Raw genomic sequence first — 72,089 nt, 5'->3', positions numbered from 1 at the left:
TGAATTCTAATTTGAAACCTAATTATAAAAATAAAAAAAAATAGCATGTAACACATGCATACGCATGGATATATTTAAAATTGAGCACAATTTTTATCATAAAAATATAAATAATTAGTCAAATAATTAAAAAAAATTAAACGTAATTAGTCACATATTAAAATTCTTTCCTAAATCTAATACTACTTATGATCATTTTTTTCTAATTTAATAAGATAGAACGTGTGATGATCTTTGTTATGTGGTGATTTTTATGGAGTATATGTGATTGGTTTTTTTTTTTTTTTTTAAATCATAGTTCATTAATATTAGACTTTTAGTATTTTGCACTTATTAACACACTTGGCACAAAAATTAAAAAATTTAAGTAAACACATGACACAAAATTAGCCCAAAATTGAATTATAATTTAAAATCTAATTATTAAAAAAATAGCATGTAACACATGCATATGCATGGATTCATTTAAAATTAAACACAATTTTTATCATAAAAATATAAATAATTAGTAAAATAATTAAAAAAAATTAAACGTAATTAGTTATGTAGGGATAAGGGTTCAAAATCATATATTGGGTTTTGGCCTTTGTCTGAGGACGTTGAATGGTCCGAGGAGGAACAAATAGTTATTAGAAGTTCCAATTTAAAATCTCATGGGTAAGGAACGAATGGAATGTGGTCCGAGGAGGAATTCCTCCTCGAATATGATGAATATAGTTCAAGTATGTGTTCTAGCAATTAGAGTGACCCTCCTAGAAACTCCAAAGATAGGGACGTGCTACATGAACATATGAGAAGGAAGGAAACTCAAAAATATCTAAGGGAAAGTTGCTATCATCACATTAAATGCACTGCAACTACTTTTCTGGCCGCATTTATGTGGAGAAGACCTCTGAACAGTGATGTCTTGGCTACCACAACTCATAGAAAGCCAAATAGGGTGTCTGATGTGACAGGTACTTAAGTAAGGGCTTGGATGATCAACAAGTGTAGGATCAAGATAGTCCAAATGGAGCTATATAATGTGAGAGACCCTCCATGAGAAGAGGATCAAAAAAATAGAGAGAAAACACTGTAGCAATCTAAATTGTCCTTGTACCCAATTGTGATCAATTTATAAAAGTGTGATCTCTTTGGACTGAAAGTCCATTGACATCAGAATCTCTTATTTGTATTTGATTGTCATTTAATTCAGTACTAGCCGTTGTCCAACTCATTAAAGCCTAGTTCTTTAACTCACTTTCTACAAATTTATTGTACTGGGCTCATTGGGCTAAGATCCTATACATCTTGGGCTTAGGCTGCAAACCGTGTCCTTACAAGTTATATATTAAAATTCTTTCCTAAATCTAATACTACTTATGATCATTTTTTTTCTAATTTTTAATAAGATAGAACGTGTGGTGATATTTGTCATATGGTGATTTTTATTGAGTATATGTGATTGGTTTTTTTTAAAAAAAATTTATAGTTCATTAATATTAGACTCTCAGTATTTTGCACTTATTAACTCACTTGATACAAAGATTAAAAAACTTAAGTGAACACATAGCACAAAATTAGCCCACAATTGAATTCTAATTTAGAATCTAATTGAATTTTCTCTAAGTTTTGACTTTAATTATATATATAGATAATTCACTTGGCAAAAAAATTTAAAAAACAATAGATGGGACATATGGCGTAAAATTGAGAATTCAATTGAAATCTAATTGAATTTTCTATGAGTTTTGACTTTTAATATTTATACACACACTAATATGTACCTGTGCATTGCATGGGATTTGTTAAATGTTATTAATATTATTTTTCAAAGAAAATAAAAAGAGATGAAGTGTGTCTAATTGAAATAGTTTAGTTTGCGTATTTTTTTTCTATAAAAAGATTTGAGTGGTGTTTTTTTGCTTTTGATGACTATTTTATTTCTATTAGTAATGATAACACGTTATGATTTAAAATTGAGTAGAATTCTAGTGTTTTGGAGACCTTTGGCACTTGAAAGAGGTAAGAGAGGGAGAAATATTAGGTGTTTGTGTTTGATGGGAAGATGGACAAACTTTGTAGATAAGCATGAGGAAGATAAAATATATATATATATATATATATATATATAAATATCCATTTAGAGATCAACAGGAATGAGAGAGAGAGAGAGAGAGAGATAATTTGGAGCTTTTTTAGGGATTGTAGAGTAAAGTTATGGATAAACTTTTCGGATTTTGAACCCAATAACTCACTTGACTAACAAAAAAAATTTAGATGGATACATGGCGCAAAATTGATAATCCAATTCCGTTTAAGAACAACTTATCAATATTTTTTGCTAAAAGTGTACTAAATTATACCTGTACTTTAAAAAAGTGAGAAAAAGTGGGGAAAAAAATGTTTTAAAAAGCTGTACATAAAAAAAAAAAAAAAAAAAAAAAAAAAAAAAAAAAAAAAAAAAACTAAAAGCTGATTCCAAACACACTCTAAGAATCTAATTGGATTTTCTTTCAGCTTTAGCTTTATATATATATGAGTTGGGTTGAAATTACATCTAGTGTAAAGAAAAAGGCCAGTATATACAAGGGTAAAGAATTAATTGTTTGCAGCTCCTGAGTCTTGATAAATATTTTTGCTTGAACATTTTGTAAAAAAAGGGATGAGGAAAGTAATAGAGTTTTTATTTAGGGAGAGAAAGCGTAGAATTAGGGAGAGAGTAGAAACTTATGAGGAATAGCATAGAAAAAAGGATGGTATTAATTAGGTAAGTATTTAATGATGTAATAGATAATGATATTTTCTATTTAACGGTTTGATCTTCTGGTAATCTACAACTTAAAAAATGTATAACTATAAGTGATGTTACACTACTCAATATTTTTTAATCGAATGCAAATTTCAACAAATCAACCATTGGATTATATTATCTTCGTGCATTCTCCATATTTGCAAAATTTCAAGATGATTAAATATCAATAGTCATGTTATCAATCAATTGTTTAAATTCAAGTTTTTTGTAGTTTACAATAATGCATAAAAGATGAGTTTATGCAGGGACGGAACTAGGATTTGTACCGGGGGGGGGGGGGGGCAAAGCTTAACCAAAAAAGAAAAAAAAATTATGAAAATAAAAATTAACATCTATTTCATATTCAACAAAATACTACATACAAAATAAGTATTTTTTAAACATTTCATATTATAAAACACATCAACAAAGTATAACATACAAAATAAGTGTTTCTTATTTTGTGCACATGGCCCCCTCCTGCCCTAGTGTAGGTTCGTCCCTGAGTTTATGGGTTGAATGATAAATAACAATTAATTGACATTTTAAACTACAAAAACTTGAATTTAAATAATTGATTGATGACATGACTATTCATCTTCAAATTTTGCAAGCATGGAAAATGTACGAATATAATTTAATCCAATGGTTGATTTGTTGAAATTCGCATTCAGTTAAAAAATATTGAGTAGTGTAACATTGTTTACAGTTATACCAGGCATAACTTAAATCCGACCCTATATATGTGTGTGTAATTTTCCCTCAATAACCAGTTTTTTATATACTCAAAAACAAGAAGAATCGAAGGGAAAAGAATATTATGTAATAAAAATTGGATCTAAATTTCCGTAATGTCAATTTTACATATACATACACACATTAGTTTTTTACATGCCTTTCTTGGCTTGAATCAATGGTGACCAAGGAGTTTCATAGTTGTTTTATGTCTCCACATAGACCAAAAATCCAAACTTTGCCACAAAGCCAACACACTAATCCATATAGATCTTTTCATCTTGTTCTCCATCGAGAAAAGTTTTCCTAATGTCTATTTGGTATAATTCTAAATACAAGTTTGCAACAATGGCCAAAATGAGGCAAACCTCACCACTGTGAGAAAGTTTCCTCATAGTTTACACCATTTTTTTGGGTGTAATCTTTTAGCCACTAATCAAGTTTTGCTCCTTTCTATTGAACCATCCTCATTGTGTTCTTAAGATCCAATTTATTCCAAATTTCGATTTGCTCTGCTCTGGCTGAGGGTCTACTAGATCCTAAACTTAATTAGTTATTGTAGACTCCATTTCATCATCTATTGTTTTCGCCCGCTTATTAATAGTAGAATATGAAAGAACTTGCTTATTGTGCAATTTTGGGCTCATCGTCATCTTTTGAAACGATTATGGAAGTTTCCCCCTAGATCTTAAAAATTACAAGAAATGTTTCATGGCTCTTCTATGTGGCCAAGGTTGTTGTGAATCATCCTCTAATAATGTGCTCCCATTGGGTTGTGAATTGCTCCCACTGTCCCTAGGAGTTTTAGGAATTTCTTCTTTGTTCCATACTAGTCTACTTAGGATGCCTTCCTCTTGAGACCCCATCTCATAAAATGTCAAGTTTTTATCAACCTCACCTTTTTTTGGGAATTTACTCTCAATGAAATTTGCACTACATGATTCCAACTTAGTTACAGTTCTAACATGTTGTTTATTTATCAATACATAGCATTTGGAATGCTCATAATATCTCATAATGATGTATTTCTTTCCTTTATGGTCTAACTTTCCATATTTACAAAAGGTATTATGAATGACATCTGTTGAATCCCATGGCCGGCCGCAATTTACTTAACTTAGGTTCCTTGCTAATCCGTAGTTCATAAGGTGTGGAATGTTCTGATTTAGAGGGTACATGGTTAAGCATATAGGTTGCAGTGAAAAGTACACCCACTCAATACAAAATTGGTAGGTTTGCTTGCACCACCATTGACCTAACCATTTCCAGCAAGTTTTAGTTTTTCTTTTCTGCCATGCTATTTTGTTATGGTGTACTGGACATCATTAATTGCCTTGTGATTCACTTTTCATCTTAACAAACATTTTTTCTCCTTGACTTTCCTAGTAGACAATGTTCACAAGTAGGCAAAGTAACCTTTGCAAAATTGCCTATAAGGTGTTCTCTAGCTAACTCAAGACGTAGTAAGCCCAATACTCGATCATTCACCTCACATATGAGGAACTTACTTTGCTTTTATTGAAATATGAACTTTCGGCCCATTGAAACCTTACACTCCTTTTAGGCTCCTATATAGTCCAAACATCAACATAGTGTGGGTTTGGATACAAGTCCACGTCCACGTTTGGCATTGTAGCAAGTTTTTAGCTTTTTTTTTTTTTTTTTCCTAGCCGCAGTTGTTGACCAAGTCTTCCTTGAACAGTGCACTTGTGCACTGTTCATGGACCTACAAACTTCACTTTTTAGCCTCTTTTTCATAAAAAAAATGGGTTTCACAGCACTATTCACACATTTAAAATTTATTTTGCTACAGTGTTTTCAGTTTTCAGTTTCAATAAAATAAGTTCTATCCAAACGGACCCATAATATGAATGATGTTGCTAAGCAATTGACCATATCATAATTTAGCATGTTTATTTATAATTCTTTGATCAATAAATTATCGAATAAATTGTTGGAAACAATAGATAACTAAAATATACTTGAATGGATATTGTGAGGGTGTCTAGCAACTTCCCCATATATAAATGAATCCTTGAATCTATATAAATGGTTTTGTAGATTCTTTATGGCATGATTTAGGATATGAGACCCCATACTCTTAACCCTAGGCTAATTAAAATATATGTGGGTGGTGGTATTTCGATTGTTTAACGAAGCCATTGCCGATTAAATACCATGGAGGTTTTTGCCTTTGGATTTTTCCATTGCTTCTGCCACGATCCCTAGACTAAGAGTACAAATGAATCATCTTGTTATCATAAGGTGATCCCTTAGGGGATTGTAGAGAAGGCTCTAATGGTTAAGTCTAAAAGGTTTTTTTGCGTGTGTGAAATTCATGTTTTTAGGCCGATGCAATACCATTCTTATGGTATTGGCCGATTGGGTCTCTATTTGCACAGGTTTCATCATCTGCCAGTTCTTTTATTCCAAGATCCTCAGGAATTTATATTCCGATGATTTGACAATTGACTAGTCAAACTCCCTTGAGCTCCTCAATCAACCAAATGCGTGGTTGAGGGTTCATTTAATGAGGATTAAACTTTGGCACGTTAGACACTTCAACCGGCTCTTCTTGAGTTTGCACATACTCTTTCACGTGGCCAACTTGGCAACCTTCTTATAAAGCAAATCTATAAAGCAAGATATTATCCGCATGGTGATATTTTTAAAGCAAAACTTGGATCTAGCCCTTCTTATACTTGGAGGAGCATCTTCAATGGGTTGGAAGTTGTGAAAAGAGGTACCCGGTGGCGAGTTGGCAATGGTGAGAGGATTCATATTTGGGAGGATAGATGGCTTCCTACTCCAACAACATACAAAGTAATCTCCCCCCCCCCCCCCCCCCAAAGTCTTTTAATGATTATCCTAGGGTCTCAACGCTAATTGATAGAGACACAAGGAGGTGGAAAGGTGATGTAGTGAGATCTTTATTCTTGCCTTTTGAAGCAAGGACTATTCTGAATATTCCCTTCAGCCACAGCCTTCCAGAAGACCAAATTATATGGGGGGGGGGGGGCATAATAGAAAGGGAGAATTCAGTGTAAAAAGTGCTTATTATATTGCTGTTGGGGTGATAGATACAATGGAGGAAGGTGAAAGCTCTTCGGGTGATTCTAGGAGTCCTCTGTGGAGAAAACTATGGCACTTAAGCATTCCTCCCAAGGTACGTATTTTTGCTTAGAAAATGTGTATGAATGCTCTTCCTACTTTTTGAATTTGCAAAGAAAAGGTGTTAATATTTGTGATATTTGTCCAGCTTGTGGAATGGAGCTTGAATTGAATCTCCATGTTTTTGTTAAGTGTGAAGTGGCTAAGAGAGTATGGAGATGTTGGGTGGATAGTCTTGCTGATTTGCTAAATGTAAATATGGATATTATAGATATTGCTATGGAAATTTTTGAATCTGGTACATCCAGTGACTTGGAGGTTTTCTTTGGGGTGGCATGGGCAATCTGGTATAATAGAAATAAAATTGTGTATGAGTCCTCAAGTTAGGTTCCTGATTATATTTGGGGTTTTGCTAAAAAATATATTCTTGAGTTCAAAAGTGCCTCAATAGCTTGCTCTCAAAGCTTGTCTCGGTCAGAAGGAAAGTGGATGGCGCCTCTTCCAGGTGTGTTCAAGATCAATGTTGATGGTGCTACATCTGAAAATGATAGAAACTCAAGTGTGGGAGTTGTTATAAGGGATGCAGTTGGTAATGTTCATGCTGCTTGCTGTAAATATCTTCAGGGTCAATACTTGGTGGAGGAAGTTGAAGTGCTAACTATGGAGTGTGGTCTTCTTCTTGCCAAATAGCAAAAGCTATTCCAAATTATCTTGGAATCCGGTGCATTAACAACTGTTACTAGTGTCATCGCAGCTGAAACTAGTGGCTATCTTGGCCATGTTTATCAGGGGATTCGTAGTTTGCTTTCTTTGTTTAGTAGCTGGAAAATCAAGCATATGAAAAGAGAATACAACAGGGCAGCTCATGAGCTTGCACAGTATGCGAGGCAGAAGGAAGAGTCTCATGTCTGGAAGGGAGTTTGTCCTCCTATGGTGATTCATGTTATTCAGGAAGATGGTATTTAGTTTGTACTGTGTTGAGCTTTTCCTTTTTGGCTTTGTTGTACTCTCTTTTCTATTTGGCAATGAGATTATAGTTGTTTGCTTTCAAAAAAAAAAAAAAAAAAAAAAACTTGGCAACCTTCCCTTTCAAAGAGATAAAAACATTCAAACATATAATCTCGAACTAAATCCGATCCGACTTTCTCAGCTATCAATCTCAATTCTAGTCCTTCCAATATCAATTTGATGTTAGGTGACTAAACACGGAGATTCTAGCCTTTTGCCCTTAATTTTTTAAAAATTTAGCAATATGCCCATTTTTCGAAACTATATAGGGATATGCCCCTGTTTCGATACTCGATTACTTTAAAATCGAGTTTCATTAAAATACTCGATTCGTAGAAAATCGAGTTATTTCAAATAAAACTAAAAGAAAAAAAAAAAAAAAAAACATGGAACTCGATTTTAGGGAAGTCGAGTTCCAAAACGCCACTATAGGGCTTAAAAACGTCACTATAGGGCTTAAAAACGCCACTATAGGGTCCCTTGAACTTGGTATGGGGACTTATAAAATTTTTTTGCAGGAAAACGCCGTTATAGGGCTCTAAAACGTCACTATAGGGCTTAAAAACGTCACTATAGGGCCTAAAAACATCACTATAGGGCAACCAGAACAAAGCGATTACACTTATAAAAATTTTGCATAAAAACGCCGCTATAGGGCCTTAAAACGTCACTATAGGGCTTAAAAACGCCACTATAGGGCACCCTGAATATGGCCAAAAATTTGCAGGAAAACGCCGCTATAGGGCTTTAAAACGTCACTATAAGGCTTAAAAACGCCACTATAGGGCTCCCTGAATATAGAGCAATCACACATAAATTTTTTTTTTGCATGGAACTCGATTTCCTGAAACTCGAGTTCCATGAAATTTTTTTTATTTATTTTTATTTATTTTTTTTAAGTTTGATCGGGCATAACTCGATTTTGTATTTAATTGAACTCGATTTTAGGATAATCGAGTATCGAAACAGGGGCACGCTTCTATATAGTTTGCAAACAGGGGCATGTTGCTAATTTTTTTTCAAAATTATGGGTAAAATGCCAGAATCCTCGACTAAACACACATAAAAAATAAAAAAATAAAAAAAAATCATATAATTGGTTACGACTCTACTTCTCTAAACTTGACTTGACTTTACCAAGGATATTTTTCCAATACAAAGAAAATTTGCTATATACACACTTTTAAACACAAGTTTAAAATGACAGACATCATTTTCCCCAATGTATTTTTTTATAATAAAAGTATAAAACCTGACCGACCCATAGGCCACGGTCGACATTCGGGATGTGTTCCAGTGCAATTAAACCCACCATGGACCCATGATAGATTTTCAGACAATTTTGGAATTATGTTAAGGACACAATCTTTAACATAATTTTGTATCACAACTCGTCGTATGATGAGTTGTGATTAGTAAGAATGTGTCTCTATATGACCCACTGACATATTCTTACCAATTATAACTCGTTATGTGTCAAGTTGTAGCATAAAGTTGTGTCTTTGTCATAATTCACAATTTTGTGGTGGGACCCATCAAAAGCTAAAATCTGACCGTCGATTAGCCTTGTTTCCCTCACAAATCACACGGCCCAGAGCCAACGTCATATATAACACGCCAAATGCCAAATTCGACAAATCACAAATTGCACGCTAAAGTGTAAAAAAGAAAAGAAAAAAAAGCCCACAGACACAGAGAGAGAAAGAAAGAGTCTTGAGAAGAGAAAGAAAGATGTCAGTCGTCAGTGGGTGTGTTGTTTGATTGCGAAGAAAAGCATCATCGAAGAAACGCCAAAACATACACGCATACACACAAACACACAAAAATATTTTGAAAATTCAGGGGGCTCAAAAACAGTGATGAGCAAGTTTATGCGACTAATATTATTCAGCTTTCACGCTCGTCGTTGTTGTTGCTGTTGTTATTATTGTTGAGAAATGAAATGGGTGGAGCGACAATCACCAACTCTTGTGTGTTGAGTCGCTGCTTTCGCTTGCGATCCAAGCCTAAGTCTCAATCACCATCACCTTCTTCTTCTTCTTCTTCCTCCTCAAAGTGCTCTTCTTGACCATGATCCTCTGCCCTAAACTCTCTCTTGGATCTCAGTCGCAGATCCATTTTCAACACGAACGCTTCCTTTTCTCTCCTTCTCATGGACCCCGCTACGTCTCGCCCCGCTGTAGTTATCGACAACGGCACCGGGTACACCTCTATAGATATATGTGATTAAATACGCTTCGTATTTGTGTGTTTATAGGCGCACAAAGTGTTTGACAAAATGCCCCAATGGGGTTTCCCTTTCAATTTTTTTTTTTTTTTTTTATCATACACCGGTCTTTCAATAGAATGGGCTAATTGGGTTTGCTTATTTTTCGCTATATTCATTTGGGCAGTCGTATTTATTTGATTTTGATATGCAAACTCACAGGGACACCCACTGTTTGACGAAATGTTTTGTCAATTGGGTATTCTCTAAGTTCTGCCTCTTGTTATTAATTGCAGGTATACTAAGATGGGGTTCGCCGGTAATGTTGAACCATGTTTTATTGTTCCTACAGTAGTTGCAGTAAACGAGTCGTTTTTGAACCAATCTCGAAGCTCCTCAAAAGCCAGTTGGCTAGCGCAACACAGTGCTGGTGTGATGGCCGATCTTGACTTCTTCATCGGTGATGAGGCAGTTGCGAGATCTCGATCTAGTACTACTTACAATCTCAGCTACCCAATTCAGCACGGCCAGGTGGAAAATTGGGACGCAATGGAGCGGTTCTGGCAGCAGTGTATATTCAACTATTTGCGGTGTGATCCGGAGGACCATTACTTTTTATTGACCGAGAGTCCACTTACTGCACCGGAGAGTCGCGAGTATACTGGTGAAATTATGTTTGAGACATTCAATGTTCCTGGGCTTTATATAGGGGTGAATTCCGTGCTCGCTCTTGCGGCCGGGTATACTACATCTAAGGTTGGTTTCAATGCTCAACAATTGTAGGAGTTGTGTTCTTTTGGATTTAGGAGTGTGAAATTTACAGCTCTTATCAAATTCAGAATAATGTTCAATTGAGTTCAAACTGAATTAGAATAATGGAATTACTGAATTCATTCTGGAAATTTTGGTTTCTTTATTTAGGTTACTAGTACTAATAAGAAAGTTCATTTAACTTGATTGAGTATTCGATAGAGGCCTAGTGTAGAGAATTTGTGCCAATGATCTAGCCCAAATGGCATGTCTCCCCTTGTAAGAGCAAGGTGGAGGGCAGTAAAGAAAAACTGAAGTGTTGAGAAATGGCAGTAACATACCAACTTTACTATCCTTAGAGCCAAAAAATAATAAGGAGGTGTAAGTGACACAATAAATAATACACTTGTATGATAGAGCTATGTGTACAGGTCACTTCCTCACAACAGCACTGCAGGTGCACCACACAAAAATTATATACTTACTCATAGACTCACACTTGGGCTTGCTCAAAGGCATGCTTTCCCAGCTTAATTACACATTTCACACTGAAGCACCTTGCTTCACATTACATGTGATGGGAATAAAGGTTCCACTATGAATTTGGGTTTAAACCAACTTGAAGGTCCAGCTAGTTCTGTCACTTCATGGCAAGTATTTTATGGCGGAATATCTGAGAAGTGGGGGAAAGAGAGAAGGCAGCAGGCAGTGGTGTCTAGTGAGTAGTGTGATTAGTACTTTTCAAGAAAAAGTTGGCAGGTATCAGCTCTTTTTTTGCTAGGTAAGTAGGGGGAGGGGGTTGGTGGGGTTCAAACTCCAGTCCTCTGGCACCATAAGAGGTGCTGGAACCATTGGGGTATCCCTTAAACCCCAGCAGGTACCAGCTTGATAAAGCTGTTATCTAATGATTTCCTTAAACATAAGCAGATTAATCTTATGAGCTCAATTATGCAAGATTATAACCATTAGCTTGGCTACTCTTTTTTATTTCTTATTTGCTTTTCCACCCAAATATGAAACCAGAATGAAGGTGTGTTTTCAGGAAATTCATCAGAGGTTGTTTTTGTTTTGTTTTGCTATTGTTGCTGGTTTAATGATTTTTATCATTATTTCTGGTAAATTGGTTGTGTTGAAATTCTGTACTTCTGTTGTCAAATAAATTTTAATTCTATGACTTTTACATATATATAGATCTGTGTTTATGTACATTTTTCTACTGTTATCTTTGATATTTTTTTGATAGTTTCCATTTAGATTGACCTACAGTTCTTCTTAGTGTGAGATGACAGGGGTTGTAGTGGATGTTGGAGATGGGGCTACTCATGTTGTACCTGTTGCAGATGGTTATGTCATTGGGAGTAGCATTAAGTCAGTTCCTATTGCTGGGAAAGATGTAACTCTTTTCGTCCAGCAGCTTATGCGGGTATGTTGATCATACAAACTGTAAATTAATTGGTTGTGCTGGGATTGTTTGGAAGGTCATTGTTTTCAAATGTATACCTATTATTGCATCCAAGTCATAATGAGGTAGATTTTAGTTGTTTAGTTTGTAGATCTGTTAGACTTATAAATGAAGAATAATGTCTTTGGTGTAATATCTTTTGTAGTTACAATTTTATTTAGCAATAAGCAAATGAATAGTGCCATGGACATAACCATAAAGGTTTGGTGTGTGGCTCCTACAGAAATGGGCATTCTTTATTTGTATTTCCTGGAATATTTTTGTCTACCCAATTTTAAGGACCTCATTAAAGAAAACACTCAATAGTAGACTGACAGAGGCCTGGTTTTTAGAATGTCATCAATGTAACATGTCAGTGCACTGATATGTAAGACAAAAATGTGGTCCATTCTATACCGTATTTCCCAGTCACTTCATTGTTGGATTCATACAGTTTTAACTGCATCAATATGTTAAATTTAGCTCTTTCAACGACTGATTTGCGGATTCTTGCGTTTTTCATTTTTTTCATGTAGGAAAGAGGAGAGCATGTGCCCCCTGAAGACTCATTTGAAGTGGCTCGGAAAGTGAAGGAAACTTATTGCTACACTTGTTCTGACATTGTCAAGGTGAACTTACCTTCATTACAGTTTGGATTGAACAGATAATGGGACAAATGGATGTAATTTTTCTTTATTACTCTGCCCTGGGCATTATATTGCAAGTTATCAGCTCTTCATATTACTTTCTCCATTGGATATTTGTGTGGATCTGAATTTTTAACCTTTAGATTACTTGATGATAACTTCATTTCCCAATGATTTCAGGAATTCAATAAGCATGACAAAGAACCAGCAAAATATGTTAAGCAGTGGAGAGGTATTAAACCAAAGACTGGCGCACCATACTCCTGTGATATCGGCTATGAACGTTTTCTTGGCCCTGAGGTTTGATCTATCTTATCTTTGACAATCTTCTCCTTCCCAATGCCTTAGTTCATCCCTGTTCTGTTTTTTCTGGTAGATGTTCCATTGAATTGTTATTTCGTTTTTCAGTAATGAAATGTTCACTCCTAAATTTAGCCTCACCATTACTAATTTTGTCAATTCTTGTTTGTATTAAATTGATATTCCACGTGGCCCGTATTGGTGTCGTATCTATCAATCTTTTGATTCTACAAAGATTTTATATACTTCTATATGAAGATTTACCCAAACCATAGTCTCTTTGATCAAGGACTATTTATTGTCAGTGGCAGACATTAGATTATTCTTCTCAAACAATTAAAGTGAACTCTATTTATGGAACCAAAGAATAAGGAAGTTTCCCCTGGATGTAAATTCTTCATGATTTCAAGTTTTGGCTTTGATAACTATATTTGGAGACTCTCTTAACTTATAATTTTCAGTCACTCGTTTGCAAAGATTATATTGTTCAAGAATAATGCTTTAAAACTTTGAAAAGCATTTATGAAAAAGGTTGGAAATAATACGCAGCTTTTGAATAGCTTTTAACCAACTGCATACTGCTGTTTGTTCTGATGATTTGTTTGACTTGTTTATAGGTTTTCTTTAATCCTGAAATATATAGCAGCGAGTTTTCAACCCCCCTACCAGCTGTAATCGACAAGTGTATTCAGTCTGCACCAATTGACACAAGAAGAGCATTGTATAAGGTGAAGTACATAGGCTATAGGAAATTATGCAAACTTTTTTATTAGATGTGGTATATTCCAATGGAACAGTGTAATGCATCATAGAGGGTTTGTACCGAAAATAGGAAAAAAGGTAACAAAATAAATCTTAGGCTTCACCACCTTGGGTTGCTTGGAATAACCGCCAAGCTTAGAGAAATTTTGACTCAAGTCATTGTGTCCTGCAATGTTCTCTGGAGCCTTTAAGTAGAGCTTCCATTGCTACCACAAATAAAGAAATACATATGAAATCAGCCATAACTGATATGGAAATCGACTGTAATCAATTGATATGAAAATAACAACAAAATAAAATAAAATCAATCAACTTTAATTTTGTCTTAATCAGTGTCAATTACTCCTCCATCATTCAATCAAGGTCAATGCCCTCCTGTGTCAGTACCTGGTGTCCACACCACAGTGAGAGCAACTATGTTGGAGGACTGACGTGTAGTGATGTGGGCTTGTACAGTCGCACCTGTATTCATGAATTGTTAAATGGGTCTTGAGATTTAGGTGGATCTTCAACTCCATCCATCAGTTTCATAGAACTTTTTCTGCTGATGGAGTATTTTCTTACCTATCAAAAAAAAAAAAAAATTCTGCGGATTAGCCATGGTTGACAGTTTTTAACTTAAAAACATGATTGTTTCAACTTCCAAACTTTAGCATGGGATTTTTCTCTTTTTATCCATCATATGGTTATTTGAATTGCTTTAGTTCTGAGGTTCAAGCACTGTTCTATACCAAATTTTATTTTTGTGCATTAATGAGGGGCTATTGTTACTTTTTTTGGGGGGTGGGGAGAGATGATGGTTTATATACAATATTTTATTTTACAACTCACTGACTTTTTTTTGTCTCCTTTTTTTGTGTGGTAAATCTCAGAATATAGTACTGTCTGGAGGCTCAACCATGTTTAAGGACTTCCATAGGAGGTTGCAACGAGACTTAAAGAAGATTGTGGATGCCAGGGTTCTTGCATCAGAAGCTCGACTTGGTGGGGAAATAAGAGTAAGTGTATTTAACATATTTTTTATTTCTTCTATTTTTGTAATATATAAAATGTGTGCGGCTATTCATGATATGAAAAGGCTGAGCAATTTTTTCTCTCTTTGGTGCTCTCTCTCTCTTCTGGACCTCCAGTCACAACCAGTAGAAGTTAATGTAGTCAGCCATCCCATCCAGAGATTTGCAGTTTGGTTTGGAGGCTCTGTACTTGCATCAACACCTGAATTTTTTGCGGTATGAATTTTGCCCTCTCATCTTAATGGACCAAAACTATAATGATTATCGTGTATGTTTACTTTTTTTCACATTAATCCTCAATTTCATATTCTGCTTCACTGTGGAAGACATTGTGGTTTCTCAGTGGTTGCAGTTGATTGTCACCTTTTAGTTGCCTATTGCCTTTTCATCCCATTTATTAAGTATATTGTCATGCTTGTCCCTTCTCAAGAATGAAGGGACCACTTCATTGGTTCCAGAGAAGACAATAGCTGGGACAGCTAATATGAATTAAAAATCTAACCACCGTAAAGGGAATTGTAGAAGCTTGTAAGTATAGGAAGTAGGTGGAGTTTGGCATTCTTGATTGCATTGTGTGGCATTAGCAATATGCAATGTTGTAAAATTGCATTCCCATCATTTCAGCTTGGTGACAAAAATGGTAACACATTTATGATGCCCAATTCTAGGCCCCACCCCCTCCTTTCACTCTTTCAGCCCCCAAATGAAAAGTGAAAAGTTAATTCCTCTCATCAATGCTTATGATGCTTGATTCATTGCTTTCTCTTGTGCTCATCATTAACATTACCCAAGTTTAAATATTCTTCAGGGAATGAATTTTTGATTTTTAACTTGAAGTTGTGACTCCACCTGCAGGCTTGCCATACAAAAGCAGAGTATGAGGAGTATGGTGCGAGCATATGCCGAACTAATCCTGTTTTCAAGGGCATGTATTGATGCAAAAAACCATTTTGGCTGATCATTGTTTTGTGATTAAGATGCTTGATGGAATGCCTCGCCATTTCCACCTTCCTTATGCACCTCAATTCACTTCACCCTATCTTCCTCGGCATTTAATTTTCTTGAGTTGGTGGGAGGGGATGTAAAATATGTTTAGATTCATTTTTGTAAGAATATGTGGGTTTCCTGTATCCATTCTTTCATTAGGGGGTAGCAGTTCTGCTCTCAGCAGCCAAAAGGGAATGGCCATTGTCATTGGGGCAAACGTTAACCCAGCTGAAATGCAATTCTAATGTTCAGCTTAGATAGAGTTGGTAAAATATATTTTTTTTTCAAACAAGAAAAAAATTAAGAACGAGTAGTCCACGAAGTACATTCATAGGTAGGAAGTAAAATTCATTTCGATTGAGTTATTGTAATATGAGAACTAATTTGAGTTATAAATGTTTTTGCTTGAATTCTCTCTACCTGTTTGGATAATTTGTACAATTAATTTTGTCACTTCAATTCTTCCAATATACAATTGCTCTCAAACAGGTATTGCCATCCCATGGACCCCAATTGAAACACCTCACTTAACCTTCAAATTTGTGTAGTGCAATACCAATGAGTGCAAGAGGCATTCAATGAGTTATTATGACACCCTTTTAACAGTCCCAAGCGTGTAAAAAGTGTGGGCAAAATTATTGCATTTACAAACTCACTAGAGAATTGAGCTCTTGCAGATTACAACCAAAAACGCATGAAAAGGTTGCTATCTACAAGAAGCAATTGTATGTTCTGCCAAGCAGTCACCAGCTTTTAGCTCTCCTTGTCGTATCTACTTCTTGCTTGTTAATCATTTAATTGACTCAATTGGCTTTATGCAGCTTCAATATGACAATTCTCTATAGGGATCTGGCATATTAATGAGTCAGAAAAAATGAGAAAACGAAAAAAAAGTGAACATTGTTGTAGAAAGTAGGGAAATATTGGAGTGTCCTACAATTACATCCCTCGAGAATTTGTTCGGACTTGCAAATAAGATGAAAGGGAAAACAAAACCAAAATTATATATATATAAAATTAATAACAAGCTTTTTTTTAGAGTATATGCATATCAATTTCAGCATCCTAAAAGAGAGAGAAAATTGGTACATCACTCTCATTCATCTTATGTCCGATTGCTCATTCTTCCAGTCTCATCTATTCCATACCACTATCGAAAAAAAATGGCTCCTTTTATGTCGCAATCTAGTGGTGATTGAAATGACTTTTAGGTGGCCAGCATTATATTCTTTTTTGGGATTAACGGAGGATTATCTAGATGTTCACATTACAATTAACACAATAATTCGTAAATAATTATAATGTCCACCCTACAATCTGAAATTGGTGATAAAATCAATCAATTAGTAGACCAGTTGGGATGCAAATTAATAGGTATTACTCTATTAATATTGATGTATAAGAAGTAAAAGTAAACAGTAATTCGTAATTATTAAAGTGATAATTGTTCCTCCCACTTTCAAGAGAAATACTTAGGAAGGATGAACATAATGAACATTCTATCATAGTTATTCCACTTGTTCCTGCTTAACTTCTAAATAACAAAATATATTGAATGTTCCTAAAAAAACCCTTAAAAGAATTATTGTTAATTCGTATTATGCATGAGAAATTTTATTGAAAAATGTTTTGGAATGATACATATTTTAATATTTATAAGAAATTGTAAGGACACGATTCGTAACGACCCGCAACGGTGTTGGGTTTGCACGTAAAAAGGCCCAAACAATATCATTTGTAGAGCGTGGGTTTGAAAGGCTAGGCCTTGGTCACCAGACGGTGGGTTTTTCGTGGTGTTCGTACATGGTTAAGTCGTCTTCGCCCTAGGAGTCTTTCTCCTGGAGGCGGGCTGGGAGACTCTGGTTTTTGGCCATTTTTCCCAGCCCCCTTTCTGGATTGCTTACTTTTCCTTTTATACTCGCCTACGTTCCTTATTTTTCGTCCACGTGTAGGACCGACATTCCAAAGCTGATACTTGTCCTATCAGCCTATACCCAGAGTGGTTGGGGGTGGTTGTAAAAGCTGGAGAGTATGGTTCTGTCAGGTGCAAAGTATTGAATGGCAGTAAGGGCAGCTTTCCCTGGTCGTTATACTTTCCAGCGTACCCTTTTTTATTGACACAAATATTTTAGATTTTTTCCCAAGCTGTTTTCTATATCATTTTTGCCCTTCCTTCCTGTGAGATCTCGGACATGCCGAGGACTGAACCGTCCTCGACTGTGTCCCAAGGCCATTTTGTACTTGTATTACCGATCTTGGGCTATAACTCTTCTCGGCTCGGGCCTTTAGGCCTTAACGAATAGATGGGCCAAGGCCACAAACTATTGGGTCCCACAATAGCCCCTCAAAATCTTGCTGTCCGACCTCTTGGTTGGAGAGGAGGATTTTGGGAACGCCAAGCCTTTATTATGGCTCGTTTAACTCTGTCCTTCATTAATGCTGGTGGCTCTTCATTTACCCAGGAAACATACCGGACTACAAGACATTCCTATGAATTCATTCACAATGCGTCCCTGCCGTTTGATTACCCGAAACGCGCCTTTAATGACTTCCATTTACGAGACTATTTAAATTCGACGGTTTGTTGACGATGTAGGGAAGTGGAACGGGTATATTCTCGTTTACAAATTTTCTTGGAAATGTAGACAGATTAAATACCCTCCGTTTTACCCTTCGTATAAGAAGAGAAGCGGGAGGCTATTTCTCTTGTACAGAGACCCTTTTCATCCTTCTGAAATCTGAAACCCTTAGCCTCCTCTAGAGTTCACTTTACCCGCTAGTTACACCTTAAATTGTGATACGTTCGAGATAGGCGTAAGTAATGAAGGAACCATACCCCTCTTAGAAACATCACATTCTTATGAAGCTGAAAATGGCTCGGTCAGGGCAGGGATGACGGAGACTCAAGATCCTTCTTGCCTTCCTTTCAGCCAAAATCTAAAGCAGGGGCTCGTCACATCAAACTTTCGGCGCGACTGAGCTGGGGTCACCCATTATCAGTGCCAGCCGCTCTCTCATGAGCATAGCTAACATGGCACCAGCGTGTTAGGAGTCAGGACTGACGCAGGGACTAAATGCCCCTGCTTCTTCCTCTCTTCCTTCACTGGTGCCTCCTTTTGCCTCTCTTTCTTCTTCTTTCCACCGCAGATCCATCCTGACGCTTTTCCTTCTTCCTCTTCTTTTCCTCCTTCTTTCTCTTCATCTCATCCTTCTTCTTCTAAAGAAGGTCCTCCTCTCAATATGGGCGCTACTGGGGCAGAGTTTGGAAGGATTTTGGAGACGAGTTTAAAAAAGACATTTGATTGCTTATTGGTCATATTGTGGTTGTTGTTTGTTTGTTTTTTTTTTTTTTTTTTTTTTTTTTTTTTTTTTTTTTTTTTGTAATCCACCTTCTGTATAGGCTTGTTTAAGCCCTTCTTTGTACGTTGTAATACCTCTTTATATTAATAAAAGTCGTTATTGCTTTATTTCACATGTTCTATCTCTTTATTTCTGAAATGGTTACGCCGTGAAAAGACATACTATATTGTGAATTCTTTTTATTTTTACACTTTGACCGACGTCTAGGACGGAAATCTTGGTTAATAGAAAGATCCTACTCTGTGTTTATTGAAACTACCCGACTTAATAATATTGAATCGAACAAATGATACTTAGGGCTGAAACCCATATTAAGAAGAAAAAGACAGGATATTGTGATGAGCTTATTGGGGCGGTCTGGAACAATCCCGCCGACCTGAGAGTACAATACTTAGGACCGAAATCCCTTATCAAGGAAAAAGGTACTATTATGAACTCACGAATGCTGTTCGGCACAATAATACCGACTTGAACAAATGACACTTAGGGTCAAAACTCTTGCTAAGGAAAAGATATTATCATGAATTTAATAGAGTTGTCTGGCACAATAATGCCTACTTGAGAAAAACAACACTTACCCCAAAATAGCCGAGATGACAACTGAATGCTCGGCGCGGTGTAGGAGGCAATCATCCGAAGACATATAACCCGAAAATGAACAGCCCCTCCAGGTTGCTGGGTAATAGGGTGTTTCACCATCTTCCTAACAACTTTCATAGCCTTAACCTTTTTCTGGTATTTGAGCTGAGGATTGAGCAACTTAGAATTTTTGTTAAGTAGCCGACCTTTCCATAGGTTTGCGTCCGAGGACCATGCGATACCTTGGTTCTGTCCAAAACTTGATTTTGATAAGTAGTTGGTTTCCCCATAGGTTTGAGTCCGAGGACCATGCAATACCTTGGTTCTGTCCAAAACTCAGTTTTCTTCCAAGTAGTTGGTTTCCCCATAGGTTTGAGTCCGAGGACCATGCAATACCTTGGTTCTATCCAAAACTCAGTTTTCTCATCTAAGTAGTTGGTTTCCCCATAGGTTTGAGTCCGAGGACCATGCAATACCTTGGTTCTGTCCAAAACTCAGTTTTCTCATTTAAGTAGTTGGTTTCCCCATAGGTTTGAGTCCGAGGACCATGCAATACTTTGGTTCTGTCCAAAACTCAGTTTTCTCATCTAAGTAGTTGGTTTCCCCATAGGTTTGAGTCCGAGGATCATGCAATATCTTGGTTCTGTCCAAAACTCAGTTTTCTCATCTAAGTAGTTGGTTTCCCCATAGGTTTGAATCCGAGGACCATGCAATACCTTGGTTCTGTCCAACACTCAGTTTTCTTCCAAGTAGTTGGTTTCCCCATAGGTTTGAGTCCGAGGACCATGCAATACCTTGGTTCTGTCCAAAACTCAGTTTTCTCATCTAAGTAGTTGGTTTCCCCATAGGTTTGAGTCCGAGGACCATGCAATACCTTGGTTCTGTCCAAAACTAAGTTTTCTCATCTAAGTAGTTGGTTTCCCCATAGGTTTGAGTCCGAGGACCATGCAATACCTTGGTTCTGTCCAAAACTCAGTTTTCTCATCTAAGTAGTTGGTTTCCCCATAGGTTTGAGTCCGAGGACCATGCAATACCCTGATTCTGTCCAAAACTCAGTTTTCTCATCTAAGTAGTTGGTTTCCCCATAGGTTTGAGTCCGAGGACCATGCAATACCTTGATTCTGTCCAAAACTCAGTTTTCTCATCTAAGTAGTTGGTTTCCCCATAGGTTTGAGTCCGAGGACCATGCAATACCTTGGTTCTGTCCAAAACTCAGTTTTCTCATCTAAGTAGTTGGTTTCCCCATAGGTTTGAGTCCGAGGACCATGCAATACCTTAATTCTGTCCAAAACTCAGTTTTCTCATCTAAGTAGTTGGTTTCCCCATAGGTTTGAGTCCGAGGACCATGCAATACCTTGATTCTGTCTAAAACTCAGTTTTCGATAGGTAGTCGGGGGAAATAACCCCTCAGCTATGGCATGGGACCTTGGTTTTAGGGGGATTGGCTCCTCGGCCACGCCTCTAGAACCATCCATGCGATTGACGCTACAAAGCGTAGCCCCTAGTCATGAATCATAGCCCCTAGTGGAACTCTACGCTAGAACACTATAGCCGGCTGTTAGAAATGACAAGGGGACTTTCTCGACCTACCGTCTATGCCAACACACAAGCCTTTCCCACAGACGGCGCCAATTGTAAGGACACGATTCGTAACGACCCGCAACGGTGTTGGGTTCGCACGTAAAAAGGCCCAAACAATATCATTTGTAGAGCATGGGTTTGAAAGGCTAGGCCTTGGTCACCAGACGGTGGGTTTTTCGTGGTGTTCGTACATGGTTAAGTCGTCTTCGCCTTAGGAGTCTTTCTCCTGGAGGCGGGCTAGGAGACTCTGGTTTTTGGCCATTTTTCCCAACCCCCTTTCTAGATTGCTTACTTTTCCTTTTATACTTGCCTGCGTTCCTTATCCTTCGTCCACGTGTAGGACCGACATTTCAAGGCTGATACTTGTCCCATCAGCCTATACCCAGAGTGGTTGGGGGTGGTTGTAAAAACTAGAGAGTATGGCTCTGTCAGGTGCAGAGTATTGAATGGCAGTAAGGGCAGCTTTCCCTGGTCGTTATACTTTCCAGCGTACCCTTTTTTATTAACACAGATATTTTAGATTTTTTCCCAAGCTGTTTTCTATATCATTTTTGCCCTTCCTTCCTGTGAGATCTCGAACATGCCGAGGACTGAACCGTCCTCGGCTGTGTCCCAAGGCCATTTTGTACTTGTATTACCGATCTTGGGCTATAACCCTTCTCGGCTCGGGCCTTTAGGCCTTAACGAATAGATGGGCCAGGGCCACAAACTATTGGGCCCCACAGAAATAATAGGCCAAATTATAAAATTTGTAGAAAATTTTCAATGCAATTAAAATAATATAATTTTCTGACAAAAGAACATACATAACTTAATGACTCTGTTTAGAATTGGATTGCTTTATTCAAATTATAAAAAAAATTATTGGTATGAACTAATATACAACAAAAATCAGACATATTTTTCTGGGTCATTATTCTGAAAAATATTTTTTAATTGAGTTTAAATTTTATATAAAGTCCATATAAAAAAATTCATATATTTACTCTGTCCATTAAAACCTGTCACATCATATTTTTTATTAATGGCACCAACAAAAAAAAAAAAAAAAAATCAAAGAGAAGATCATATTTTGTTGATTTTTTTTTTTTTTGGTGTGTGCATTACAAGAGTTACCAGTTAATTATAAATACATATCTTGTAATGATTACTTGAAAAAAAAAATACCAATTTCAAAACCTTACATTGTAGTTGTTTAGAGATTTTTTTTTTTTCCACATGGAATGTGGTTGAATCTTAGTGGGTAATATTTGCCCAATCAATAAAAGGACCAAAATTAGAAATGGGCCCAATAAACCAAAAGCCCAAAATTTCTCAGAAAGTTAATTAGGATAAAAGCCCATTATTTCCTTTCCTCACTAAACCACATGACAAAGGTAATTTTTATTCATTTATTTTTTATTTATTTTTTTTATACAAGATAGAAATTCTACTCTAACATAATTTAAGTGTATATGTGTGTGAAACTCCCTCCTAAAAACTTAAACCCCAGCCCTTACCCTCCACACCCCACAAACACTTATACTTATGGAGTGACCATCGCACCAAAGGTATGCAGTAGCATGACGTAGTTAATTAAAAAGCCCATAATTTTCTCACCTTGCCAACTAGGCATAAAATCCCGAAAAAGACACTCCATGCAAGCTCAGAGACAAAGAGACAAAAAAGTAGAAGCCCAAACAAGAAAAATGCCACTAGAGAGACTCCACCCACTCTAAAGCTATCAAATGCAAAACCAGTGAAGCTCAACCTATAAGAAAATGGGAAAATAAGCTTAAGAAAGAAATTGACAATTGTTTGGTTAGTTACTCATTTTCAAATAGAGCTAACAACTGGACTAGCTACACTAAAAAACAAAAACACCAAGGTGAAGTAAGAGCTTACATGGTAAACAATTCAAAATTTCCCATTTATAGGTTGTTGCTAACACTAGAAAGGAGACAAGATCCATTATGAGAGAGAGAGAGAGAGAGAGAGAGAGAGAGAGAGAGAGAGAGAGAGAGAGAGAGAGAGAGAGAGAGAGAGATTCCCTCTTCTTGAGAAGCTATGACTAAACCTCCTTAAGAGCACTAGCATTGAAAAATGCTAATGCCATATTTAGGTCCTTTTTAGCATTTTTTGGTTCAAAATGTGCTGCATCAAAGGATGCTAAACACAGGAATGGTAAAAAATTATACCATTGTGCTACAGTACAATTCTATCTTTAGAATTGTACTGTAGCACAATTGTAAAAAAAAAATATATATATTTTAATCAACCCAAAATTTCTCTCTCCTCCCATAAATTCTGTAATCTTCTCTCTCCTCATTCTCTCTTTCTCATCTGCTCTCTCCGTTCTCTTCATTCTCTCTTTCTCACCGCTCCGTTCTCTTCATTCTCTCAAGCACCGGTCACCGCTCCGTTCTCTTCATTCTCTCTTTCTCATCGGCTCATCTGCTCTTCAAGCACCGGTCACCGCTCATCTGCTCTTTCCTCTTTCAAACCCAAACATCATCCATCTTCTCATCTGCTTTTTTTTTTTTTTTTTTGGCTATGACCGGGGCTTAAAAGAAGTGGTGGGTATGGCTGAGGTGAGTTGTGGGTCACGGAGATCGGAGTGGGTCATGGCGTGGGTCACGGAGATCGGAGATCGGAGTGGGTTTTTGGCTGTGACCGGTGTTTTTGGTTGTGGTTTTTGGTTGTTTTTGGCGTGGGTCAGGTGTTTTTGGTTGTGGTTTTTGGTTGTTGTTGTGGTTTTTGTGCTTAAAGGGGTTGTGGGTCGTGGTTGGGTCCGGGGTTTGGGTCTTGGTTGGGTCGTGGGTGGGTTGTGGGTCCGGTGTTTGGGTCGTGGGTGACGGCGTGGGTGTGGTGGTTGTGGTTTTTTGCTGTGACCGGTCTTTTTGGGGCTGATTTTTGGTTGTTTTTGGCTTGGGTCCGGTGTTTTAGGTTGTGGTTGTGGTTTTTGGTTGGGTCCGGCGTGGGTTCGGTGTTTTTGGTTGTGGTTGTGGTTGTGGTTTTTGTGCTTAAAGGGGTGTGGGTGGTGGTTGGGTCCGGGGTTTGGGTCGTGTTTGGGTAGTGGTTGGGTTGTGGGTTGATCAGTGGGTTGATCGGTGGTGGGTTGATGTTCAAAATGGCGGTGTGGATTCGGATCGGTGGTGGGTGTGGTGGCCGTTGTTGGCTTTGGTTTGATGGTTTGTGTGCGGCTGTGTGTGGGTCACTGTGTTGGTTCTCTGTTTTTTTTTTTTTTTTTTTTTCCTGGCTATGACCGGTGCTTAAAGGGGTTGTGGGTGGTGGTTGGGTCCGGGGTTTGGGTCGTGTTTGTGTAGTTGTTGGGTTGTGGGTTGCTCGGTGGGTTGATCGGTGGTGGGTTGTGGGTTGCTCGGTGTGTGGCTCTGTTGATGGGTTTGTGTGGTTCTGTGAGAGGAGCTGGTGCTAGAGGTTGAGGGAGGCTGAGGAAAAAAAAAAAAAAGAAACGGTTGGAAAGCGTAGGAAAGTAGAACTGAAAAAATAAATTGGTTAAAAAGAAATAATAAAAAAAGATTAAAGAATAATATTTTAATAAGAATAGAGTTTTAGGATGTGGGAGGTATTGTAAAATGGGATGGTATAAGTAATAAAGTGACTTTTTGAGATGGTATAATAGTATAGGATAGCATTTTTCAATGCTAGTGCTCTAAGAGAAAAAACTCTTCTATACTTCTTCATCCCTAGGCCAAATTTCATCACGAAAAAAGACACTACTTGATAGAAGGAACTTGAGAAATTGTGGTTTAAAGGGTACAAGACTATGTCTAGAAAAGGTCAAGTAACTCCTGGTTGACTGGGAACCATAGAGCTTGGCATGTTTTCTCTTAACTCTTAGGTCTCTAATGAATTTGTGTGCAACTAAGCAAGCATCCGCATACATTTTTCACCATTGAAATTGCTTTGGTTGATGAGATTTTCCTTACTCATAACCTACCAATTGACCAATAATTGAATGCCTAAATGATGACATGACTTTCATTATCTAATCGTTTGAATGTCTTACACCAATTGGGAGGAGAGAGGACTAAGTGGCTTGAGAAAAGCAAACTTGTCATTCTTGGCTAGGAACCAAGAAGAATGGTCAAAACTTTTTGTCTATTTGATCTTCCTTTTTCTATCTTTAGAGCATTTGTAGCAGTGGAGCTAAATAGCTATAATGCTATTTTAGCTCCACCATTATACCAAAAACGGCCAAGCAGTAGTGGAGGCATAGGTATAAATCTTAAAAAAAAAAATGTTTATTCACCCCCGGATTAAAATAATATTGCTTTGGTTATTTTTTTCATTTCTTTTATCTCACCGTCCTCTGTCTCAGTCACTCTCAAGCTCTCATCTCTCAGTTTATCTCAAGCTCTCATCTCTCATCTCTCAGTTTACCGCTGTCCCAGCCGCCGATCGCCTCAGCCCACGCCGTCCCAGCCGCCAATCGCCTCAGCCCACACTGTCCCAGTCGCCGATCGCCTCACCCCAAGCCTTCCCAGCCGTCGATCGCCTCACCCTACGCCGTCCCAGCCACCGATCGCTTACCCCACGCCGTCCCAGCTGCCGTGGTTGTGGTTTTCTTTTGTTTTTTTTTTTTCTATGTTGTGTTGTGGTTGCCGTGGTGGTTGTGGCCAGTGATGGTGGTGGGCTAATGGTATAGGTGGTTGTGGACGGTGCTGTGGATTTTTTTGTTGTTGTAAGATATATTATTTTATTGTAGATGATATATTATTTTAGTGTAGATGATATATTATTTTATTGTGATGTTTATATTATTTTATTGTGTTGAAAGCTAAAATAGATCCACTACTGTAGTATGTCTATAGGTAAAATAGATAAAATAACTTTTGGTGGAGCTAAAAAGCTACTGCTGTGGATGCTCTTACTATCCATCATCCTTTCACCCCTTAAAACTGTAACCACCAGTTGAATGCAATAATCATAATATTCACAACATCCTTTAGTTGAAATCTTAGTTTTCACACACCCGATTCTCTCTAAAATCCCCATTGTAAACATAATTTTCTCGCTATCTTCCCACCACAACACATTGATAAACTCCAGTATTAGTATCATCACCAAGTCATGCTTTTGAGTAAGGAAGCTTGTTTGAAGCTTTGCTACACACGTTGGACTCATTCTCTCCCCTTCAACTACATTGAGTTTTGCCCTCTTTTGCCTTATAATTATGATGGAAGAACACATATTGTATTTCTACAGTTCTACTATAATTTTACTATTGATTGATATGACATGTTCATTATTATTGAAATTGTCTAATTTATTGATTTCTTGTTAGAAGATGAAATGCACTTGCTCTTAGAATTTTATTTTTGAATTGTTTATTGTTGGATTTCTCTTCTATTGACTAACAGTTGGATAAATCATGTGTGTTAACTTATTGTTGGGTTTGTAGATGATGACTTACTCTTTACAAAATACAAAGGGTGATTATTTGGCCTATATTAAAGTCACCTCTAAAGAACTTGTCGTGTGTAATTTCTCTATCATCTGAGTTTTGGGTTGGTTCTTTCTTTAACAAGTAGGAAAACGCCTTGCAGTCGCTGACCAATTTTTCCAAGGTTGATATCGAGCTTTGGGTTGGGCTCCAAGCATAATTTGACACATGTCATTGTTTGAAAAACTTCAACAGTGGCAATATAAGAAAGAGTTAACCAACCATTCACATCTTTGATATAATGGTTACTGCATTCGTACAAAATTCTCATGGGGTTAGAGGGGGCAAGTGTCGGAGTTCAATTTTCCAAGAATGAGCTTCACACACATATACATTTAGATTAAATTAAATTAGAGTATAATTTTTATTTTCTATAAAAAAAAGTCAACTAAAATTGAAAAAATAACTATACATACATACATGCATACATCTAATATATATATTATGGTAACTTTAAGTTAATTAAAATTATACTTTCTCCATCAAACTTTTTTTTTTTTTTTTGGCCGGCAATTTGTTCATTTCATAAACACAACATAGCAACAAATATAGCATGTCACATGCACATTGCATGAAAGCATGGGTCATGTTAAAGAAATGTAAATAAAATTTACAAAATAATATCTTAATATTAATTATTTAAATTGGCATTATTTTGAAATTATATGAGGATTTGGTCCTTTTTTTTTTTGAATTTTAAAAAACATGATTTGAGCCAAATTTCAACACTTAAATTTGTGTTAGAACCCATTTTTCTCTCTCTTGTGTGTGTGTTTGTTTCTCAAAAAAAAAAAAAAAATTAAGAAAGAAACTAAATTCTTGAATAGTTTTAAAACAATATCAATTAATAATAATAATAATTATTATTATTATTATTTTGATAAGTAATAATTATTATTAAAATAATATGATTTTGCAAATCTTGCAAAATAATGTTATTAATAAAAAGGCACATTAATTCAAATAACAACGAACCAATAAGAATAAAGTCTTTACCAAAACAAGCGCAAGTGTTAGGTTTAAGTTTTTCAACGCCCTATAAAAAAGCTAGCATTTACTATAAAGCAGCTATGCTACAATTTACTGTGACTAGCGCACTATTGGGGCGGCTGAGAACATCAGAGTCTGACCTATAATACATTTTCCTCTTATCAACTAAGAAAATGCTAAAATCACAATTTTTTTCACCAATTTTCTTATAAATTGTCAACGTGGTAAACGATTATTGACAAGTAGAAAGTGATTTCAGCGACGAATCTAAAAAAAATCTATAAAAGTTTGACACGTTAACAATTTATAAAAATATATTAAATAATTTGTATCGATAGCATTATTCTATAAAAAGTATGAATTTGTTACACTTTTTACAAATTAGGATAATCAAAGATACAATCAACACTCTCAATTCAAAACTCAAATTACCAATAATATAATTTTTTTTAGAGAAATTATTAAAAAATAATTAAATTGAGTTTCTTTTGTTTCCTATGTTAAGAAATTTCTGCAGAGTAAAATACGTAACTAGCGTATGGCCTACCAAAGAAGCAGTGACCCAGATGAGATTTGATCCACAAGGTCCCAAAGCCAAAGGGCATCACTGTATAGGACATCACATCTAAACAAAAGAAAATGAAAATTACCACAAGAGGAAAAAACACTCAAAACTCAAAAGTGAAAATAAAATAAAATAAAATAAAATAAACCCACTTGGGAGATCAGATGAGAAAAAGGCCAGGCTAAACCTGCGAGCTTGTCTGACCTAAAGAGCTGAAGACAAATTAAGCACAACAACAACAACAACAAGAAGAGAAGAGTAAGAAAAAAACTATCGTATTTGATGTTTTTGATTCTTACTTTTGTTTAAGGATTTGATGTTTTTCTGCAATGTTCTAATCTCAAATCTTTTGGTGGGTGGGTCGGTGGGTGGGGTTTGGTTTTTTCGATTCTGGGTTTTTTTTTGTGAAATAACCCAAAATTTTAAAGTTGTAGTTTGGCTTTGATTTTTGGGATTTTTTTACATGGGTGTCTGAGATTATTAATCCTGCGGTTTTACTTGGTGGAAATTTGGAATCTTTGGTTGTTTTTTTTCTGTTGAGTTATGATAGGGATATTACTGTTTATGTTTATATGATTCATCTTTAAATTTTTTTTTTTAAATTTAATTATGGTATATTAGTAACTGTAATACATGATATTTGTTATGGTTCCAATGATTTTACAAGTGGGTTTTGAAGATTTATCTTCTTCTGTTTGTTGTGACATCATGGCAGGGGCGATTAATGCTGTTATCATCATCAGTAGCTGAGACCCTTTTTGTTTTGGGGTGTTTTTTTTAGTTTTGTTGATCTGGGTGTGGGAAATTTTTGTTCTTCTCAATTTTGTATTTGATGGGTTGCAGAGGGTTTACTTTATATTGATGTACTCTTCCAGTAGGTGTGTAAGGTGTTTCTAGTTCTTTTGTCCAAGATGTCTAGGATTTCGAGGCTGAAAAGTGATGTAAAAGATTCGCGGTGTATTGATGTTTTCAAGTTAATGATTATTGTTATGAATGTACAATCATATGTAATCTCAAATTCCCTACATGATTTAAAGCTTTGGGAAATCCTCTCTGGGGTGTATAAGAGCATCCAGATCCAATACCAGATGGATCTGTCTCTCTCCTTAATGTTGTTATTGATGTGCAATAGGAGATATAAGTTTAATAGTGGTTTTCCTGCTTATGTATAATATTAGGTGGAGATAGATGTAATTTATTTTTAATTTATCTTGGTCAACCTTTATGGATCCAGTGGCTGAAGAGCAAATAGATTATGAAGATGAGGAATATGGAGGGGCTCAGAAGCTGCAATATCAAGGAAGTGGAGCCATACCGGCCCTTGCAGATGACGAACTGATGGGAGAAGATGATGACTTCGATGATCTCTACAATGATGTTAATGTTGGAGAAGGTTTCCTTCAGTTGCACCGGTCTGAGGCTCCACTCCCACCTGGGGGTGTTGGCAATGGAGGACTTCAAACTCAGAAAACTGATGTTCCTGAACAAAGAGTGGAAGCTGCGGGTGCACAAGAGATGGGCATTCCTGGGGTTTCAGTTGAAGGAAAGTATTCTAATGCTGGTGTGCATTATCCTGAGCAGAAGGAGGGGTCATCTGCTGTAAAGGCACCTGAAATGGGATCTTCTAGTTACCCAGACGGTTCTTCGGTCTCACACAGAGGGAGGGTTGTTGAAATGACTCATGATCCCCAATTCAGAAACATGGGATTTCAAGGATCCACATCTGTGCCCCCCAATTCTGGGGTTGATCCTTCTGATATGCCTGGAAAAATTCCTAATGAGCCCATGCCTGTGCTGAATTCTGCCACTGGTGGTCCTCGAGGCGCTCAACAGATGCCTTCAAATCAAATCAATGTGAATACAAATGTCAATCATCCAATAATTAATGAAAGTCAGATCCGGCCACCTGTAGAGAATGGTCAAACCATGCTGTTTGTGGGAGAACTACATTGGTGGACAACTGATGCAGAGCTTGAAGGTATTTTATCTCAATATGGGAGGGTCAAGGAAATTAAGTTTTTTGATGAGAGAGCTAGTGGTAAATCCAAAGGCTATTGTCAAGTTGAATTCTATGATTCGGTTGCTGCAGCCTCTTGCAAAGAGGGAATGAATGGTCATGTTTTCAATGGGCGACCTTGTGTTGTGGCCTTTGCTTCTGCACAAACATTGAAGCAGATGGGAGCTTCTTATATGAGCAAGAACCAAGCTCAGAATCAGTCTCAGCCTCAAGGAAGGAGGCCAATGAATGAAGGTGGGGGGAGAGGGAACAATATGAATTATCAAAGTGGAGATGGAGGAAGAAATTACGGACGGGGTGGATGGGGACGGGGCGGGCAGGGTGTACTCAATCGAGGTCCTGGGGGTGGACCAATGAGAGGAAGAGGAGGGGCCATGGGTGCAAAGAACATGGTTGGGAACAATGCTGGAGTTGTAAGTGGTGCTGGAGGAGGAGGTTATGGACAAGGCCTTGCAGGTCCTGCATTTGGGGGTCCTGCTGGTGGTATGATGAACCCACAGGGCATGATGGGTACTGGGTTTGATCCCACATATATGGGTCGAGGAGGTGGTTATGGAGGTTTTCCAGGTCCTGCTTTTCCTGGAATGCTTCCTTCATTTCCAGCTGTTAATACGATGGGACTTGCTGGGGTGGCACCTCATGTCAATCCAGCTTTCTTTGGTCGGGGAATGCCAGCTAACGGAATGGGAATGATGGGTTCTGCTGGAATGGATGGTCATCATGCAGGAATGTGGAATGACACAAGCATGGGTGGATGGGGAGGAGAAGAACATGGTCGAAGGACGAGGGAGTCAAGTTATGGCGGTGATGATGGTGCTTCAGAATATGGGTATGGAGAGGGAAATCATGAAAAAGGAGCAAGGTCAAGTGCTGCCTCTAGGGAAAAAGAGCGGGGATCTGAGCGTGACTGGTCAGGAAACTCTGAGAGGAGGCATCGTGATGAGAGGGAACAAGACTGGGACAGGTCTGAAAGGGAACACAGGGAGCCCCGTTACAGGGAAGAAAAGGACAGTTACCGAGACCATCGTCCAAGAGAACGTGACTTGGGTTATGAGGATGATTGGGATAGAGGGCAGTCTTCTTCAAGACCTCGGAGCAGGTCCCGAGCAATGCCAGAAGAAGATCATAGGTCTCGATCCAGGGATGTGGATTATGGAAAGAGAAGACGCTTGCCATCAGAGTGACACAAGCATGATGTTCATCCTTCTTTGGCAGGTTTTATGAGACCTCACAATCTATGTTCTCACTCTTAGAGTTTCTCTTTTGGATATCTAAAGTGCACCTTCATCATTCTCTCTGGTTCTCAGTGGCCCCACATTCAAAGTGTGGCTTATTTGAGGGAGTAAGTAAGTTCCACTTGTGTTGGTATGGGGGAAGAACTAATTTCCATTGCTTTCGTACTGCATAATACTGAACATCATTAGCTGCAACGCTTAATATTTGTGTGCTGAAAAATGATTGATGACTTTCAGTAGCATACCAATGTGGATATTTCTGTGGCTTGGACTCCTGGTATCCTTCACCAGGTATCCCATTGGTAGCATATTTATACTGCTATCTATCTTCAAGACTGACTTGTGCTATTGGTACAATTGGAACCTTCTTGTTTGTTTATATGATTGTGGGAGTTAATTATCCATATGCTTTCAGAGAATATTTTTGTGGCTCAAGTGGAGCCTTTAACCATTTCCAGATGCATGTATTAGTTGAGTTTTATACCTCTTATATGATATCTTTTCATTTCTAACTTATTTTGCTGGTTGTATTTTTAATTTAGAAGTGTCTAACATCTATCTTATTTACTGGTCACTGAGTCCTACTCCTTGTACAGTTGGTGGCGAGAGTTTTTGTTTTTGCTTATTTCTTTATAGTTCATGCTGTGTTTTCATGAAGCTGAGTAGTTTTCCTCTGTATGTCCATTGTTTCGGTTAAATGTTTTAGCTAGATATCTGGCTTGATTGTAGCATCTGAAGTTTTGTTATTAGTATATATTGGCTTACAACAAGTGGGGAAGGGGGGATTCATACCCAGGTTCTCCCCTTGGGGGGATCAGGTAGAGCCATTGAGTGAAAAGACTCTTGGGTACAATTAAGTTCTTGTTGTCATGCCAACTCAATGTACCTCTTATTATTTTGCTGTGATTTCCAATTAATTGTTTTGTGTGTGAAATAATTCATTCATTTAGAAATTCATATTACGAGTGTGATAGCTACGTCTCGTATGTAAATGGTTGTTTTTCTGACACATGTATGAAAAATTTGTTTAATTCAAGGATTGAAGATGTGGCTAACATTCTTTTGGTTTGAGTAAGTGTCAGGTTTCCTTTTGGTTTAGGATGTGGTTGGTGAAAAGGAAGTTGCCAGAATTGTTTATGGTAGTGACTCTTGTTAATGTAGTTGTTAATATTCCAAGAATAATAAAAATGGAGTATATTGTTCCTTTGGTTTAGATCAAACCTTTACACTATGGTTGGACGGGGAAAAGGGGAGGGTAAAGGCAGGGAAGAGAGTGTCTTTCCTTTGTTTAGTTGGGTGGAAAAGGAGTGGAGGGATTCCCTTTTCCTTTGGGCCATCATTTTTTTTCCTCCTAATTGGGGGGAAATGGAGGGGTGAGGAGAGAGAGAGAGAGTATTTAATTTTTTAATGTCGTGGGACCCTCTAATATAATTTCCTTACCATCCTATTTCCTCTAGACAACCAACCACCTAAAGGGAAGACAATCTTCCCTTCCCTTTCAGTCTCCCCCTCCATTTTGCTAAACATAGTGTTAGTGTTGCTTGAAGCCTCAGCTTCCACTGCATCCCATAGGCTGATGTTAGGGTTTAAAGATTCAAATCTTCCTTTCCCCTAATAGTGACAATATATGTTAAAAGATTCAAGTTTACTTAAATGTTATAGTCTTAAAAACTAAGTGTTGTTGACCATTGTTCATAAAGTACCCTTTCCTCCATCAAATTACCTATGGAGTATTTTTACTCAATAGTCAATATCTTGTGCTATTGCCTTTCTTAGAGACATGATTGTCAGCAGTGTTTCTGCCTTTAAAAAAAGGAAATTGTAATGGCAAGATGTTGGCCATGTGGCTAGCAGGTGAAGGATGGTTCTAGTTGTAGTTGCCAACCTATGGTGTACTGGTAGTTATTCCTGCACAGGACAACGGTTGCGGAATTGTTCTTGATCAAATAACACTGTCACATTGATTTCTGTTTTTGGTGGATGAGGCCTCGAAGTATCATTCTCAAATATCATATGAATTTGAATCTTGATTCTTGACTGACAGTAATCCTCTTCTACCTCTTTGTTGTATAATGTTACCTTGACTTTAAAAGTTAGGATGTTAGTGTTAGTGTTACCTAAAGTAAAAGCAATAAGACGCGAGAGAGAAGTGTGGCAATGATGACTGTTTCTTAATTTCTCTCTAGAGAAAGTTTAGTTATTTTGGTAGTTCTTGATATAATGGAATCATTTATTAAAATCATATTATATGATAGATATATTGATTGCCATTTCGTCACAAATCTCCAGTAGAATGAGAGGTAATCACTTGTTCTTATTAGTATGCACGTCTTATAGATTTGGTCTGCAACTATAAATATAACCAGAAGTCTGGAGGTGAAGGGTTATTTTTCTTGTGTTGTGTCAAATAGAGGTAAAGGCCTCAGGGCTTTGTAATCAAAGAATGGACTAGGGGATACTTGAGTTTGTTTGCTTTCATGTTTTGATGTATTTCTGTTTCTTATATTTTCCCATTAATATTGAGTGGTAGAGATAGATTATGGGTGGCGTCTTTGGCAGATTATTTTATTTATCATCTATTGACTTGGGGGTTTTCTTTTTATCATCATATCCAGGGAGTGGAGTAGGCAACTTTTTGTTTTCATGATTGAATCAGCCTGTGTTGGTTACATGGAGGAAGATGTGTTAGATGGGATGCCTTCATTGGATTCCTTTGGTGATGGCTTGGTCTGCCAAGTATGCAAAAGTAACCTTGTACCACCTAAAAATCTGTAAATTGTGTTCCTGCAAGAAAATGTCTAGAAAGAGTCAAAAGATCATAAATATTTCAATAAATAAATCTTGGTGTTTAGTTTGTGAATATGATTGCCGTATCTGTCAGTCTCCATGTAAAGCACCACTGTCATGTGTAAATTGTTTTATGTATTAGGTCTGCAACATGTAACGGCCTCTTGTTGTTTGACTGTATTGGTTTTAGCTGTGAGCTTGTAAAAGTTTTATGAGACCCATACCTGTGCATCATTGATGTGTTGTAACTCATAATGTTGTTCTAGGAGAGTCAAGTCAACTATTGGTACATTGTAACCAGAGGGTCCCTGTTCAATTGTAATTGGTTATTGTAAAAATTGTACAACTCTCTCTCTGTTCAAGCAAGTTCCCAGAAAGAAGAAAGGATTTCAGAGTTATTATTATTTAAGCACATAATGTAAATTAGGTTCAGGATTTAGGAGTCATGTATTGATGCTACAGTATGATAGACTTGGAACCCAGAAGAATTTTGCTCACTTGGGGTCGTTTCTCTCTTGATGGAAGCCTGATCTACTCCTTATGTACTTTTTATTTTAAACTTATTAGTATGTTATTTTTCTGGGAAGCAGTTTCTTTTGTACTAATGGGTCTAGAATGTGTAAATCATATTGTCCTGTTTGTTTTTTGGAATTTGGAATGTATAGATTCCCAACAATGTAAATGAGATTGTGTTAAAAGTTATTTGATGAGTGACCTGCCTCACTGTTTTTCCTGATGGGTACTACTTGCTCAATGAAGAAATTTACAAGGAATTTGTTCACAACTCCTTAGTTGGAGGCTTTGATATAGCTTATCCCACTTTCCCCATATTTTTTGGTGGTGTTATTTAGTGATTTATTTGTTACTGCATTTATTTGTTTTTTTGCCAGAATTTGTTACAGGATTAATCCATTTGGTAATGCTGTTTTTTGAGCTTGGTCATAATTTTGGTTGATGTTTTATTGATAAGTAATGAAACTTTATTGATGAAAACTTAAGAACAAGAAGCAAGGCATCTTAGTACACAGGTAGTGTACTAAGGAAGGATAAGAAGTTTGTTTTGGTTTTTCGAGGTCGGTGTTGGGATTTGAATTTGATCATTACTTCCATTTGTTTTAATTTAGTTTTTGTTGAACAAAAATTTTTTATGGGAAAGGGGAAATTGTATTTGCTATCTTGAACTAATTATCCTTAACCATGTTGTTTTGGTTCACATCGTTGCCTGCCTCTATGGTTTATCTTGTGTAGATTTTGATTTGGTCTGTGCTTGCAACCATAAAATTTTAGAGTTTGGTCTATTTAAGGTATTCTATTTTACGTCTATCATAACTAATTATCCTTAACTATGTTGTTTTGGTTCACATCGTTGTCTGCCTCTATGGTTTATCTTGTGTAGATTTTGATTTGGTCTGTGCTTGCAACCATAAAATTTGAGAGTATGGTCTATTTAAGGATATTCTATTTTACGTCTATCATAGATGAGAATTAAGATAATCGATGATCTTTTGGTCTTGAAGTGCAATTTTTTATGAGATGCATGGTCTAATGAATTTGAAGGATATTCTTGCTTTACACCTTTGGTGGAGTGAAATCATTGTCCTTGGTTAGCCGAAGTGATCGGGCATTGTCTTAGGGCCACAAGGTTTTTGAAATGTGACTTTGTGGTTGAAGATTATTGGTTTACTTGGTATGTCCATTTTCCACGTGAAAGTAGTTTACTAGGTTTTTTTTTTTTTTTTTTTGGATAGAATGGTAGAATGTAGATTGATAGTAGGTAATATTAATAGTTCTTAATTTAGGACTAAACTCGTAAGCATTTTGCTTTTGAAGCTCTCATGATAAGTGAGTTTTTTTTTTCACACAATTGTGGGATACACATATCTTTTTGGCTAAATTTTGGGATCCACATATTGTGAAATAGAGTATGCATATGTTGTATGCATATAAGGATACCTTCTCCAAGTGATCACCTATGGAAACTTAGCCTTTCCATATTTGTGAAAGCTAATCTTAAGCCTATGGAACTTTAGCCTTTCCATATTAGTGAAGGCTAATCTTAAGCCTATGGAAATGGAAACTTAGCCTTTCCATATTTGTGAAATTAAGCCAATTTTCTTGTGGAGATTGTGGCCTAGGCTTGTATGTTCATGAGTCTCACGGGGGGCTTCTTTCTACTCAAAATGGTTCGTTGCAACAACATTGTCTAAATATAATCAGACAATTGAGTTTGTGGGTAAATATGAATTTGAAAAACTCACACCATGTGTCAATAAAAGACAATGAAGCATTATATTAAAGTACATATGGAATGATGATTATGCAAGGAAGATGAATTAATATACCTATGTTCATCCGTTTAGTGAGAACATTGGAATCACTGTTATTAAACTTGGACCGACCTAGTTGATCAAACCAATGAACTTAGGCCTACATCTGCATGATTCTTAGTTAGACTGATTAAGCAATGATTGGTTGAACCTAATCAAACTCGGAATTTTCTTTACCACACGTTCAATTGGGATGGGTTTTGTGGATAATTGGATATATGATATATCATTTGAATTTTTCTATGTACTCTAAAATACTTGTCTAAATAATCTTAATTTTTTTTCTTTTTTATAAAAATATTATATTAAAGAAAGAAACCAATAAATATACCATCTTACATGATTTATTTCCTATTATTTCCGAAATTGTATTTCTTATACTGCGTTTGTTTTGACGGAATTATTTCTCTCAATTCTGGGTGTTTGATTTTGATGTGGCTAAAAATGTTAGTAAGAAAATATTTTCAGACTGACAGTAAAATAACCTCTCTTTAGGTGGAAATTTGTTTACACTTTTGCCCTCACTTTACAATAAAAACCCCACCCCACCCCATCAAACCACCCGCCATTAGAACCAACCAACCCACTATGACCCAAATGCGAACTATTGTTAACTTTCGGATCGGGATGTTGTATCCGATGCCAACATCACAGTCTATTTAAAAGCACTCTTTTAACTTCTGAATTGGGTTGAGTTGGTTGAACGGGTTGGGCTAGCTAGACGGATTTGTGGACACTTTTAGCTAGAATAGTATTTCTTGACCTTTTAAGAAGGGATATTTACTCATTATTTCTTGTAATGAATATGCAATAAAATAGCTTAGTAGTTTAGAGGATCTATTGCCAAGTACTAAATGAGCCCACAAATATTAGGTTTATGCCATGTTTCATGAGGCATCTTGATCTTATTAAGTTGTTTCATAAGGTTATGAAAACATTGCACTATAATAGATAAAGCCTTCTATTGGATTAATTGTCATCATATATGAAAAGAGCAATTGCTTTCGTTTTATGTGTCATATTGGATTTAATTGTCCTCGTATATGAAAAGAAAAAGGGTAAAAAAAAAAAAAAAGGTCGCTTTCATTTTCTGCATGCACGAAATTTGTTGGCTAGAAAGGTTTTCCTAAAGATGATTATTATTATTTTTTTATAGGCTAAAGATGATTATTGATACGTCAATATGATTATACGATATATTGCCTTTGTTAAGTATAATGTTGTCTATAAAATGTTTTCGTTACACAATTTTAATTGGCATTATCAAAGATAATTTTCACATCGATCGCAATGTTTAGTCCTTACAATTAAGTCAATAGTTGCCTTCATAAGTGCCTTTCCCTCAATAATTTTGAAACCATGAGATCCTCCCACTCCTCACTCTCCTCAAGTCTTTGGTCTTGGGCCAAGTCCTTGAGTTCCTGGCCATCCAATACAGATTCAAATGCAACTTTTGAATTAAAAAAAAAAAAAAGCTTGGAGGGTCACCTCCGATTGAAATAGATCAACTTCCCTCGCCTGTAAGCCAAAAATTGTAAAACAACTCACTTTTTATTTTTTTTTTATTGAGAAACTATCATTTGGTAATGTTGTTTATATTTTTTGGAAATACATATCGAAAAGTGTGTGAAAATATATGTAATATTATTTAAACATTAAAAACTATTGTTTAAAATACACTACCAAACAACCCTAACAACTCACTTAGTACAGGTCATTAATTAATTTGGCAATCAAGCTGGCCTGAGACTTGGACGTTGGACTGGGCCAATGAATCCGCGACTCAACAAGTTTAATCCAAAATACGTAGATAATTTAATGGTCATTTTTGGATGACTGGTCTTTTTTTTTTTTTTTTTTTCCTTAATTTCAAAATTTGGCTAAAATTTACAAAAGCAGATGTGAATGATGTTCTTACAAATCCTACAATTAGTGACAATTGACAAACATTGTTACACCCATGCCATGCTTACGATAGTTATAAGCACTTATAAAAAATAATTAATGTGATTGGCACCACACATCTTTATTTTGTATGTATGAATAAAATTAACATGTTAGTTTCTAAGATTTATTATCTTGTAAACAATTATATTAAATACTAACATTCTTTCTCAAAAAAAAAAAAAAAAAAATACCAACATTAATTTCTCCAAAGAAAAATATATAGTTCCATCTCCTTAAAAAAAAAAAATGCTAATCATTAATTAATCAATCCCGAATTCAACACCCTCCTCCCCCCCCCCCCCCCCCCAAACAAAGAAATAAGAATCAAACTCATAAAATGGCCAAAATTATTATACAGGCTGGTTCATAATCATAAGATTATTGACTAAACGCAAACGATATATATATATGTATGTATGTATGTATGCTTTGCATTTCTATATAATCTTCAAGTTTCATAGATTAAAACTCAAAGATTAAAAATGAAAAACAAGAAAAAAAGAAAAAAAACAAATTTATAAATTTTGTGTATATATATAAAACCAGGCCTAGCACAATTTTCCAAATACTATCAAAAATGGCATGCTATGAATTCCACACTACTATTTTTCTTTAGTAATTTGGAATTCATTTCACATAGCACATAAAAATAAAAAATTACAATTAGAAACATGGAACAGATAACAATATCAATTAATCAATTAGAATTACGTATAAGTCTACCATCAATGGTTATGCATGCATGCATGCAAACTTTTTTTTTTTCCCTTTAGAAGGAGAAGAATCCAACAGCACCAGCAGCGGCCAAAGCAGCAGCAACACCAAAGGCCTTGAGGGCATTGGCACCGCTAGCACTGGGTCCAGGAGCTTCAGCAATACCTGGAGAAGGAGGGAAAACTCCATCAGAGACAGGCCCACCAACTGGTGCAGCCACAGCACCACCACCACCACCTGTAGGTGAAGATGCTGATCCCTCACCACTTGTAGGCGATAAGTCACCGGTGTTTCCAATGTCGTCGTTGGGAGGGCCCGCGGCAATGACCCCGTTATCCGAGGTGGGGCCGGACACGGGGACGGGGGCGTCAGCAGCCAGGACCTCAACCTTGGTGACTGCTAGCCCGACAATGGCGAAGAGGAGGAGAAGAATAGCAGCTTGACGTGCCATTTTTTTTGTTTTTGTTTTTATGCAGCAGTTCTCTAAAGGGTTTGAATATAGAGAATCACTGCAGGTTTAAGAAGGATGAGAGGGAAAGGGTTGATATAGGAGTTGGGTTTTGTGAAGGGAAAGTTTTGGTGAATGGTTTATTTGGGTTTGGTGCGGAGTGTGAGGAAAGCCATGAGATTAAATTGGGTGTGTGTTGGGCAATTAGTTTGTCAATTGCTAATTTCAGTTAAAGTTTTGTGGTATTTTTAGCTAAATTCGGTTGTTTTTAAGTCTTTTGTAGGAGGAGGGGGATTTGGTGATTTTTGGTTCACTAGATTTTGTGGTTTGTTAATAGTCTTTCAAATCTATATTTTTTCGTCCACTCGTTCTATACTGTTCTAGTTAGACTTCCAGTGATGCTATCAATTTTTTTTCCAATTTTATCAAGTCGTTTGGTTTCACGATGATTTTCCCATTGAATCAACCCCAAAGTTCGGCAAAAGGGAGAGACCTAAGAATTAATGAACTCTAAATATTTAGAATATAATCTGTTCAATTATTTATTTGTTTATTTTTGATAATAAAGATATGATTTGAACTTAAGTTCTTTTTTAATGGGAGAATCGGATAATATTATTGTTAAGGGGATAAATATCTTAAGGAGTCTTCAATTGAGTATTAATAAATATATCATATATGAATACCATTTAGCCCAAAAGGTTTTAAACCTATGAGTTTAAGCCCAATTAAGCATTTTGGATTAAATGGTATCTCTATCGCTCTATTTGTTTCAATATTAACGTTTTCTGAAAAATTGTTTATTTTTTAAAAAGTATTTTTTAGAAAACTATCTCATTTTTTAGTGTTTGGTAACGGTCTTGAAAATGAGTTTGGGAATGTTTTCAGTGTTTGGTATGCAACTTTTTAATTTATATTTTTTTTTTTATAATTTACAACATGTATACAGACACACACACACACACACACACATATATAATTGACAAAGGAATACATCTTCAATAAGTACAAATAACAATAACTTTTAATTGTTTACTCTTTTTGTTAGTATACTAATTGTCTACTATGGTTGTGGGTTCCAGTTAACTCAACTGGTAAAATTTCTGATAGTTGTATAAGAGATTTGGGGTTTAATCCCCGCCTACACCAAAAATTAATTGATATCTTGGTTTAATGATAAAGAACTATTATCAGGAACAGACGTCATAGGTTGAAACTCTCTCTCAAAAAAAAAAAAATTGTCTACTATGGTTAACCACAAGTTTTCAATATTACTCCAAATTATGTATAATATATCATCACTGCATAATGTATTTGCTAACAAATGCAATTCCCCTAAACAATTATCATTCATTATATATCAATATTATTAATTTACTGTAAATATTGTCCTATGTAAAAGCAATTTAGAACCATATAGGCACTATGTTTAAAATTTTCGCCTTTTACTTCATTCATTCTTCTTTTTTATTTTTTGTTTTTTGCACTTTTTTGTGCAAAAAATAAGTAACTTCTACTGGGAATCTATCAAACCAAAAATTTTTTAAAGAAAAAATAAAATCAAGCTTGAAACTCAAAGAATGAATTGGGATTTTGGTAGAGAGGAATGAAATAATTACTACTGCAAATCTGTTCTCCTTTGCAAGTCGGAGCTATTGACCAATCAGTGAGGGGGGGAAAAAATCTAATTAGAAAACTGTGTTATAGAAGGGAAGAGAAACAAGAAAAAAAGAGAGATAGCTAGAGAGAGAGAAAGATCTATGGGAAGAGGAGAGATTAGAGTTAGTGACAGTAAGGGTGTGAGGAGTGAGGAGAGAAAAGAAAAGGGAAGAGAGAAAAAGTGAGAGAGCTTACCATGAGAGAGAGAAGACACCAAAAAATTATCTTTCTTGCGGTTACAGATAAATATAATATTTATAGGAGATGCAATGCGTGAGAGAGAGAAGAAAATAAGCCTTATTTTTATTAGTGTTTTCCATTGACTAAAGATAGTTTTCTGTTGACATTTTTTTTTTTGTGCTACCAAACACTGAAAAATGTGGAAAACTATCTTTACAAAAGGTTTTCCAGCGAAACAAATAGAGCGTATATGTTAGATTAACTACTTTAATGGGAGCCTCTCCAATTTGCTATATCTCTAACAAGTAGTATCATAACCCATGGTGGTGTGTAGCAAAGTAGCGAGGTGACAAGTTAGTCTCATTTGCTCCAAGTGGAGTGGAGATGGGTCCCTTTTGTAATTGGAGTAGAGACTAGGGTGGTTCATGTACCACTTAGAGCTCACATAACTGTGCATCACACAAGGCAAGTCCATAAAGCCCACACATATGATACTAGAAAGAGGCCCAATAAAGGAGTATTGCTAATGGTGCTAAATAATGGTGTGTCGTGAGGCTCTCATGGGCGTGGATGTATGTGGCTGATACGTGGTTTTCATGGATGTTGTACAAGAAGCTCATGGATAATGCGTTAGTGAAGGAAGAAACTTATAGATGAGGGGGAGCTAGTAGGACTTGTTCGTGGCACACAAAGAGATGGGGACTCATATGTGGGAAAATTACTAGGTACTTCTGGAGTATCATAAATGCGTACTCCCTCCTCTCACATGAATGGTGGGTCCCACCATGAATTTAATTAGTGGGACCCACTATTCATGTGAGAGGAGAGAGTACGCATTTATGGTACTCCGGAAGTACACAATAATTTCCCTCATATGTGAGGGGGAGATTTTTGTTATATATGAATGAATGAAGTCCCATATTGAAATGATAGGAGGAAGTAATCTATATATCTATAATCTATATATAAAATAATAGGTGAAGCAGAGAGAGTGTGAAATTGAATTTCAAATTAGAACTCTAATTTTGTGCCATGTGTCTAGAATCTGAAATTGAAGTTGAATTTTGCATCATGTGGCTAAATATATGTGGGCCCATTCTCATTAAAACCACTTCTATGTATCGGGTCAAGTGGGTTACTGTGCTAATTAAGTTTTTTCTTGATTTTGTAATCAAACGTGAAAACCAAAGAGATTAATATCGGTGATAAGAACTTGGTTTGGGTACATTGCATAATTTTAAAAAAGATAGCAAAGCCAGAGTTTGCATCTTTGTTATAAATTGCTTACAAAGTTTGCATCTTTACATTTGCACTGAGTTTCGGATTAAAGTGCTTTCTTCTTGGTTTTGACACTAAGTTTTGTTTACTATTTACTTACAAAGTTTGCATCTTTACATTGTTATAAATTGCTAATATGTGATTAGATGCACATTGTGCCTAAAATTCACTATCCTTATATTTGACTTTTTGTTCAGGTTGGGCACCTATAACAATGAAGAAAGCACTGCTGTGGACTGATGGATGATACTTTTTGTAGGCTACAAAGGAACTTAGTGATCAATAGAATCTCACGCGAATTGGAGAGGACCCGACTGTAGATGTCTGGATGGCAGATGTGAGTCACTATGTTTTTAAAATGTTCAGTGAAGGTAAAGATTATGAACAATGTAAATTTTTTGGAGAGAGATTTATTATTCTATATTTACGCAAGTTTGGTCGCCTTCTTGGAGTGGATCACTCCACCCTGTCTTTCTACTGGAATTTTTTTATTTAGATTGTTGCAATTTAATTTGAAATTTTATTTGAATTTTCCTATTGTTGTTACTATCATATATTAGCATTCCAATTTTTCATTCCAATTTTACTATACATGTGTACAATCTAATTATTTTTAATTTTGCTATCATGTGCAGAAGCTAATGAGATGAAATGAATAACACATTAAACACTCATGCTTTGGGAATCGATAGTACCAATCTAAATCCATTGGACCTGCTTCGTGATAATACAACTATGAAGGATGTATAAAAACACGCACAAACCCATCTCTCTATAAAAAGAGATTAGAGAGAATTTCTTTTATCAGCCATGGAATTTCAGAGATTTTTTTTCACACAAACGCCCATCATGTTACAAAATGACCCATCGTAAAACTACAAAATGAGTACAACTCTGAGGATTTTTTTTTTTTTTTAAATTTTAAATTTTTTAAGCTGCGAAAATTTCAATCACCAATAGAGATTGAAGATTCAAAAGCGTGAATGGATCTTTTGGATAAACATTGTCATCGAGGTTCATCTTTCTGTGTAAAATCTATATACTGTTAAGTTTTGTTAATGAAATTTTCTGGTTAATAATATGAATTTAGACTTAACTAAGTCTTTTAAACATGAATAAACTCATGATTAATAATATATTCATTCCTGTGCGGTAGCACGGGGCTACATACTAGTAATAATAATAATAGGTAAAGTAAAGAGAAAATCCAATTAAATTTCAAATTGGAATTCAATTAATGTCTAATTTTGCGCTATGTGTCTTATTTAATCTAAATTTTAGAATCTTGTACCAAATGAGTTAATTTAATGTAAAAATTGAATTTCAATTAGAGTTTAATTTTGTGTCACGTGTCTCATCTTATCTAAATTTTTGTGCCAAATTAGTTAATTTAGTGTAGAAAATGAGGAGTCCAATATAATAAACCATAAAAACACAATTATATAACTAAAAAAAATTCAAATTGCTTCTAAAAAAAAAAATTCAAATTTATAAGTCATCTATGTATATATATATTGTAAGGACACGATTCGTAACGAACCGTAATAGTGTTGGGTTCGCACGTAAAAAAACCCAAACAATATCATTTGTAGAGCGTGGGTTTGAAAGGCTAGGCCTTGGTCACCAAACGGTGGGTTTTTCGTGGCGTTCATACATGGTTAAGTCATCTTCGCCCTAGGAGTCTTTCTCCTGGAGGCGGGTTAGGAGGCTCTGGTTTTTGGCCATTTTTCCCAGCCATAGCCCCTCAAAACCCTGCTGTCCGACCTCTTGGTTGGAGAGGAGGGTTTTGGTAATATCAAGCGTTTATTGCGGCTTGTTTAACTCAGCTTTTCATTAATGTTGGCGTTTCTTCATCTGCCTAGGAAATGTACTGGTCTATGAGACATTCCTCTGAATTCATTCACAACGCATTCCTGCCGTTTGGTTATCCAAAACGTGCCTTTAATGATTTCCCTTTACGAGACCACTTAAATTCAACGGTTATTGATGGTAAGGGGAAGTGGAATGGGTATATTCTCGTTTACAGATTTTCTTGGAAATCTGAACAGATTAAATACCTTCCGTTTCGCCCTTCATATAAAAAGAAAAAGCAAGAGGTTATTTCTCCTATATAGAAACCCTTTTAATCCCTCTGAAATCTGAAACCCTTAGACTCTTCCAGAGTTTACTTTACCCGCTAGTTATACTTTAACTTGTAATTCGTTCGAAATAGGAGTAAGTAATGAAGGAGCCATACACCTCTCAGAAATACCATATTCTTATGAAGCTAAAAATGGCTCGGTCAGGGCAGGGATGGCGGAGACTCAAGATCCTTCTTACCTTTCTTTCAGCCAAAATCCGAAGCAGGGGCTCGTCGTGTCAAACTTTTGGCGCGACTGAGCTGGGATCACCCATTATCAGTACCAGCCGCTCTCTTACGAGTATAGCTAACATGGCACCAGCGTGTTAGGAGTCAGGACCGACGCAGGGACAAAATATCCCTACTTCTTCCTCTCTTCCTTCACTGGTGTCTCCTTCTTTCTCTCTTTCTTCTTCTTTCTACCGCCAGATCCATCCTGGCGCTTTTCCTTCTTCCTCTTCTTCTCCTCCTTCTTTCTCTTCTTCTCCTCCTTCTTTCTCTTCATCTCCTCCTTCTTCTTCTGAAGAAGGTCCTCCACTCAATATGGGCGCTACTGGGGCAGAGTTTGGAAGGACTTCAGAGACGAGTTTAAAAGGACATCTGACTGTTTATTTATCATATTGTTGTTGTTTGTTGTTTTTTTTATTATTATTTTTGTAGCTCGTTTTCTATGTAGGCTTGTTTAAGCCCTTCATTGTACGCTGTAATACATCTTCATATTAATAAAAGACGTCTTTGCTTTATTTCATATATCCTATCTCTTCTTTTTCGAAATGGTTGTGCCATGAATGTACTATCCTGGGACCTTTTTTTTTTTTTGTTTTTTGTTTTTATACTATAAATGATGCTTGGGGCCAAAATCCTAGTTAGTAAAAGGATCTTGCTCTGTGCTTATTGGAATTGTCTAGCATAATAGTGCCGACTTGAGCAAATGGTACTTAGGGCAGAAACCTTTACTGAGACAATAATATTTATAATGAACTTAATAAAATTGTTCGTCACAGTAATGCCAACCTGGAAAAGAAATACTTAGGACCAAAATCCCTTACCAAGACAAAAGATACTATTATGAACTTATGAGAGACGTTCGGCACAATAATGCCAACTTGAACAAATGACACTTAGGGTCGAAACCCTTGCTAAGGAAAACATATTATTATGAACTTAATAGAGTTGATCGGCACTATAATGCCGACCTGAAAAAACAATACTTACCCCAAAATGGCCGAGATAACAGCTGAATGCTCGGGGAAGTGTAGGAGGTAGTCATCCGAGGACATATAACCCAAGAATGAACAGCCTCTACAAGTTGCTGAGTAATAGGGCGTTTCACCATCTTCCTTACAACTTTCATAGCCTTAACCTTTTTCTGGTATTTGAGCCAAGGATTGAGCAACTTAAAATTTTTATTAAGTAGCCGACCTTTCCATAGGTTTGAGTCCGAGGACCATACAATACCTTAATTCTGTCCAAAACTCAGTTTTCTCATCTAAGTAGTTGGTTTCCCTATAGGTTTGAGTCCGAGGACCATACAATACCTTGGTTCTGTCCAAAACTCAGTTTTCTCATCTAAGTAGTTGGTTTCCCCATAGGTTTGAGTTCGAGGACCATACAATACCTTAGTTCTGTCCAAAACTCAATTTACTCATCTAAGTAGTTGGTTTCCCCATAGGTTTGAATCCGAGGACCATACAATACCTTGGTTCTGTCCAAAACTCAGTTTTTGGTATGGGGCCTTGGCTTTAGGGGAGTTAGCTCCTCGGCCAAGCCCCTAGAACCATCCATGCGATTGACGCTACAAAGCGTAGCCCCTAGTCAAGAATCATAGCCCCTAGTGGAACTTTACACTAGAACTCTATAACCAGCTGTTAGAAATGACAAGGGAACTCTCTCGACCTACCGCCTAAGTCAACACACAAGCCTTTCCCATAGACGACGCCAATTGTAAGGACACGATTCGTAACGAACCGTAACAGTGTTGGGTTCGCACGTAAAAAGGCCCAAACAATATCATTTGTAGAGCGTGGGTTTGAAAGGCTAGGCCTTGGTCACCAAACGGTGGGTTTTTCGTGGCGTTCATACATGGTTAAGTCATCTTCGCCCTAGGAGTCTTTCTCCTGGAGGCGGGCTGGGAGGCTCTGGTTTTTGGCCATTTTTCCCAGCCTTTTCTTTTGGATTCTTTCCTTTTCCTTTTATATTCGTATGCGTTCCTTATCCTTCGTCCACGTGTAAGATCGACTTTTCCCAAACTGATACTTGTCCCATTAGCCCATACCCAGAGTGGTTGGGGGTGGTTGTAAAAGCTGAAGAGTATGGCTCTGTCAGGTGCAGAGTATTGAATGGCAGTAAGGGCAGCTTTCCCTGGTCATTATACGTTCCAGCGTATCCTTCTCTATTGACCTAGATATTTTAGATTTTCTTCCAAACTGGTCCTATACCGTTTTTTCCCTTCCTTCCGAGGAGATCTTGGACATGCCGAGGACTGAATCGTCCTCGGCTGTATCCCAAGGCTATTTTGTACTTGTATTATCGAGCCTGGGCCATAACCTTTCTCGGCTTGGGCCTTTGGGCCCCAACGAATAAATGGACCTGGCCCACAAATTATTGGGCCCCACATATATATATATATATATATATATATATATTAATAGGTAAATTTTAGAGAAATTTGAATTAGAATTAGAAATTATAATCCAATTGTGTGCCATGTGTCTAAATTTATCTGGGAACTATACCATGATTATCCACTTAAGCTTGTGCCATGTGTCCTCTTAAGTTTTTTAATCTTTGTGTCAAGTGACTTAATGAGTGCAAAATACTAAAAATCTAATATGTATGAACTATAAATTTTTTTTTAAAAAAAATCACATATACTCAATAAAAATCACCACATTTTCTCAAAAGATAAATAAAATCAAAATCACCACATAACAAAAATCACCACACGTTCTATCTTATTAAAAATTAGAAAAAAAAAATTATCATAAGTAGTATTACATTTAGGTAAGAATTTTAATATGTGACTAATTGCGTTTACTTTAAAAAAATAATTTGACTAATTATCTATATTTTATGATAAAAATTGTGATTAATTTTAATTGTATCTATATGTATGCGTGAATGCATGTGTTACATGCTTTAAAAAAAATTAATTTGACTAATTATTTATATTTTTATAATAAAATTTTATTTAATTTTAAATACATTTATGCGTTTGCATGGAGTTACATGCTAGTATATAATAATAGGTAAAACAGAGAGAAAATTCAATTAGATCTCAAATTGAAATTTAATTAGAGTCTAATTTTGCACCATGTGTCCTATTTAATCTAAGTTTTTAAATTTTTGTGCCAAGTGAGTTAATTCAACGTAAAAATTGAATTTTAATTAGAGTTTGATTTTGCGACATGTGTCCCATGTAATCTAAGTTTTTTAATTTTTGTGCCAAATGAGTTAATTTAATGTAAAAAATGAGGAATCTAATATAAGTAAACCATAAAAAACATAATTTTTGAATGATTTTATATTTATGAGTCTTTTTATTTTTATTTTTATTTTTATAGAACTAAAAACAATTCAAGTTTATAAGTCATATATATATATATAGGGATAAAACTCTTTTTTGTCCCTACATTTTCACACGATTCTCACTTTGGTCTCTAACTTTTATTTTCACTGCTTTTAGTCCCTATCCTGAAAAATGCCTCTCGTTTTAGTCCTTGACGTTACATCAGAGACAGAAATTGCACAGCTGGCAAACGGAAAAAATTAAAAATATTAAAATAATGCACCTTGTGTCCACATGGCTTTCCACGTTAGCCTCTAAATTAAAAAAAATTAATTTATTAATTTTAACTAAATAAAAAAATTAAAAACAGAAATAAAAACCAAACCCAGCATGAACAACAAATTTCAAACCCAGCAAATTTAAAACCTAGCAAGAACAAGATCAACAAAACACAAACCCAGCAAATTTAAAACCCAAAAAATTAAATTCAAACCCATATTCCGAAAATCTGGATTTGATTTTTGTGTTTGATGTTTTGTGTAAATTTTATCTAAATGAAAAAAAAAAGGAAAAAACTGAAATAAAAATAAAAACCCAGAAAAGTAAGAAAATTCAAAACCCCAGAAAATTCAAAACCTAGAAGGAGAAGGAGAACAAGAACAAACCCAGAAAATTCATACCACTGTCACTACCAAACCTCCATACCCAAACCACTGAGATTCATACCCAAACCCACTACCGAGCCACAAACAACCACTAAGATCCATACCCTTCAGTTTTCAGAGACCCACATAAGACCCAAGATCCATACCCTTCAGTTCTACCAAGCCACAAACCCACCAGCTAAACCAACCCAACAACCACCAAAGCCAACCCAGCCACCATCGAATCTAACCCAGCCAACCCGTCAAATCCAATCGACCCATAGCGAGCCAAGACCACCCATGGCGAGCCACAACCACCCCACCCACGATGAGCCACGACCACCTCACCCACGGCGAGCCACGACTACCCATGAGCAACCTAGCCACCATCGAATCCAACCCAGCCAACCCATCAAATCCAACCGACCCACAGCGAGCCAAGACCACCCATGGCGAGCCACGACCACCCCACCCACGGCGACCCACGGCGAGCCACGACTACCCATGAGCAGACACCGGACCATGGCGATTTGAATCCCACCTACCCAAAGCCTCCATGCTGATCTATGCCACGCCGATCTGAGGCCCAAAAGCCAATATTGAAAGAGAGGAGAAGCTTTCAAGGTGAGAGGAAGAGAGGAGAGAGTGTGGGAGAAAGAGAGAAACTCTGAAAGTGAGAGGAAGAGAGAGAGAGAGAGAGAGAGAGAGAGAGTCTGAGATTAAATCCAGATTTTCGGAATATGGGTTTGAATTTAAATTTTTGGGTTTTAAATTTGCTGAGTTTGTGTTTTGTTGATCTTGTTCTTGCTGGGTTTGAAATTTGTTGTTCTTGCTAGGTTTGGTTTTTATTTTTGTTTTTAATTTTTTCATTTAGTTAAAATTAATAAATTATTTTTTTTTTAATTTAGAGGCTGACGTGGAAAGCCACATGGACATAGGGTGCATTATTTTAATATTTTTAATTTTTTCCGTTTGCTAGTTGTGCAATTTTCGTTTTTGATGTAACGTCAAAGACTAAAACGAGATGCGTTTTTCAGGATAGGGACTAAAAGTGGTGAAAAAAAAAGTTAGGCACCAAAGTGAGAATCGTGTAAAAATGTAAGGACGAAAAAAGGTTTTATCCCTATATATATAAACATGTCCCATCTAATCAAAAAAATTTAATTTTTGTGCCAAATGAGTTAATTTAGTGTAGAAAACAAGGAATCCAATATAAATAAATCATAAAAAACATAATCATATATCTAACACTACATATAAAATTAGAGTAAGAGAGAGTTTGAATGATTTTATATCTATGAGCATTTTTTTTTTTTTTTTTGTTGTATAACTAAAACCAATTCAAATTTATAAGTCATCTATATATATTAATAGGTAAAGTTTAGAGAAAATCCAATTAGATTCTACAATTAAAGTCTAATTTTGTGTCATATATCCTAAATTATTTATTTTTAGAGAGGGTTTTATTTCTTAATTTTGGAATCAAATGTGGGACCATATCATAAATCTCCATTCAAGTGAGTTATTGTGCATAAAAACCAAAGAGTCTAGAATTAATGAACATAAAAATATTTAAAAAATGGACAATTTACATTTTCTATCTAATAACATTCTTACAAGACTTTTTAAAGAGTTAAAAAAGAAAATATAAGAATGACTATCAATAATATTTAAATTATATATGTAAGTATTATACTATGCATTTTAATGTGTATCTTTTAAGTATATCCATGCATATGCATGGAGTTACAAGCTAGTTAATATAATATAATTGACCCTAACCCATAAGCTTAAGCATTTTGGTAGTATTCCTATATATTATATTAACTAAGGTTATCAGAATTGAGATCCTATATGTTATATACCTATAATTATCATTCATAATATATATTAAAAAATTTGAAAAAAGTAATTTTGACACAAATTAGTGAAATTACTAATAAAAATAAAAGTACAAAATTACAAATATATAAACAAAGTTCGAAGTTCAAAAGTTACAACTTAGGAATACTAAGTTCAAAGTTAAACAGTAGGAAATAGGTTGGACACTTTGAAGAAGAGGCATTCATGTATAAAAGTAAAAAACGTTGTCTCATGCCTTTTCATTTTTTAAGGAAAGTACATACTACAGAGTTGAAATGAAGACAAAAGCAATAATAACGTCTTATTTTCCATTGATCTCGTAAAATCTTCCTCCTTAGTCCCTACAATTTTTTTTTTTTTCATCATTGGTTTCTTCAATATATTTGAGGAAGGAAATTTGATTTTTTTTCATTGTTCTATGTATAATTGTTTTTAGGCTGTACATTTTTTAGTCCTGCTAGATCAAATTTGTTTCAAGTAGTCTTATTTTTGGACAAGTTTTTCTTTTAATTAATGGCTCCACAAATGTTAATTGGTTCTCATTTTAACCATGTCATAGATTTATTTTTTATGTTAAAAAAAATAAACATACGCGGGAGAGAAGAGCTGAGGTTCTAATACAAAGGAACATCTTATGCCATAAACTCCACTCAAATATTTTAGAATTTGAATACCCAACAGCTCAAGGGACTTTTTTTTTTCTTTCTTTATTAAGAAAACAAATGTGCATACCCAATAGCTCAAGCAACACTATTGTTTTTTTCTTTAGTTAAAAAAAGCAATTGTGCATACCTAACCGCTCAAGTGACACTATTTTTTGGAGGTCTTACCTGGTAGATAACTTCCAAGTATATAATATTTTTTTTGGTGTCATTATATGAATTAAAAAAAAAAAGTCCTCACAAGGAAAATGTCCACCAAATATTCAAATAATTAGTATATGACAGTATTAAAAACGCACAACATGTTTTTAAAAAAAAAAAAAAAAAAAAAAACAAATGATCATTGATGGGAGCAAAAAAATACAAAAGAAGGAAAACCATTGGCATGCTAAGTCAACAACGGCATTCAAGACCAATAGTGCTAAAACTATGTACTCTTATAAGTTTTACTTATTTTATATTTTCTATATTCAGCCTCCATCAAGTTGATGCTCCATTTTTCTCTTCAAACTTTTTGCCTTAGCATCTAGATCGTGGGGAGCATCGTAAGGCACCTGCTGATTTTGTCAATGACCTCACTGTTCTTGCATCTGCAACTCGAAAAACTTGTTCATGGTTATAGTTTGGCTTTACCCCACCAGCACCCGTTTCAATGAATCTAGCTCCATTTTCAAATACATCATTCACAGAGTAGAATTTCCATGTCCCTTTTTCACCATTTCTCCACGTCACCTGTTAATATTAATGTTATGCATTGTGTTTGTGTTAGTATAGGTATATGCATTTTTGTTACTTAAATGATAATGGAAGCAATGAAATTTTACCTCTTTGTTCCCTAATTTTGGTGCAATGAACAAGTTGGCTTGACTCTTGACACTAGGATTCATGCTTCCCCCTATGGCATATTGCATCCATCCCTGGTAAAGGTTGTTCACCACATGTGCATATCCAAATCGTATTCTGCAAAGTTTATTTGTGTGCATATGATAGCTGATTTAATATATTATATGGTTGTGGCTTCATAAATATATGATTGACTAGTTTATGTCTAGAATTCTTTGAATGTGGAGGATCAATTACGTACCTTGGCATCCTTTGATTGCAATTAGGTCCAAAATGGTTGTACATGACCGTGACCTTCATGTTCTTGTCACGTAAGAACCCATCATCGTGTCCAAGGAGTATGACCTTGTCCTGATTTTTGAACCAGTTGTTAGAGATGGTGATATCTGTAGAACCTCGAGTGACATCAAGTAAACCATCCTCACTCTCATAAAGTGTATTATGGTCAAGCCAGACCTTCGATGCAGTAACCAATCTAATTGCATCTCCATCAACTTGACCTAGTGAAATTATCTTTGAGTCTGGACCCATTACTGTGCTAGGTGGTTGAGATCGGCAATGGTGGACACGAAGACCATGAATGATTATGTTGCTTTGCTGTTGATATAAAAGGTACATTTTAGTACTTGGCTAGCTTAAAAATGCTAAATGTAATTAACAATTTTAGGGGGAAAACTATGACAATTTATTTCACAGCTTATTAAGTTGTCATATTGTGTGACTAGTCACTAGGACAACATCACTTTTCTGTGAAATTATTTATGATTCAATTTTTATAGTGTGCTAATCAATAATCATAACATGTTACCTAAGCAATTGTGAAAATTTTTACAAAAAAAAAAAAAAAAATGAAGTGAAAATTACATACCTTATAGATCATCAAACATGCATTACCAGCAATGTGAACATTAGCACCTCGGCCATCAATGGTTGTGAAACTACTAATGAGAAGTGGTTTTTGAAGTCTAATGCGCATGCTTCTAAGGAATGTGATCCATTTTTTCCCTTTGATCATGGTTGTTCCATATCTTAAGGTCCCTGGTTTAGGATTTATTGGGTTGTCACTAGGATCAGTGACTACATATTGTGTGAGGCCCCTTCCAATGTTGTTGGCCATCTTCCCAGCATAACCCACTGAACATGTGGCAAGTTGTTGTCTATTCCTTCGCCAATCAGGGTTCCATCTCCAACAATGATCAATCGCATTCATTTTCAAGCCAATGATTTTTGTTTTCTTAGCAAGACTAACATTAGGAGTGCAGAGCATGACAATGACAAGAGCCAAAGCAAAGTGCCAAAGAATGGAAATATTAACACCTTTCAAAGCCATATTCACGTGAATGTACCAACTCAAAAATGCAAACTCAAATAGAAAAAAAAAAGGCAAGTTGTTCTGATCTGCAAATACTTGGAGTGGAGAGGGATATATATAGGTGGAGTGGTTAGTATTGTATATGAGTTTGTTTAGGTGGTTTTAAAGTGGATGCTTAGGAGTGTAGGACACAAAAGAAGCTATTAATAGGTATTGGTTTTGCTTCCTCACCCCAATTTGAAATAGATTAGCTAGCTACATTTGTGTATCAGCCAAAATGACAGAGCAAGCGAGTGTTTGTGTCATTGCTGGGATAAGAAACACGTAAAATTTGAAACTTCCTCGTATAAAGATAGTAGTTACAATTGGCTTCTCTTAAGTAGGGGTTTTTGTGCTAGGAGATACAATGGATGTGAACCATATGTGAGAATTGGGTAGAGACAAAAAATTTCACAATTTTAAGTTGGTTAGTTAAAATTATAATTAGACAAATACATGTGTTTACCATGGATATTGCCATTATTATACATCAATCATTGTAAATGACTTCACCATTGTAAAAAAAATAAAAAGTTGTGAAAAAAAAGTTATACCACTAGATTTTTTGTTATTATAGAAATGCATTTTTTTAATTATTAATTTACTCATAAAAAAAATTAGAGCATGTGATTCACATAATCTAGCACACAACTATCTTTTGAATTGAAGGTATTAAGTGGGTTCTAATTGGTTCAAATGGTATAGTCGTTTGTCCTAGAATAAAAGTTTTATAATTATCATAGTTTTTTTTTTTAGAATCTATCATAACTATTTCTAGTACATTATAAAATTAATTTTAATTTTATAATATATAAGAAAATCCATGGACCTCTCTAACTGTAAAATAAAATATAAGTTCTACCTTCATTGACTGAAAAATTGTCACAAAATCCAAAAGTTGATGTCACAAACTTACTTTGACTTTTAGAGCATTGTTAATTTATGTCATAAGTTCTACCTTCACTGACTGATGATACATCTTCAAAAATTTCATCAAGCTGTTTCTAAGTCAACTTCAATTTTGCCTATTAATGGCAAAGTTAAATTCATCATTGATTCAAAAAGATAATAAAAACTCAAAAAAAAAGAAAAGAAAAAAAGAAGAACAAGATTGTCTTTTTGATCGAGTGACAGTTGCAAGTTTTAAATGTTTTAGGGATCCTTTTTCTTTCTAAAAGATTTTTAAAAAATAATAAATATACATTCATTAAGTTCCCATCACATTCATTAACAAATTATACAACAAATTATAGAGCATGTAAAAATTAAAATAATCCAATTTTTTTCCCCTAATGCCTGCCTTGTTAGTGAGCTGTAGTAATTAATCAAATTAAAATATAAAAAAAACATGTAATTTTAATTAATAGACTGTTTTAAAAATGTATGCATTTGTTTTCCGTAGAGTGTAGAGACATGTATTTCAAGGCAACTCAAGCGAAACATAAAAAAATAAGAATGAACTAAGTTGTCACATAATATTTGCTTCAACAATTTAAAAATAAAAACACTTCATGTTCATGTTCATGATGATGAACACAAACAGTCCAATAAACTAACTATTTAAAATTTGAATCTAGCATAAATATTCTCAAATTTAGTCTATTTTAGAATTCAAAAGATCTTAAAAATTTTCAGAATGTTGAAAGTTCTATAAGCAAGATACCCCCAAATGAAAAAAAATAAAAAAATAAAAAAATTAAATAAATAAAAATAAAAAACAAAAAACAAACAAACTTTGTATATTTTAGTCATATCTTGCCTATGTATTACAATTTATACAATTTTTTTTAACATGTAAATCTCTAATCCTACAGGGTAAATCTTGAATGTATCACAATTTAAATAGAAATTAATATCTAGATCTCTAATCCTACCAGTTTGTTGTCTGACAGCACATGGATGAGTCCAAATTGTGCTTTATATAACAATTTGAAACCATTGTAAGGTTTTTCCTCACCATGGTAAGGCCACATGGTGGACTAAGCAAAAATTATGTATCTCAATTTGATAAATCAGATAGAAAACTGAGCTCACATCCAAGACAAAACGAAATTTGGGGCCTACCAATGACTTGTTGACTTCAACTAAAATCTAATCTATCTATTTAAAAAATGAATAAATATGATTTTATGAGTTCAACAATAAAATTATACTGGATTTGGCTTACCTCTAATACTTTTTTAACTTGGTATGTCCTTTTATTTTAATATACAATGGTAAGTGATAATAAGTTTTAATCTCTACATTTTATTTAGTTAGTGGGTGATGTGACAGTTTCTCATTAAAACAAAAGGAGGTTCCTTTAAAAAAAAATATTGGAATTAAGCCAAACCCAATTATATCAACCAGGCTTACTATAACATGAGCTTGTAACCAAGTGGAATATAAGTTGGTTAAAAATATCGTAAAATTGACTTAATTGGGATTGCGTGGTTTGCAGTTAACCTTTACATACCCCCTCAACTTTGGGTTAATTTAGGACTGAGATCTGTTCTAGTCGGGTCAGTTTTAGGCCACCTATAACCTAACCCAATAAAAATTGGGTCTGCTAGAGAAGAGCCCGACCCAACCCAAAAATTCGGGTCTCGGGTCGGGTTAGTTTATTGGGTATTGGGTCTGGTTTCTCTCTCATAATTTTAAATGTGGTGGTCAGGTCGGTTGAAGATTCTTCCACTTGATTCTACATTTGAATAGTCAGAATGATAATATCCAAAAATAAGACAAATTTGCAAAGTACTAGTTCAATGGATATGTATGTTTCAATTCGTATACTTTTAAGAATGCAAATGTGTTTTTCTAAGAAATTATGGGACTATTTTGGAGGTCACAAGGTATAGATTATGCAAAGCTAAATCACAACACGGTTTCCTTCTTCAATTTACTATTATTTGATTAATTTAATTTTTGTGACACATAATGAATGGCCAAATTTTAAATAGGATTCAAATTTGGAATCAAGATTTAATTGAGGAAGACAAGACTCAAAAGGTAACTTTAATTTTCAAAAGGCTTGCATTAGGAAAATTTCAAAAGATGTTTATGATTGGCAAATAATTTATGAAACATTCTAAATTAAGAAAGAAAAAAAATATTAGGAATAATTATTTTAGAACACCAGTTTGCTCTGGTGAAACTCTGTTCTTTTCTCTTTTTCGCTCTTTACTTCTTCTACTCTCCTTCTTACACTCTAGTTCCATGGACGAGGTTACAAAGCAATGGGAAAAACTCACTCTGACGGATATAGAGGGGGAAGAGCATGCTTTTACGAATGATGTAATTGACGGCTGCTTTGCAGTTGTAGCGAAATTCTTTACAAAATGAAAGATCAATCTTGAGGCAATGGCACGAACCTTCTGAGGTGTGTGGAAGGCTGATGAAGACTTCGAGTTTTGAGATTTGGGGAATAATCGAGCCCTTATTGTTTTCACTGATGAGGTAGACATGAATATAGTCCTTCTTCACAGCCCATGGTCCTTTGACAAATATTTTCTGGCCCTTCATAAGCTGGGAGAGAATGAATGCATCAATTCGGTAAAGTGTGATAAGGCTTACTTCTGGGTACAGATTTCTAACCTTCCCAATAGCCATATGACAAAGGACAATGGGGAGCGCATTGGCAGCACTTTGGGTGAGGTTATTTTTGTTGACGCCCCTGAGGGTGGCCAAGCATGGGGTACTTGCATTCGTGTAAGGGTTCACATGGGCATTACCAAACCATTATGTCGGGGTAGAATGGTCCGATTGGGTGGATAAGATAGACAATGGGTATCCTTCTAGTATGAGTGTCTCCTAATTTATTGTTATTGGTGTGGTAAACTTGACCACGACGAGAAGGATTGTCGCTTGTGGATTCAAAGTAATGGTTCTTGGAGTAGAGAAGAGCAGCAATATGGTCCATGGCTTTGGGCTAATCTTGATTGCCTACAGAAATTGCAGGTGGTTAGGGTTCGAGGTCATGATATGTCGTAAGATAATCGAGAGACAGCTACTGAAGTAAGCATATGGCGGATTGCGATAGTGCAGGGGTAGAATACGGTGGATATGGTTGAGACACTAAGAAATCACGATCCCGATATTTTCAGAAATAATGCGTCAAATGGTAGGTATATCCCACAAAATCTGGAGTTCCTTTCAATTCAAAAAACTTCAATTCCCGTAGATTTTGAGGCTTAGATAAGGGAGATTGATACAGCATTAGAAGGAACAGTATTGAAGGAACCTCAATCTGTGGAGGAGTTTTCGGATTCCTTAGCTATACATTCCAATGTTGTTGTTTCAAAGTCAAATGGGCTTGTGGTCACCCTATCAAGTGGGCCAGCTCAATATGGGTCTTTGTCTGAGGCGGATAAGGCCACTCCTACTTTTGTTTTGGGCCATGGGGATGTGATAAGTAAAACTCTAAACTCAGGAAAAAGGAACGTCTGAGGGACTAAGAAAAAGAATTGTAAATCTGCCAAAGGTGAAGGTGTTAAAAAGGACTTTAAGGGGACTTGGAAACATCTAAAAAAATCACTAGTCTCTGAGGAAGTGGTTATGGGAGATCAAAATGAAGATTCAAAACGGAAAATGGAGGCACTTGAGGATACAAGGGAGGAAGTTATGGTGCTTGCAAAGAAGTCAAAATTGGAGGATGTAGTGTCCTTGGGGAAGGTATTTGAGGAACAGTTTGGATCGACGGAGGTTGCTAAGCAACCTCGCTGGAAACAATGAATACATTAAGCTGGAACTGTCAGGGGCTTGGGAACCCCCGTACATTTAACGCACAAAAGAAGATAGTGCAAGCTGAAGCGAGGTTGGTTTTTCTTATGGAAACCAAACTCCCTCAGCTTGCCTATCTCAGCTTGCTGCAACAAGTAATCTCCCTTGGTTGTGTGTGGGAGATTTTAACGAGGTCCTTAGTGTTACAGTGAAGCAAGGTGGGATGGACAGGCCATTTAGGCAAATTGACAATTTTCGGAACTATGTCAATTCTTGCGGTTTAAATGACATTGGTTTTGTGGGCTCTTGGTTTACTTGGAGTATGTATCGATAGGATTTGGGATGGATACGGGAAAGAATTAACCGTGGTTTTGCAACAACGGAGTGGCTGAGTCGGTTCCCTGGTGCTAGACTTTATCATTTGGCTTCCTCGACTTTAGATCATTGTTGCTTGATGTTGAGGATGAATCCGAGGGTGAGACAGAGAAAAACTACAAAGCTTTTTTGTTTCGAAGCCATGTGGCTCAAGGATGGAAAATGTGGTGATATTGTGAAGGAGTCTTGGGCTGAAGGAGAACTTACAGGCAGAGGAAACACTTTTTCCTCTTGTATGGACAGATGTAGAGAAACTCTGACAAAATGGAATAGGCAGGAGTTTGGCCATGTGGGGAAAAAACTAGCTAAGGCGCAAGAATTGCTTCAGACTCTTGAGGTAAGATCAGTTGGGATGTCGAACACTTTGGAGGTATGTCAATAGAGGGCAGAGGTCAATCGTTTGTTGGATATGGAGGAGAGAATGTGGAAACAAAGGTCTTGTAACCCTTGGTTGAAAGAGGGAGACAAAAATACAAGATTTTTCCATGAGAAGGCCACAACTAGAAAACAGCGTAACACTATTTTGGGTGTCATGGATGAGAATGATACTTGGCATGAGAATGAGGATAAGATTGCAGAAATCATCACAAGGTATTATTAGAAACTTTTCACCACGTTCCAACCCATTATCAGTTCAGAGTTCCTTGATGCAATTCATATTGGTGTGACCCCTCAGATGAATCAAATGCTCACCAAAGTTTTTACAGCTGCTGAGGTTAAAAAAGCTCTTGACCAAATGTATCCGCAAAAGTCCCCGGGACCAGATGGTATGCCCCTTCTTTTTTATCAGCATTTTTAGCTTGTTGTAGGAGATATCGTACTTTCTTGTGTGCTGGATTTTTTAAATAATGGTACTGCCCCTCTAAATTTCCATGAAACCCATCTTGTTCTTATTCCTAAGGTAAAGAGCCCCACGAAGGTCTCAAAATATAGACCCATTAGTCTATCTAATGTTGTTTATAAACTAGCCTCCAAGGTTCTTGCTAATAGGCTTAAGACTCTTTTACCTTCTCTTATCACTGAAAATCAAAGCGCTTTCCTATCTGAAGGGTTGATTACTAACAATGTGCTTGTTGCTTTTGAGATCATGAATACTATCAGCCAGAAGAAGAGTGGGAAAACAGGGTCCATGGCTTTAAAACTTGACATGAGAAAGGCTTTTGATAGGGTTGAATGGAGTTGTTTAGAACAAATTATGAGAAAGATGGGCTTTCATCCTAAATGGATTACTATGGTTATGAATTGTGTTACCTCTGTCAAATACTCTATTCGCATTAATGGTGTTCCTCATGGGAGTATTACCCTGTCTAGGGGCTTACGTCAAGGGGATCCTTTCTCTCCCTATTTGTTTTTTTTGTGTGCAGAAAGTCTTTTAGCTCTAATACATAAAGCAACAAGTATGGGCATTCTTCGGGGTCTACAGGTTTGCAAGCGGAGTCCACACATCACTCATCTCTTCTTTGCTGATGATAGCTTACTCTTTTGTAATGTTACTATTGCTGACTGTGAAGAAATCCAAAGACTGCTAATGATGTATGAAAAAGCAACAGGGCAGCAGGTGAACATGCAAAAAACCTCATTATTTTTTAGTTTGAACACACTTGAAGAGATCCAAGAATATGTAAAGCATAGCTTTGGGGTTGATATCATCCACCAACATGAGAAATACTTGGGTTTGCCATCCTTGGTGGGAAGAAATAAGTGAAACACATTTCAACAACTTAAGGAAAGAGTGGCTAGGAAGCTGTCAGGTTGGAAAGAAAAGTTCTTGTCCATGGCGGGAAAGGAGGTTTTGATCAAAGCTGTTGTTTAAGCATTCCCAACTCACACTATGAGTTGTTTTCTTCTTCCAAAGTCCCTTTGTGATGAATTAAATAGTATGGTGGGGAAATTTTGGTGGGGACATAAAAATGAATAACGTAAAATGGCTTGGATGAGTTGGGAAAAATTATGTACGCCAAAGGCTAGTGGTGGTATGGGTTTTAGAGATTTGGGATCATTTAACCTTGCCCTTTTAGCAAAGCAAGGTTGATGGTTGCAACAAGGGCCAAATTCTCTATTTTATAAGGTTTTTAAAAGCAAATACTTCCCGGAGACTGATTTTGTGAATGCTCAGAAAGGTAGAAATCCTTCATATGTCTGGCGTAGTATTTTAGCAGATAGCCCATTATTAATCAAGGGATGCGTTGGCAAGTTAGTGATGGCAAAAGTATTCGAATTTGGAAGGATAAGTGGATTCTTACTCCATCCACCTTTTGAGTAATTTCTCCCAGGATCTTGCTGCTATTAGATCAAATCACTGATATCCTCATTGATGCAAATCGTGGCACTTGGACAGCTGATTTGGTCAGAGAACTGTTCATAAATTTTGAGGTAGAAACCATCCTAAGCATCCCACTGAGTATTCGTATGCCTAAGGACAAAATGGTTTGGGCTGGTACACCTAATGGACAATTTACAATGAAAAGTGCCTACTGGTTAGCTCAGGCTATGTCAAGGGCTGATCATGAAGGAACTTCAGGAGCTAATGGACAGAAGCGGCTTTGGAAGACCATTTGGGGTGCTGAGGTGCCAAATAAAATAAAAAATTTTGTTTGGAGAGCTTGTCAGAATATCCTCCCTACAAAATCCAATTTGTGTCGACGACATGTGATTAATTCTGATACCTGTGAGCAATGTGACAGGTGCAGCGAGACAACTAGCCATGTATTACTTCACTGTGATTTTTCTTCAGCAGTTTGGGAAGCATGTGGATTGGTGGTGGATAGGGACTCTTTGTTTATGGACTATTTATGGAAACTGTGTGATGAATCGGGACTAGCAGATGTTAACCTTACTCACTTCATGGCTATTGCGTGGAATTTGTGGAGGAATAAGAATGGAGTTAGACATGGTGAGACCCCAAAAACTGTAGAAAATCTGATCTTTGAAGCCAGTCAATTTGTTATAGCTTACCAAGCTCTCCTAGACTGCCCCACCCCATCGAAAATTCCTCTTCCTCCTCAATGGACTCCCCCTGTATCAGGCTTCTTCAAAGCAAATGTGGATGGGGTTGTTTTCAAGGATCATTCCTCTGCTGGTATAGGTGTGGTTCTTTGGGATGATAAGGGTAGTGTTATTAGAGCTTTGAGCCGGAGGATCTATGCTCCTTTGGGACCTCTTGAGGCTGAAGCAAAGGTGATGGAAGTTGCGATGCTCTTTGCTAGAGATATGAGGATTCATGATATTGTGTTTGAGGGTGATTCTTTACAAGTCAGAAATTTCTTGAAATGTAGCTCATTAGTCCCACTTGCTGTGGCAAATGTCCTTGAGGGCATCCTTTTCTATCTTCAGTTTTTTCGTAGTTTCTGTTTCTCTCACATTAGAAAGGCAGGCAACAAGCCTACGTATTTGTTAGCGTAGCACACTAAGTTTGTTTCTGACTTTGAGGCTTGGGTTGAGGAAACCCCCAGTTTCTTAGAAGCTGCTATTGCCTCTGATGTTTCTGTTTGTAACTGAATTTTTTTTCTTCCCTTTTATTAATATTATGAAGCAGAGTTTCTCATCAAAAAAATAAAAATAAATGAGAAATATTACTCCTTAACTTACTCCTGCCTTTTTTACCCTTTTTTGACTTATTACAATGCTTTATACATTGAAGCAATTATCATATATCCTTAAATACATTAATTTCTTTCCATTTAAACAAATTTATTTGGTTTAATTTCCTATTTGTGACAAAGGAAATTTTCTTTTTAATGCATTTTCAACCAAATTTATGGCTTTGGTTTCTAATTTCTACTATAATTAATTAATATTTTTTTAAATTTCACTTATTTCTATTTCAAATTGTTCTCTTTTTTTTTTTTTTTTTTTGGAGAGAAAAGAGTGAATATTATTATTGAGTAAAACCCACAGAAATACAACGTTAAAAAAATAGTAAGAGTATGAGAAGCTTTCAACAAGGCTTAGAAAGCTTACAAAAGCCATAACTGAGGTAAGCATGGCAACAAAACGAAAATAGTAAATTGTTCTCTTTTTAATTGTTCATGTAAGAATTTTATGAGCTTTATATTCGAAGTTGAAAATCCCAAAATGAATTCAACCAACTGTGGCTGTGAATTTATTAATCAGAGTAAGTAAGGTTTAAAAAAAAATAAAATTAATCGGTTGGGTTGGGCTGACCCGACCCTAACCCGAGAACCAAAATAACCCGATTATTTGACCTGAGCTTGACCTGAGCATCCATCAGACCCACCCAAGATCTTTTGGGTCGAGTGGACTGGGTCCATACTTAGCCTTAGGACCTTCACGTTCGGTTTGGAGGGCGGGGATATCCCGACCCTACTATCATTATGCCTTTGCAATGTTACTTTGCGCATTGCACTTGTCGGATCAGAATCCTACTAACTTAACCAAAGATCAATTGAACAAAAAAAAAAAAAAAAAAAAAAATTTGTGATGGTATTTTTAAATGGCGGGCCCTTCATGGGCCGAAATAAATAAACCACCCGGCCCAAATCCAAACCCTAATATAAGGAGCTTTTGGCATCACTGTGAAGTGACAAAAAGAGAGGGTTAGGGCTTTTTCAAAAACCCCTTGATTCTTCTCAGAGCTTCTACACGCTCTCTTTCACTCTTTTGCTTTGCATTTTTGGTTGAGAGATCTGGTACAACCGTGAAGTGAAACCAAAAATGGCGCTCGCTTTCGACGAGTTCGGGAGGCCATTCATAATCATCAAAGAGCAAGAGCAGAAGACGAGGCTGAGAGGACTCGAAGCTCAGAAGGCCAACATTTCCGCCGGAAAAGCCATCGCTCGCATCCTCAAAACCTCGCTCGGTCCCAAAGGCATGGACAAGATGCTTCAGAGCCCCGACGGCGACGTCACTATCAGTACGTCTCTTTTTTTTTTTCTCTGAAATGAACTTTCTTTGTGGTTTTTTGTTTTTGATTTTGGTAAATTAGGGCTTTTTTTTTTTTGAAGTTTTGATTGGATATTAGTTTTTTTTGGTTGATCTGTGTGGATCTGTGTGCTGTGTGTAGTAGTTAGTAGTAGTAAATAATTTGGAGCAAGTGTGTGCGTGTTGTGAACTTTGAAGCAAGGGATTTCATTTTTGATGCAACCAGGTTTGAGCGTTGTGGGTTTGAGTAGTTCGTTTAATATTCTATTTGAGTAACACTTCTTCAAACATTGTAAATGTAATTGTTGAATGAAGAATGCTATAAAATGTTTATTAATCCAATTATGAGACTGCTGAGAGTGTACTCTTTAGAGTTGCTAAATGGGGTTTAATAATGGACTTGAGAGAAAAAAAGAGCAGGATCATAGGCATTGTGATTTGTGAAATGGGTATTTCGTAATGGTTGCCTTTCTTTTTTTATTGTGTTGCACTTAATGATGTAGAAATGAAAAAAATGAAAAATTGTGGATAATAAAGAAATAAACTTTGTAAATGTAATTGTTGAATGAAGACAGTTATAAAGTGTTTATCAATCCACTGATCAGATTGCTGAGAGTGTACTCTCTAGACTTACTAAATGGGGTTCTGTAATCAAATTTAGAGAAAAAAAGAGCAGGATCATAGGCATTGTGGTTTGTGAAATGGGTATTTCGTAGTGGTTGCTTTTTTATTTATTTATTTATTTATTTATTGTGTTGCACTTAATGATGTAGAAATGAAAAAAGAAAAAGAAAAATTGTGGACGGTAAAGAAATTAATTGTTGAATGAAGACAGTTATAAAGTGTTTATTAATCCACTTACGAGATTGCTGAGAGTGTACTCTCTAGAGTTACTAAATCGGGTTTAGTAATCGAATTGAGAGAAAAAAAGGTCTGGATCCTAGGCGTTGCGAAATGGGTGTTTCATATTTTTTTGGTTTTTTATTGTGTTACACTTAATGATGTAGAAATGAAAAAAAAAAAAATTTCTAAAAATATTCTGTTTGAGTAGTCCTACATTGTTAGCACCTTTTGCACTAGTGCATGGGAATAACACATTTGTAAATGAAATTGCTAAATGACGATTACTAAGTGTTTGGTAATCCACTTGTGATACTTCTGAGAGTTTACTCTTTAGAGTTACCAAATCGGGGTTATTAATGAGAGAGAGAGAGAGGGAGTCTTAGGCCTTGTCAAAAGGGCATTTCATATTAGTTGCTTTTATTTTTTATTTTTATTTTTAATTTGTGTTGATCCTTTGGTTTTGAGTGTCTCTTACCTTTTTATTTTTCATGTTGTTAGCCAACGATGGTGCAACAATCTTGGAGCAGATGGATGTTGACAATCAAATTGCAAAGCTGATGGTTGAGTTATCTCGGAGTCAGGATTATGAGATTGGTGATGGCACCACTGGAGTTGTTGTCATGGCTGGTGCACTTTTAGAGCAGGCTGAGCTGCTTTTAGAACGTGGTATTCATCCCATTCGGATTGCAGAGGGTTATGAAATGGCCTCTAGGATAGCTTTTGAGCATATGGAGAAGATAGCTCAGAAGTTTGATTATGGAGTTTCAAATTTTGAGCCTTTGGTTCAAACTTGCATGACTACTTTATCCTCGAAGATGTAAGTTCACTTCTTTTTCTCGCTCTCTCCCTATTGTGGTTCATTTCCACTCTTTATTGTTATCACTGGAGTAAGTTCATCACCATTTGGCTATTTGATAGTTCATGTCACTGTGGTGGCATGTGTAAATGGATATTGAGGTAAATTTTCATTATATTGTTGGCATTTGCCCGTTAGGTAAAAATTATTGATGGTGAAATGTAAACAATATCACGTATTTCCAGGTTGCTTTGTTTGTTTGTTTTTTATTTTTTATTTTTATATTAATCATATGTGCATATTGTGAGTCATTTGACTCTGGTTCATTGTTTTCCAATCAAAATGTGATAAAAGCATTGCTATTATCTATGATGTCATTGAGTGTTGTCATATCTTGTGGTTCTGCCGCTGGTGTAGTGGTGTGTGAATTATATTTATTGTAATTCACTATATTATTCTTCTACAGTTGCCTGCAAATTGTGCCACTCAGGACTGTAATTTTTATAGTAATCATTAATTCATGATTGAATGGGCACAAGGCCATGAGCTTGAGCTGAAGTCCAGAATGTGGTTGCCTAGTCAAATTTACCTAGTCGTTGCCTTTAAAGTATTGTAAGTAGTTGTATAAATGCAGTCTGGACTCTGTTATGTTCTGTAATTCCCAAAGTGTTCCAGACCTACACTTGGTTGTGTTTATCTTCTGTTATTATTTATGGAAGGATGCCAAGTGAAACTTTGTGGGTGCCTAGGTGACTATTAAAGCAATTGAAATAGCTGTTCCGGCTCTTATCATTCTAGATTGTGGAAACATTTTAAAAAAAATTTATTTATTTGAAAAAAAAAGGCTTTCTACCTATCCAAAAAAAAGCTTTCTGACACTTTGGCATTCAAGGGAGAGTAATGATCTTTTTTAATGAAACCTTTGAAGAAGTGTATCTTTCCTGTGATATGTACTGTGCATATTAAACCTTCTTTGTTATATTGCAGTGTCAATCGATGCAAGCGCAATTTGGCTGAGATTGCTGTCAAAGCAGTTCTTGCTGTGGCTGATTTAGAGAGGAAGGATGTTAACTTAGATTTGATAAAAGTTGAGGGGAAAGTAGGGGGGAAGTTGGAGGATACTGAGCTAATCTACGGAATTTTGGTTGACAAGGATATGAGCCATCCACAGATGCCAAAGCAAATAGAAGATGCAAAAATTGCTATCTTGACTTGCCCCTTTGAGCCACCAAAGCCAAAGACTAAACATAAGGTTGACATTGATACGGTAGAAAAGTTCCAGAATTTACGGCAGCAAGAGCACAAGTATTTTGATGATATGGTTCAACAATGCAAGGTGGGATAGTGCTATACTGTTTAATAGAATTTTTACCATTATTGTTATAAATTTTTTTTTTGACTGAAATTATGTTTTCTTTCTTATACCTTTGTAATGTTAGCTGGTTAAACTCCCTTTTTGACGTTTACTCTTCTTGGGTATATAACTTTCAGCTGCATAGTCTTTCTTCTGTGGCTGTTTTCTAGCAACCTCATTCATTTTGCCTAAAACTTTCTGTTATATTCCTTAGGCTGACTTCTGAGCTTACTTAGGTTTAATAATATACCAATCAAAGTGTTTCTTCTTTCTCTTTTGACACCATGCCTTCTAGATTTAACGGAATAGTTATTTATTGAGTTGCAGGATGTTGGTGCTACCTTGGTTATCTGCCAATGGGGTTTTGATGATGAAGCGAATCATTTATTGATGCACAGGAACTTGCCTGCTGTCAGATGGGTTGGTGGTGTGGAGTTAGAACTGATAGCAATAGCCACGGGTTTGTCTTGTTTTAGCTTTTCATGTCTTGATTTCGTGTATTTTTTTTTGGATAGATTACTTGAAATTTTTTATGAAAGTTGTACTGTTTTTCCTTCTGTATGTCTCAGTGGAGTGATGGTATGTTTTTGTAGGTGGAAGAATTGTGCCAAGGTTCCAAGAGTTGACTCCTGAAAAGTTAGGAAAGGTACTTGTTGCTTCTTTATTGGTGTTGCTACTGCTGCTCTTGCTCTGATAATATAATGTACAGCAAGATAGTTTTTTGTTTGCATAACTAATGGGCATGATCGTATTGTTTTACTTATGTCGTAGTCTAATTTCATAGACAAAGTTAAGGTTAGATGGTGACAATTCTGGAGAGACGATTCAGTATAAATAAATGGGTGAAACTTAAGGTATAGTTTCTTAGGTGCAGTACATTAGGTTCCCCAATTAAACTCGGACACATAGCTGCATTGAATTTACCTATCAAAAAAGAAAAGGTAACACTGTTTGTGCTGTATTGGTTAATGCAACCATGTGTGAAAATTTAAATGGAGAACCCAATTTACTACAACCTAAGAAATTGTACCTAAGTTTTGCCCTAAATAAATTTGAACACAACTAAAATTATTCTTAAATTATAGTGTGTTTCTTATTAAAAAACAACTTGCAATTTATGTTTCTTGCATTTTTCATGCTTTATGTAAGTTAATCTTCTTACTTTGCATCTCCATAATACAAGAAAATTTGGTTTGCATTGTTTAGATGGCTGGTTTGGTTTGAGAAAAATTGTTTGGCACTACAAAAGATTGAATGTTGTATATTGAACACTACTATTCCTAAATTGTAACTGTTGTCAGAAAAGTGTGTTTCTTATCAAACACAACTTGCAATTTATATCACTTGCTTGATTTTATGTAAGTTAATCTTCTCCCTTAGTGTCTCTATATAACAAAAGAAACCTTGATTTGCATTTAAAGGCTGGTTTGGTTCGAGAAAAAGCGTTTGGTACAACAAAAGATCGGATGCTATACATTGAACATTGTGCAAACTCAAGGGCTGTAACCATATTTATTCGTGGAGGTATGTCAATATTTCTGTTCTTATGACTTTTGCAATCAATTGTTTTACTTATTATGTTTTCTTAATTGAATATGCTCTGATTCTATCCATATAAAGATAAACACTCTAAAATATAGCTGTGATCAGTTTATTATCAGTTTTAAAAATAAAAAAAAAATCTTTTTATGGGTAATTTGCACATGCACCTGATGGGTTTTGAACCCAATATCTCAGCCTCCACCTACACTTGTGAGAGGAGGAAGTGCCATTTGAGCCAGGGCTCATTGGTGCCTTTTAACTTGTTCAACTTGTTAGGATACTTCTGAATTAATTATTTGAGAATATTTTGGAAATATAAAGCTGAGGGAAACTGTAAAGGAATGTACTTCCAAGGCATTTGATGATCTCATATCAAATTCTGGTGTTTGATGATGCGATAGGTAACAAAATGATGATAGAGGAGACAAAGCGCAGTATCCATGATGCCTTGTGTGTTGCTAGGAATCTCATTCGCAACAATAGAATTGTGTATGGTGGTGGCTCAGCTGAGATTTCTTGCTCAATTGCTGTGGAGGCAGCTGCAGATAGACACCCAGGAGTTGAGCAGGTAGGACTGTTTCTTTGATACTTATCCTTGCAATTAATTTGTAGACTGCTGAACATATTGTCCTTTCATCTGCAGTATGCCATCAGAGCATTTGCGGATGCTTTGGATGCTGTACCCATGGCACTTGCAGAGAATAGTGGCCTCCAACCCATTGAAACACTATCTGCTGTGAAGTCGCAGCAAATCAAGGTATACATGACACGTTTATTATTTTTCATTCTGGCCTGATGGTTCTAATTTGCCCTCTTATCTTGTGCATTAGAAGTTAAAAGTGTTGTATTTATACCCGTGCAAAAAGGAATTGATTTCTAATCATTGTTTGGGATTTAATCTGCAGGAGAACAATCCCTACTGTGGGATAGATTGCAATGATGTTGGCACTAACGACATGCGTGAGCAAAATGTGTTTGAGACTCTGATTGGGAAGCAGCAGCAGCTCCTGCTAGCAACTCAAGTTGTCAAGATGATTTTGAAAATTGACGACGTTATCTCACCTTCTGAATATTGATATGTCCGGGACTAAGATCTATAGTTCTGCTTCACTTGAGCTCATAGTATCTTGTTAGCTTGATTTTGTGTATTGAGTGACTCCAGAGACCATATGAAACATGTTGCTTATAAATTTTGGAGTGCCTTTGATTGAGATTGTAGTATGATTTCTCGTGTTTAATATGTTGTTGATTTTGTTGTTATCCTTTGGAATGAAAATGATGGCTATTTACCCCGTGATCTTTAGGGTATCTTAAAATGCTTGGTAAACCTTTTTAGTTGCAAACATGCATACGTATCTGAACCCACATCTCTGTTGTGCCCACGCATCTGATGAATTCTAAGTCACGTGGAGTGCCCCACTGGAAATGCTGCTCGAAAGAAGTGATTGTTCGGCTCGTCCATCAGTAATGTAGTACTTCTAATACTATTTCCTGCCCTAGTTCTAGCCACAATTTTTGCGTTCTTCTCTTGGCTTACATGTGGAGAGAGTTCAGTGATCATCCAAGGAGCCCCACGTTGTTGACGTCAAAGGCCATCAGTGACCCATCTGCTCTAAACGATTGGGGGACACATTGGGAATGAGGAACCTGTTATTTAAGGGTCCTCACTGTTAATAACTAAGCATGTCTACTGAGAGAGAGACAAGGCTCCAATTGCTTGCTGAGAGATAGTTTGTCCTTCGCTCTGCCTGGTTCATTTCTTATCATGGTTATTATTGTTGGGCCCTTCCATTTTTCACTTTTGGATGGATCTTGGAATTTTGTTTTTTTTTTTTTTTGGTCACGGGGATCGTAGCTCATATGATCAAGAATTAGGATATGAAATAGGTTCCAGTCATTTCCTTGATGAAAGGCATTTTGCAGTATCTTGTTTAGTACGATTTGTAGTACTTAAGGAGAGAGAGGGAGAAATGTAGGTAGGTAAGCCATTTTTAATAACTAGACTAGAGACCCGTGATCAAAGAGTTCCCTATGGATGAGACAGATGTTAATTGAAGTGTGTTATTCCATGCCTCATCGTTCCGGGAGAAAAAAAGATATGGGGTAATGGACATATGTAATGCTTCTCTTATATGACTTGAATCTCACAAGCATAAGACATATACTCATCGTTTTGGGAGAAAAAAAGATATGGGGTAATAGACATATGTAACACTTCTCTTATATTACTTGAACCTCACAAGCATGAGACATATCCTAATGTGAGAAAATCATTACATAGACTCTCTCCCCCTAGAGGGGATATCTTTTGAAAGCGAATATGCTACAAGTGTTTTAAAAGCATGTGTACTATACACCAAGACATCCAAAACACTCCACAACCCATACATACTGATCAAGGATGATAAATTTTATGTTCTGATTTATTTAATTGGTAAAGTTCAATCATGATACTACGATAGAACAGACGCCATAGAATTACGAAGGTCGTAAACATATAAATATTTGTACATGATTTCTTTATAGTGTTACAGATTTCAAAGATAAATGCAAGATTGGTTAAAAATATGGAGAGCTCGTGAGTAGTGCCAGACTGACAGTACCATGAGAACGTTCCTGTCATTGTATTTTCCTTCGTCCTTTTTCCTGCCGACCCCTAGATTTCAGATTTGCTATTTATGGACGGAGTGGTGTACTGTTGGGGCATTGGCGTTTATGATGATTTGCGGTATCATTTATGGCGACTGTAGTTGTCGGAGACAAGCTCTTTAAATGTTAGGTGCATTTGCTATGTGATAGTTGAATATAAAGCCAAATGGACAAAGTTTTCCTCCCATTTCTGACGGTAAATAAGACAATTTAGGTGTATTTTTCTTTTTTCCTATATATCCATGGGTATTAAATCATATACTGGGATTGGATTCTACCCAAAAAAAAAAAAAAAAATTCATACTGGAATAGTGGGATTGAATGTTCAATATTTTTATACTCTGCCTTTTCACATGTTTGTATCCTTTTATATCATGGGAAGGTTGCTATAGTCTCACTCTCTCACGCTAATGCCACTTAACCATTCAAAAATCGTACTCTGATTTATTAGACCATTTAAAAATGTCACACTACAATTAACTATTAAGTAGGTTATAGTGACTAAAAATATAAGTGGATATTCATTTGAGTGTGATAAATTTACTTTCAAATCAGTTTGAAGGGACTCATTATGTGGTGATTTAAAAAAATCATCATCAGTCATGTAATTTGTTTATATAATTTAATAAGTTATGTGATTTAATATAAACAGATGGTTTTATTAAGATAACTGCTACGTTTACAATATTTTCACAACAAATTATATGTGATAAGTTGTTGCTGGTTATAATTTGAACTTACTATTGAAATTACTTTTTGGTCAATCAGTAATGACCAATAATAATCTGCTACTTAGAATTTGTTGTGAAAATACTGTGAACATAACATTTCTTTTTTATTAATAGGTTCATAGTATTTCTTTTTTATTAATGGCCACATAATGAGTTGGTGGACATTCTTATCAAAGACTAATGTTATGGTTATGGATATAACATTTTTATTTTATAGTTTTTTCATAATTGTTGATGTGGTATGTTATTATTGAACAAACATCACTTTTATTATTAGAAAAGAAAGCAAAGCAAGCGGTTGAAACATGATTGTTTTGTAAAAAGAAAGCTAAAACATCAAAAGGTGTGGTTCAATTTAACGAAGACAGTAACAAGCAGATGAAA

General features: G+C 36.0%; 4 protein-coding genes across 4 annotated transcripts; 3 read left to right on the top strand and 1 right to left on the bottom strand.

Annotated features, from left to right (window-relative positions):
* The first annotated feature begins 9,283 nt into the window (after positions 1-9,283).
* LOC126718322 (actin-related protein 3) lies at positions 9,284-16,152 on the top strand. Its single transcript, XM_050420453.1, has 9 exons — positions 9,284-9,829; positions 10,130-10,589; positions 11,860-12,006; positions 12,561-12,653; positions 12,852-12,971; positions 13,589-13,699; positions 14,606-14,731; positions 14,864-14,962; positions 15,602-16,152. Exons 1-9 carry the CDS (start codon positions 9,780-9,782, stop codon positions 15,680-15,682), a joined length of 1,287 nt encoding a protein of 428 aa, XP_050276410.1. The 5' UTR covers positions 9,284-9,779; the 3' UTR covers positions 15,683-16,152.
* Positions 16,153-28,344: 12,192 nt separating this feature from the next.
* Positions 28,345-31,908, top strand: LOC126718321 (uncharacterized). The gene is made up of 2 exons (XM_050420452.1): positions 28,345-28,512; positions 29,489-31,908. Coding segments are annotated over exons 1-2 (1,968 nt in total). The 5' UTR covers positions 28,345-28,511; the 3' UTR covers positions 31,456-31,908.
* A 20,253-nt stretch (positions 31,909-52,161) lies between these two features.
* Positions 52,162-53,815, bottom strand: LOC126716421 (probable pectate lyase 4). Its single transcript, XM_050417262.1, has 4 exons — positions 53,354-53,815; positions 52,727-53,082; positions 52,467-52,602; positions 52,162-52,374 (listed from the first exon to the last, which is right to left on the bottom strand). Exons 1-4 carry the CDS (start codon positions 53,813-53,815, stop codon positions 52,162-52,164), a joined length of 1,167 nt encoding a protein of 388 aa, XP_050273219.1.
* A 9,631-nt stretch (positions 53,816-63,446) lies between these two features.
* Positions 63,447-69,622, top strand: LOC126718320 (T-complex protein 1 subunit epsilon). The gene is made up of 9 exons (XM_050420451.1): positions 63,447-63,782; positions 65,132-65,450; positions 66,417-66,765; positions 67,111-67,243; positions 67,377-67,429; positions 68,205-68,307; positions 68,727-68,893; positions 68,969-69,082; positions 69,231-69,622. The coding sequence occupies exons 1-9, from the start codon at positions 63,584-63,586 to the stop codon at positions 69,399-69,401; spliced, it is 1,608 nt and encodes a 535-aa protein (XP_050276408.1). The 5' UTR covers positions 63,447-63,583; the 3' UTR covers positions 69,402-69,622.
* Positions 69,623-72,089: the final 2,467 nt, after the last annotated feature.

Source organism: Quercus robur, chromosome 3 (genome assembly GCF_932294415.1).
Source record: "Quercus robur chromosome 3, dhQueRobu3.1, whole genome shotgun sequence".
Taxonomy (NCBI): Eukaryota; Viridiplantae; Streptophyta; class Magnoliopsida; order Fagales; family Fagaceae; genus Quercus; species Quercus robur.
Note: the sequence above shows the minus strand (reverse complement) of the source record. Positions and strands in the feature narration are given on the sequence as shown.

Excerpts from the sequence above, each read along its gene's own strand:
- LOC126718322 (XM_050420453.1), top strand. The coding sequence starts at position 9,780 with ATGGACCCCGCTACGTCTCGCCCCGCTGTAGTTATCGACAACGGCACC. Across the intron at positions 10,590-11,859 it reads CCGGGTATACTACATCTAAG|TGTGAGATGACAGGGGTTGT; the intron begins GTTGGTTTCAAT and ends AGTTCTTCTTAG. Across the intron at positions 12,972-13,588 it reads AACGTTTTCTTGGCCCTGAG|GTTTTCTTTAATCCTGAAAT; the intron begins GTTTGATCTATC and ends ACTTGTTTATAG.
- LOC126716421 (XM_050417262.1), bottom strand. The coding sequence starts at position 53,815 with ATGGCTTTGAAAGGTGTTAATATTTCCATTCTTTGGCACTTTGCTTTG. Across the intron at positions 52,603-52,726 it reads TGCAATCAAAGGATGCCAAG|AATACGATTTGGATATGCAC; the intron begins GTACGTAATTGA and ends TAAACTTTGCAG. Across the intron at positions 52,375-52,466 it reads CAAAATTAGGGAACAAAGAG|GTGACGTGGAGAAATGGTGA; the intron begins GTAAAATTTCAT and ends TAATATTAACAG.
- LOC126718320 (XM_050420451.1), top strand. The coding sequence starts at position 63,584 with ATGGCGCTCGCTTTCGACGAGTTCGGGAGGCCATTCATAATCATCAAA. Across the intron at positions 67,430-68,204 it reads CTCCTGAAAAGTTAGGAAAG|GCTGGTTTGGTTCGAGAAAA; the intron begins GTACTTGTTGCT and ends TTGCATTTAAAG. Across the intron at positions 68,308-68,726 it reads AACCATATTTATTCGTGGAG|GTAACAAAATGATGATAGAG; the intron begins GTATGTCAATAT and ends ATGATGCGATAG.